Raw genomic sequence first — 70,572 nt, forward strand, 5'->3', positions numbered from 1 at the left:
ATGTGGGAGCTGTGTGCTGCTGATCCTGTCCCTGTACGTTAGTATATGTGGGAGCTGTGTGCTGCTGATCCTGTCCCTGTACGTTAGTATATGTGGGAGCTGTGTGCTGCTGATCTTGTCCCTGTACGTTAGTATATGTGGGAGCTGTGTGCCGCTGATCCTGTCCCTGTACGTTAGTATACTGTATGTGGGAGCTGTGTGCTGCTGATCCTGTCCCTGTACGTTAGTATATGTGGGAGCTGTGTGCTGCTGATCCTGTCCCTGTACGTTAGTATATGTGGGAGCTGTGTGCCGCTGATCCTGTCCCTGTACGTTAGTATATGTGGGAGCTGTGTACTGCTGATCCTGTACGTTAGTATATGTGGGAGCTGTGTGCTGCTGATCCTGTCCCTGTACGTTAGTATATGTGGGAGCTGTGTGCTGCTGATCCTGTCCCTGTACGTTAGTATATGTGGGAGCTGTGTGCTGCTGATCCTGTACGTTAGTATATGTGGGAGCTGTGTGCCGCTGATCCTGTCCCTGTACGTTAGTATATGTGGGAGCTGTGTGCTGCTGATCCTGTACGTTAGTATATGTGGGAGCTGTGTGCTGCTGATCCTGTCCCTGTACGTTAGTATATGTGGGAGCTGTGTGCTGCTGATCCTGTCCCTGTACGTTAGTATATGTGGGAGCTGTGTGCTGCTGATCCTGTCCCTGTACGTTTGTATATGTGGGAGCTGTGTGCTGCTGATCCTGTCCCTGTACGTTAGTATATGTGGGAGCTGTGTGCTGCTGATCCTGTCCCTGTACGTTAGTATATGTGGGAGCTGTGTGCTGCTGATCCTGTCCCTGTACGTTAGTATATGTGGGTGCTGTGTGCTGCTGATCCTGTCCCTGTACGTTAGTATATGTGGGAGCTGTGTGCTGCTGATCCTGTCCCTGTACGTTAGTATATGTGGGTGCTGTGTGCTGCTGATCCTGTCCCTGTACGTTAGTATATGTGGGTGCTGTGTTCTGCTGATCCTGTCCCTGTACGTTAGTATATGTGGGAGCTGTGTGCTGCTGATCCTGTCCCTGTACGTTAGTATATGTGGGAGCTGTGTGCTGCTGATCCTGTCCCTGTACGTTAGTATATGTGGGAGCTGTGTTCTGCTGATCCTGTCCCTGTACGTTAGTATATGTGGGAGCTGTGTGCTGTTGATCCTGTCCCTGTACGTTAGTATATGTGGGAGCTGTGTGCTGCTGATCCTGTCCCTGTACGTTAGTATATGTGGGAGCCGTGTGCTGCTGATCCTGTCCCTGTACGTTAGTATATGTGGGAGCTGTGTGCTGCTGATCCTGTCCCTGTACGTTAGTATATGTGGGAGCCGTGTGCTGCTGATCCTGTCCCTGTACGTTAGTATATGTGGGAGCCGTGTGCTGCTGATCCTGTCCCTGTACGTTAGTATATGTGGGAGCCGTGTGCTGCTGATCCTGTCCCTGTACGTTAGTATATGTGGGAGCCGTGTGCTGCTGATCCTGTCCCTGTACGTTAGTATATGTGGGAGCCGTGTGCTGCTGATCCTGTCCCTGTACGTTAGTATATGTGGGAGCCGTGTGCTGCTGATCCTGTCCCTGTACGTTAGTATATGTGGGAGCCGTGTGCTGCTGATCCTGTCCCTGTACGTTAGTATATGTGGGAGCCGTGTGCTGCTGATCCTGTCCCTGTACGTTAGTATATGTGGGAGCCGTGTGCTGCTGATCCTGTCCCTGTACGTTAGTATATGTGGGAGCCGTGTGCTGCTGATCCTGTCCCTGTACGTTAGTATATGTGGGAGCCGTGTGCTGCTGATCCTGTCCCTGTACGTTAGTATATGTGGGAGCCGTGTGCTGCTGATCCTGTCCCTGTACGTTAGTATATGTGGGAGCCGTGTGCTGCTGATCCTGTCCCTGTACGTTAGTATATGTGGGAGCCGTGTGCTGCTGATCCTGTCCGTGTACGTTAGTATATGTGGGAGCCGTGTGCTGCTGATCCTGTCCCTGTACGTTAGTATATGTGGGAGCCGTGTGCTGCTGATCCTGTCCCTGTACGTTAGTATATGTGGGAGCCGTGTGCTGCTGATCCTGTCCCTGTACGTCAGTATATGTGGGAGCCGTGTGCTGCTGATCCTGTCGCTGTACGTTAGTATATGCGGGAGCTGTGTGCTGCTGATCCTGTCCCTGTACGTTAGTATATGCGGGAGCTGTGTGCTGCTGATCCTGTCCCTGTACGTTAGTATATGTGGGAGCTGTGTGCTGCTGATCCTGTCCCTGTACGTTAGTATATGTGGGAGCTGTGTGCTGCTGATCCTGTCCCTGTACGTCAGTATATGTGGGAGCTGTGTGCTGCTGATCCTGTCCCTGTACGTTAGTATATGTGGGAGCTGTGTGCTGCTGATCCTGTCCCTGTACGTTAGTATATGTGGGAGCTGTGTGCTGCTGATCCTGTCCCTGTACGTTAGTATATGTGGGAGCCGTGTGCTGCTGATCCTGTCCCTGTACGTTAGTATATGTGGGAGCTGTGTGCTGCTGATCCTGTCCCTGTACGTTAGTATATGTGGGAGCTGTGTGCTGCTGATCCTGTCCCTGTACGTTAGTATATGTGGGAGCTGTGTGCTGCTGATCCTGTCCCTGTACGTTAGTATATGTGGGAGCTGTGTGCTGCTGATCCTGTCCCTGTACGTTAGTATATGTGGGAGCCGTGTGCTGCTGATCCTGTCCCTGTACGTTAGTATATGTGGGAGCCGTGTGCTGCTGATCCTGTCCCTGTACGTTAGTATATGTGGGAGCTGTGTGCTGCTGATCCTGTCCCTGTACGTTAGTATATGTGGGAGCTGTGTGCTGCTGATCCTGTCCCTGTACGTTAGTATATGTGGGAGCTGTGTGCTGCTGATCCTGTCCCTGTACGTTAGTATATGTGGGAGCTGTGTGCTGCTGATCCTGTCCCTGTACGTTAGTATATGTGGGAGCTGTGTGCTGCTGATCCTGTCCCTGTACGTTAGTATATGTGGGAGCTGTGTGCTGCTGATCCTGTCCCTGTACGTTAGTATACAGTATGTGGGAGCTGTGTGCTGCTGATCCTGTCCCTGTACGTTAGTATATGTGGGAGCTGTGTGCTGCTGATCCTGTCCCTGTACGTTAGTATATGTGGGAGCTGTGTGCTGCTGATCCTGTCCCTGTACGTTAGTATATGCGGGAGCTGTGTGCTGCTGATCCTGTCCCTGTACGTTAGTATATGTGGGAGCTGTGTGCTGCTGATCCTGTCCCTGTACGTTAGTATATGTGGGAGCTGTGTGCTGCTGATCCTGACCCTGTACGTTAGTATATGTGGGAGCTGTGTGCTGCTGATCCTGTCCCTGTACGTTAGTATATGTGGGAGCTGTGTGCTGCTGATCCTGTCCCTGTACGTTAGTATATGCGGGAGCTGTGTGCTGCTGATCCTGTCCCTGTACGTTAGTATATGCGGGAGCTGTGTGCTGCTGATCCTGTCCCTGTACGTTAGTATATGTGGGAGCTGTGTGCTGCTGATCCTGTCCCTGTACGTTAGTATATGTGGGAGCTGTGTCCTGCTGATCCTGTCCCTGTACGTTAGTATATGTGGGAGCTGTGTGCTGCTGATCCTGTCCCTGTACGTTAGTATATGTGGGAGATGTGTGCTGCTGATCCTTACCCTGTACGTTAGTATATGTGGGAGCTGGGTGCTGCTGATCCTGTCCCTGTACGTTAGTATATGTGGGAGCTGTGTACTGCTGATCCTGTCCCTGTACGTTACTTTATGTGGGAGCTGTGCGCTGCTGATCCTGTCCCTGTACGTTAGTATATGTGGGAGCTGTGCACTGCTGATCCTGTCCCTGTACGTTAGTATATGTGGGAGCTGTGTGCTGCTGATCCTTTCCCTGTACGTTAGTATATGTGGGAGCTGTGTGCTGCTGATCCTGTCCCTGTACGTTAGTATATGTGGGAGCTGTGTGCTGCTGATCCTGTCCCTGTACGTTAGTATATGTGGGAGCTGTGTGCTGCTGATCCTGTCCCTGTACGTTAGTATATGTGGGAGCTGTGTGCTGCTGATCTTGTCCCTGTACGTTAGTATATGTGGGAGCTGTGTGCTGCTGATCCTGTCCCTGTACGTTAGTATATGTGGGAGCTGTGTGCTGCTGATCCTGTCCCTGTACGTTAGTATATGTGGGAGCTGTGTGCTGCTGATCCTGTCCCTGTACGTTAGTATATGTGGGAGCTGTGTGCTGCTGATCCTGTCCCTGTACGTTAGTATATGTGGGAGCTGTGTGCTGCTGATCCTGTCCCTGTACGTTAGTATATGTGGGAGCTGTGTACTGCTGATCCTGTACGTTAGTATATGTGGGAATGATGACCAGGGAACTGAGATTCCGTGTGCTAGGGGAGGTGTGCGCACACTTTTCAGTCTGCGCCCTCCTGTCTGCTCCCCCCCCCCCTCTCGGCTCCGACATCAAATGACGACGCAGGGTAAAGCGCCGTCATGTGACCCCGTGGCATCCTTTGACGCCGGGTTGCTTTGGAGACGCGTCGCTGTAAGCCAAGGTAGGGGAATATTACAGCGGCCTCGCGCGGTAACCCCGACATTTAATGTAAATGCCTTCGGGGAAGCGCGTGGCCTCTGTAAATGGCGGGAAGAATTGCTTTTGTCCCTGCTGAGTCTTTATTTACTCTCAGATTAAGATACTCTTTTCTATTGTACATTACTATGGGGTGTGACTGCTGTAGCTGTTACGTTCATTGGATAGATTACTCGGTCTCCTATTTTGTGACAATTACAGAGCGTTACTTTGTATTCAGTGTTTCTTATTGTTAGTCTGTATTAATAAACTGTTTGTATTATTTGGGATGGGAAGCTGTATTTCTATCAGTATGATACAGGCGCTGTGAGGTGGGTGCAGGTACCGGGCACTATACAGCAGGGCGCTGTGGGGTGGGTGCAGGTACCGGGCACTATACAGCAGGGTGCTGTGGCTTAGCTGGTTAAAGCGCCTGTCTAGTAAACAGGAGATCCTGAGTTCAACTCTCAGCAGCGCATCATAGATGTTCTTTTATCAACAAGCAAAGTATTAATATACTATAGAGTCCTCTGAAATCGAAATAAATGTCTGCGTAAAAATTAGATTGTTAGCATTTTAAAGACTATATCACTGGATTCTTTTTCTATGCATGTGGTAAAGACAGAACTATAAAAAATTGTATATTTAACCATTTTTATATTTTTCACCTTTTTTATAGTCCTCGTTGTAGATGAGATGCACGTGATTCAGAAACTATTTCTTCCGCTGTGATTCTTTGTACTTTTTCTATCCTCCAGTACCTGGGAATCTCTTCTCCTGCATCTCACTATGCCCTCCCTACTGCTTTTTCTGGTTACTGTTTCCTCACTCCTTTGTGAACGTCTCTGTTCTCTCCAACTTCCCCACTCCCCACTGCACCATTAGTTATACACCTCTCTCCCAACAACTTCTTCACCCCCTCAATAAAAAACTCCCACACAAATCCTCTATTCACACCCTCTGTTCTTACCCTTCCGTTACTTTTTTATTCAGTGTTTCTTATTTTTTATTCTGTATTAATAAACTGTTTGTATTTTTGGGAATGGGAAACTGTATTACTATCAGTTTGATACAGGCGCTGTAAGGTGGGTGCAGGTACCGGGCATTATACAGCAGGGCGCTGTAAGGTTGGTGCAGGTACCGGGCATTATACAGCAGGGTGCTGTGGCTTAGCTGGTTAAAGCGCCTGTCTAGTAAACAGGAGATCCTGAGTTCAACTCTCAGCAGCGCCTGATAGATGTTCTTTTATCAACAAGCAAAGTATTAATATACTGTAGTGTCCTCTGAAATGGAAATAAATGTGTGTGACCCAGAGACCGCGCAGTGTGACAATAAATACTTCCCTGTACCTAATGTATATAAAATTAGCTTGTAAGCTTTTTTAAGACTATATCACTGGATTGTTTTTCTATGCATGTGATACAGACAGAACTATAAAATATTGTATATTTAACCATTTTTATATTTTTCACCTTTTTATAGTCCTCGTTGTAGATGGGATTCACGTGATTCAGAAACTATTTCTTCCGCTGGGATCCATTTTAACTGGCCAGATGTGTCAGAAACTGATCTCTGTCCGGTGCTTCATTTCTACTGAAAGGATCAACAAGGATCTATATACAAATAAAAGGAACTTTCTTCTTCTTCTATTATTTTCACAGGTGACTCAGCCCATCACCTGAGATCCATATGACTTACAGCAGGAAGGATCGGGGGTGGGCGCAGGGGTGAGTCTCACCCTACCTCAACCTCCTGCAGAGGGTTCTAGAGTTACAGAACGGAAGGCACCAGGCTGGGGATACATCAGTCACCGGATTTCCCTCCCGACAGAGTCTGATATTAATCCTCAGATTATGTGAGGAAATGGAAACTATTCCAGTTCTGTGATTATGTGAATTTAATCTTCTATAAAAAGGAGAAAAAAACGTATAAACCTTTTACTATTGTAACAGGCCTGGTTCATATGAGACGAGGACGCAGAATGAGAAAAAAGGTTGTTTCTAACACATAAGGAAGAAGTGGATACAAATTGCACACTCCATATCTGTGTGTAAAGAATGACATTAATGAGGATGGGGATAAAATAAGATTTTGTGCTGAATTAAAGATATTAGTGTTGCTCGGGAATTCTAAGAAACCAGAAAATACTGAGATACAGGCATACCCCACATTAACGTACGCAATGGGACCGGAGCATGTATGTAAAGCGAAAATGTACTTAAAGTGAAGCACTACCTTTTTCCCACTTATTGATGCATGTACTGTACTGCAATCGTCATATACGTGCATAACTGATGTAAATAACACATTTGTAACAGGCTCTATAGTCTCCCCGCTTGCGCACAGCTTCGGTACAGGTAGGGAGCCGGTATTGCTGTTCAGGACGTGCTGACAGGCGCATGCGTGAGCTACCGTTTGCCTATTGGGCGATATGTACTTACTCGCGAGTGTACTTAAAGCGGGGTATGCCTGTATATAAATTGATAATTACATTTTTAGTTTCTCAATTAAAAAAAATGTTTATATATTTTTATTCTACTGCTGTTTGGAAAACTATATTTTTGGTTTTTCCATCAGGCACAAAAACATACACATTTTTTCCAGTTTCCCCTCTGGTGCATCCAACAAAAATGATTGTAAAAGAGGATCATTCAGAAGAAGTTACCAAATGGGAAAATCTTCCAATGTGAACATACTACAACTGCTCAGCCCTTACTCTCCCCAGACTACTCAGCCGTTACTCTCCCCACACTGCTCAGCTGTTACTCTCCCCATACTGCTCAGCCGTTACTCTCCCCACACTGCTCAGCTGTTACTCTCCCCACACTGCTCAGCTGTTACTCTCCCCACACTGCTCAGCCGTTACTCTCCCCACACTGCTCAGCTGTTACTCTCTACATACTGCTCAGTCGTTACTCTCCCCAGACTGCTCAGTCGTTACTTTCTCCAGACAGATCAGTCGTTACTCTCTCCAGACTGCTCATCCGTTACTCTCCCCAGACAGATCACTCGTTACTCTCCCCAGACTGCTCAGTTGTTACTCTCCCCAGACTGCTCATCCGTTGCTCTCCCCAGACAGATCACTCGTTACTCTCCCCAGACTGCTCAGTCGTTACTCTCCCCAGACTGCTCAGTCATTACTCTCTCCAGACAGATCAGTCGTTACTCTCCCCAGACTGCTCATCTGTTACTCTCCCCAGACAGATCAGTCGTTACTCTCCCCAGACTGCTCAGTCGTTACTCTCCCCAGACTGCTCAGCACTTACTCTCCCCAGACTGCTCAGTCGTTACTCTCCCCAGACTGCTCAGCCATTACTCTCCCCAGACTGCTCAGCCGTTACTCTCCCCAGACTGCTCAGCCGTTACTCTCCCCAGACTGCTCAGCCGTTACTCTCCCCAGACTGCTCAGCCGTTACTCACCCCAGACTGCTCAGCCGTTACTCACCCCAGACTGCTCAGCCGTTACTCTCCCCAGACTGCTCAGTCGTTACTTTCTCCAGACAGATCAGTCGTTACTCTCTCCAGACTGCTCATCCGTTACTCTCCCCAGACAGATCACTCGTTACTCTCCCCAGACTGCTCAGTTGTTACTCTCCCCAGACTGCTCATCCGTTACTCTCCCCAGACAGATCACTCGTTACTCTCCCCAGACTGCTCAGCCCTTACTCTCCCCAGACTGCTCAGCCATTACTCTCCCCAGACTGCTCAGCCATTACTCTCCCCAGACTGCTCAGTTGTTACTCTCCCCAGACTGCTCATCCGTTACTCTCCCCAGACAGATCACTCGTTACTCTCCCCAGACTGCTCAGTCGTTACTCTCCCCAGACTGCTCAGTCATTACTCTCTCCAGACAGATCAGTCGTTACTCTCCCCAGACTGCTCATCTGTTACTCTCCCCAGACAGATCAGTCATTACTCTCCCCAGACTGCTCAGTCGTTACTCTCCCCAGACTGCTCAGCACTTACTCTCCCCAGACTGCTCAGTCGTTACTCTCCCCAGACTGCTCAGCCATTACTCTCCCCAGACTGCTCAGCCGTTACTCTCCCCAGACTGCTCAGCCGTTACTCTCCCCAGACTGCTCAGCCGTTACTCTCCCCAGACTGCTCAGCCGTTACTCTCCCCAGACTGCTCAGCCGTTACTCTCCCCAGGCTGCTCAGCCGTTACTCTCCCCAGACTGCTCAGCCGTTACTCTCCCCAGACTGCTCAGCCCTTACTCTCCCCAGACTGCTCAGCCCTTACTCTCCCCAGACTGCTCAGCCGTTACTCTCCCCAGACTGATCAGCCGTTACTCTCCCCAGACTGCTCAGCCATTACTCTCCCCAGACTGCTCAGCCCTTACTCTCCCCAGACTGCTCAGCCGTTACTCTCCCCAGACTGCTCAGCCATTACTCTCCCCAGACTGCTCAGCCATTACTCTCCCCAGACTGCTCAGCCGTTACTCTCCCCAGACTGCTCAGCCATTACTCTCCCCAGACTGCTCAGCCATTACTCTCCCCAGACTGCTCAGATGTTAACGACAAGGGAACTGAGATTCCGTGTGCTAGGGGGGGGGGGGTGCGCAAACTTTTCAGTCTGCGCCCTCCGGCCTGCTCTCCTCGACTGCTCCCCACCCCCCCCTCTCGGCTCCGATATCAAATGACAACGCAGGGTAAAGCGCCTGTCTAGTAAACAGGAGATCCTGAGTTCAACTCTCAGCAGCGCCTGATAGATGTTCTTTTATCAACAAGCAAAGTATTAATATACCGTAGTGTCCCCTGAGATGGAAATAAATGTGTGTGACCCAGAGCCCGCGCAGTGTGACATTAAATACTTCCCTTTACCTAATGTGTAAAAATTAGATTGTAAGCCTTTTAAAGACTATATCACTGGATTCTTTTTCTATGCATGTGATAGAGACAGAACTATAAAATATTGTATATTTAACCATTTTTATATTTTTCACCTTTTTTATAGTCCTCGTTGTAGATGAGATTCACGTGATTCAGAAACTGTTTCTTCCGCTGGGATCCATTTTAACTGGCCAGATGTGTCAGAAACAGATCTCTGACACCTCTATTAGAGGGGAGTGTGAGCAGCGGGGACCGGGGGGAGTGTGAGCAGCGGGGACCGGGGGTGTGAGCAGCGGGGACCGGGGAGTGTGAGCAGCGGGATCGGGGGTGTGAGCAGCGGTGACACCTCTATTAGAGATCTTTATTGTATTATTGCAGCTCTGAGCATTATGCCTCCTCCCTCGTGTACACGTCTCATGTCCATGGTATCAGGTCACCGTTGCCCTTGCTCACACCGGTGAGAAAAACTCAACATACAAAGTCTCAGAAAGTTAAACTTTGACCCTTTTTGGGAGACATTGCAGTCAGTGATTTCTCCCGGGATATACCCGGTGTTCCTGCAGCCGCTGTGCGCAGGTCTGTGCTGCGCTATCATTCTCCCCTCACAGAAGCAGCAGCCTGTGCTGGGAATGTAATATGATGCTGCCTCTGTCCTGCTGCTGATGTGGCTTCCAACTACACATCTGGAAGAAGGTTCAGTCAGCTGGCTCGTTGGTCTAGGGGTATGATTCTCGCTTAGGGTGCGAGAGGTCCCGGGTTCAAATCCCGGACGAGCCCCTTTAATTTTATAGCCCTATGAAGACTGTTAAATACTTTTACATTTAGATTTTGTCACGTTTTATCATTCCCAATTAAGCGATTACTATACAAAGACAAATTTCCTTAGCCAATTCCAATCTGGCTTTCACCCCTTAGGCTGCGGCCCCAGTGTTGGCTGCTGCACGGGTACAGCTTAAAACCGCGATCTGCGGTCTGTAGGGCGCGATGGGAGGGGATCACAGCTGCACGCACCGGCAGGCGCACGTGCAGCACCTACACCAGGGGCTGCGTCTATGCTGATCACGCATGCGCATATAAGCGTGGGTAGGCGCAATGCGTGCAAAGACAAAAAAAATTGTCTTTATCGCGCGATGGGCCGGTCATATGCGCAGTTCAGCCAATGAGGGCAAACCACATGTAACGTCACGGTCACGCCCTCACCACGCCCCTAATCGCGGAACATGGCATTGGTCTACACTATCTTCCCTTCCATTGGCTGCCCGCCGACCATATGATCGCGTCGCGGCAAGGAAAGACAAAATTCTTGTCTTCCCTGCCAGTGAACGTGTCATGGGGGGCTGTGGTGCATGCCACGCGCAGTGGCGGTCACTGGGAACCTGGCCTGAGACCTGTAATGTAGGATCATGAAGATGCCACATCATCACCGCGCAGCAGCCCTGAAAACCTGGAAATGATTAGCTACAGAAAAAGAAGGGCTCGTCCGGGATTTGAACCCGGGACCTCTCGCACCCAAAGCGAGAATCATACCCCTAGACCAACGAGCCAACTGCAATTCTTGGGGTGAGTATGGAAATAGAAATGTGTGTGACCTATGTTTAGATAATATAAGAGAAATGCTGTACACCTCAAAAAGAAAAATAATGCTACAGTTACCGGTGCTCCAGTGTTTGCACGAAAGCCTGCGATCAGTCCTGAACAGGTGAACAAAGGAACACAGGGCACAACGGGTTTAGCAAATCAAACTCATTTATTGAGCCAACACGTTGTGCCCTATGTTCTCTTGTTCATGTGATCTATGTACAGTATGACAGTGAGTGCTCACCTTTACCTAACATGTAAGTATTAGAGTGTAAGCTTTCTGTAACAATGTCACTGAATTGCTTTTGTACCTGCTGAGTCTTTATTTACTCTCAGATTAAGATACCCTTTTCTATTGTACATTACTATGGGGTGTGACTGCTGTAGCAGATACGTTCATTGGGTAGATTGCTCGGTCTCCTATTTTGTGACACTTACAGAGCGTTACTTTTTATTCAGTGTTTCTTATTGTTATTCTGTATTAATAAACTGTTTGTATTATTTGGGATGGGAAGCTGCATTTCTATCAGTATGATACAGGGGCTGTGAGGTGGGTGCAGTACCGGGCACTATACAGCAGGGGGCGCTGTGGCTTTGCTGGTTAAAGCGCCTGTCTAGTAAACAGGAGATCCTGAGTTCAACTCTCAGCAGCGCCTGATATATCTTCTTTTATCAAGAAGCAAAGTATTAATATACTGTCGAGTCCTCTGAGATGGAAATAAATGTCTGCGTAAAACTTAGATTGTTAGCATTTTAAAGACTATATCACTGGAGTCTTTTTCTATGCATGTGGTAAAGACAGAATTATAAAAAATTGTATATTTAACCATTTTTATATTTTTCACCTTTTTTATAGTCCTCGTTGTAGATTAGATGCACGTGATTCAGAAACTATTTCTTCCGCTGTGATTCTTTGTACTTTTTCTATCCTCCAGTACCTGGGAATCTCTTCTCCTGCATCTCACTATGCCCTCCCTACTGCTTTTTCTGGTTACTGTTTCCTCACTCCTTAGTGAACGTCTCTGTTCTCTCCAACTTCACCACTCCCCACTGCACCATTAGTTATACACCTCTCTCCCAACAACTTCTTTACCCCTCAATAAAAAACACCCACACAAATCCTCTATTCACACCCTCTATCCATACCCTTTCTTTACTTTTTTATTCAGTGTTTCTTATTTGTTATTCTGTATTAATAAATTGTTTGTATTATTTGGGAATGGGAAACTGTATTTCAAATCAAATCAAATCAGCTTTATTGGCATGACGAAAGAACATTTCAGTATTGCCAAAGCGTGAATAGTAAGGGATGGGGGACAATAATTACACGAATACTAGGGGGTAGGGTATAATGATTGCAGGGTATATGGGTAACAGTTTCGCACATGGGTGTGGGGGTTAGTGGACATCTCTCAGCTTGTGGCAGGTGCTGATATAGTGTGCAGCCAGTTCTGCTGTGGTTTCATCTTCTCCCAGGAGGATCGCTATTTTTCGGTTCTCTTCTATATTATTAAAGTTCTGGATAACGGCAGTGAGTTTCTCTAGGTGGGCACTCCTCACTTCAGAGTATTGTGTGCAACGCAACAGGAAGTGCGTTTCATCTTCTACCTCTCCTAGCTCACATCGCTGGCACAGTCTCATCTCCCGGGTCTTCTAGTCCTGTCTGTGTCTCACACACTTCTCTCACACACCTCTCCTAGCTCACATCGCTGGCACAGTCTCATCTCCCGGGGCTTCCAGTTCTGTCTGTGTCTGCCTGTGTCTCTCACACACCTCTCCTAGCTCACATCGCTGGCACAGTCTCATCTCCCGGGGCTTCCAGTTCTGTCTGTGTCTGCCTGTTTCTATTTCTAGGCTGTGGGCACTTATTCTGTACTGGCCCAGGGTCTGTCTCTGTTTTGGGTCTTTTACCTTCAGTAGTAGTATCATACTGATATTTCTATCAGTATGATACAGGGGCTGTGAGGTGGGTGTAGGTACCGGGCACTATACAGCAGGGGCGCTGTGAGGTGGGTGCAGGTACCGGGCACTATACAGCAGGGGCGCTGTGAGGTGGGTGCAGGTACCGGGCACTATACAGCAGGGGGCGCTGTGGCTTAGCTGGTTAAAGCGCCTGTCTAGTAAACAGGAGATCCTGAGTTCAACTCTCAGCAGCGCCTGATAGATGTTCTTTTATCAACAAGCAAAGTATTATTATACTGTAGTGTCCCCTGAGATGGAAATAAATGTGTGTGACCCAGTGCCCGCGCAGTGTGACATTAAATACTTCCCTTTACCTAATGTGTAAAAATTAGATCATAAGCTTTACTAAGACTGTATAACTGGATTGTTTTTCTGTGCATGTGATACAGACAGAACTATAAAATTTTGTATATTTAACAATTTTTATATTTTTCACTTTTTTTTTTTTTATAACTTTGGTTTTATTGTTTTTTGGAAAGCATACATAAACAGTCATAGCATCTATTTTTCACCTTTTTTATAGTCATTGTAATGGTGAAAGGGTTAACCAGGCTCACTAATAAAGGTTAAGCCCACTTGGTTACCCCTGATCCGTGTGTTGGAGTCCTAGAGTGTCAGCTCTTGGATCCAGATGTCCTAAATGCATTACTGGGACTGTGTACAAATTATGCGACATTAAAGATTTATGTGACTTTTGCCTTTCCTGGGGTGCTGGGACCGGGAGATTTCTAGGCTGTAAGTTTCAGGGTGGGTTTGCCGGAGAAAGACTTTACAGAATGTGTCTATGTATCGGGGTTCCGGAGTTATATGATACCCCAAAAGTTGGATTCGGGAATCGAGTGAGATTCTCAGATACAGCCAAGCACATTGCTCCCATCAGACTCTGACTCTGAAAACGTTCTTCCGACTCACCGCCAGGATTCCTGCTGCAGCATCATCCAGACCAGGTAAGGGGGCATGAAGGGGTTAATGTATACCTGCAACCATACACTGGGTCCCTAGAATAGAGAGGGGTTCCTTGTATAAGGAGAGGTGCCCAGATAGATGCCCAGGTACCCTGAACCAGGTATAGGGGTTCAGGGGGAGCCCCAGCCAAATGATAAAGCTGAGAGTAATTTCTTGTGTGTAAATGTTTTAAAAGTTATTTCTAAAGTGCGCCAAGAATGAGGCTAGTGAGTGTAGGTAATATATACTCTCACTCCATCCCTGAAAGCAGAATAGGGACTTATATATGTTACCCCACCCCAGACTGGACACAGTATACTTTATTAAAGAGTTATATTTAATAGGTATATGTACTGATAACCTGTAAATGAACTGTGGGATTTCCAAGTCATGGATTCCGAGGGACCAGATAACTACCAAGCTTGGTGCCTCTGGGTCTGTGCGGAGTCAGGACATGAAAGCCTCAGGGATGCCAAGGTGTTAGAACAGGAGGGGTACTGCGGTTCTGCCTGAGTACCCGCATCCTGGGCTAACACAGGGCTATCCGGCCACCATGTGCCAGAGCCCAGACTCTGTGGAGCCTGGGCAGCGAGTGGGCTCAGTATGCAAAGAGGAAGAGGTGTCACGTTGGTGGATGCCTCTTTACAGACTGAAAAAAGGTGCCCTCCCGGCTTTACAATACCGGCAAATCGGTGATTGGCTGGCAGGAGAATTCCACGCTCTGATAGGCTGTAGAAGTTGGTGAATGAGACCCTGAAACTCATAAGGAGACTTGCAGCCAATCAGGAGCGCAGATTCCAAGCGCCAAACCAACAGCAGGAAATTCAGAGATGCTCTGTGCTGAATAGACACGAGCCGGCTTCAAGGATTCTGACTCAAGAATTTTGACTCATGTCCCATTTCTGAAGAACATAGCGGTCGCGTCTGGCATTGCATGCCGAAATCAGTTGCAGGACTTTCGTGAGTACCTACCGGTCATTGGAAAGGGCTCCTACAGAGGTCATTTTTGTGAATTTTATTTAAAGGATTGTGTGAATGTCTTATGTCTACCTAACATGTAAGTATTAGAGTGTAAGCTTTCTGTAACAATGTCACTGTATTGCTTTTGTCCCGGCTGAGTCTTTATTTACTCTCAGATTAAAATACTCTTTTCTAATGTATATTACTATGGGGTGTGACTGCTGTAGCAGATAAATTACTCGGTCTCCTATTTTGTGACAATTACAGAGCGTTACTTTTTATTCAGTGTTTCTTATTGTTATTCTGTATTAATAAACTGTTTGTATTTTTGGGAATGGGAAGCTGCATTTCTATCAGTATGATACAGGGGCTGTGAGGTGGGTGCAGGTACCGGGCACTATACAGCAGGGGCGCTGTGAGGTGGGTGCAGGTACCGGGCAATATACAGCAGGGGCTGTGAGGTGGGTGCAGGTACCGGGCACTATACAGCAGGGGCTGTGAGGTGGGTGCAGTACCGGGCACTATACAGCAGGGTGCTGTGAGGTGGGTGCAGGTACCGGGCACTATACAGCAGGGGCTGTGAGGTGGGTGCAGGTACCGGGCACTATACAGCAGGGTGCTGTGAGGTGGGTGCAGGTACCGGGCACTATACAGCAGGGTGCTGTGAGGTGGGTGCAGGTACCGGGCACTATACAGCAGGGGCTGTGAGGTGGGTGCAGGTACCGGGCACTATACAGCAGGGGCTGTGAGGTGGCTGCAGGTACCGGGCACTATACAGCAGGGTGCTGTGAGGTGGGTGCAGGTACCGGGCACTATACAGCAGGGAGCTGTGGCTTAGCTGGTTAAAGCGCCTGTCTAGTAAACAGGAGATCCTGAGTTCTCAGCAGCGCCTGATAGATGTTCTTTTATCAACAAGCAAAGTATTAATATACTGTAGAGCAGGCCTGCACAACATACGTGACCGCTCCTCCGCTTCCCCGAGCGGCAAATTTCAAACCTGGCTGTCTCGGCAACGTTTCTCAGCCTCCGCACGCATCAGCGCGCATGCAGAGGGGGAAACTATAGCCGCGCTGATGACAGATGCAGGGGCTTTATGCATCTGCTCAGCCCGGCTCAGCGACGCTTAAACTCACTATGTCCCAGGCCTAAGGCTGCGTCTTTGCTGATCGCACATAAGCGTGGGTAGGCGCAATGCGTGAAAAGACAAAAAAAATTGTCTTTGTCGCGCGATGGGCCGGTCATATGCGCAGTTCAGCCAATGTGGGCAAACCACTCATGTGATGTCACGGGCACGCCCTCACCACGCCCCATATCGCGGAACAAGGCACTATCTGCCCTTCCATTGGCTGCCCGCCGACCATATGATCGCGGCAAGGAAAGACAAAATTCTTGTCTTCCCAGCCAGCGAACGTGTCATGGGGCTGTGGTATGTGGCGATACCCTTTTCTATTGTACATTACTATGGGGTGTGACTGCTGTAGCAGATACGTTCTTTGTGTAGATTACTCTGTCTCCTATTTTGTGACAATTACAGAGCGTTACTTTTTATTCAGTGTTTCTTATTGTTAGTCTGTATTAATACACTGTTTGTATTATTTGGGATGGGAAGCTGCATTTCTATCAGTTTGATACAGGGGCTGTGATGAGGGTGCAGGTACTGGGCACTATACAGCAGGGTGCTGTGAGGTGGGTGCAGGTACCAGGTGATATACAGAACGGGTGCTGTGGCTTAGCAGGTTAAAGCGCCTGTCTAGTCAACAGAAGATCCTGAGTTCAACTCTCAGCAGCGCCTGATAGATGTTCTTTTATCAACAAGCAAAGTATTAATATACTGTAGTGTCCTCTGAGATGGAAATAAATGTGTGTGACCCAGAGCCCGCGCAGTGTGACATTGAGTACTTCCCTTTACCTAATGTGTAAAAATTAGATCATAAGCTTTTCTACGACTGTATCACTGGATTGTTTTTCTATGCATGTGGTAAAGACAGAACTATAAAATATTGTATATTTAACCATTTTTATATTTTTCCCTTTTTTTTTATAACTGGTTTTATTGTTTTTTGGAAACCATACATAAACAGTCATAGCACCTATTTTTCACCTTTTTTATAGTCATTGTAATGGTGAAAGGGTTAACCAGGCTCACTAATAAAGGTTAAGCCCACTTGGTTACCCCCGATCCGTGTGTTGGAGTCCTAGAGTGTCAGCTCTTGGACCCAGATGTCTTAAATGCATTACAGAGACTGTGTGCGAATTATGCGACATTAAAGATTTCTGCGTGTTTTGCCTTTCCTGGGGTGCTGGGACCGGGAGATTTCTAGGCTGTAAGTTTCAGGGTGGGTTTGCCGGAGAAAGTCTTTACAGAATGTGTCTATGTATCGGGGTTCCGGAGTTATGGGGTACCCCAAAAGTTGGATTTGGGAATCGAGTGAGATTCTCGGATACAGCCAAGCACATTACTCCGGGCAAACTCTGACTCTGAAAACGTTCTTACGACTCACCGCCAGGATTCCTGCTGCAGCATCATCCAGACCAGGTAAGGGGACATGAAGGGGTTAATGTATACCTGCAACCATACACTGGGTCCCTAGTATAGAGAGGGGTCCCTTGTATAATGAGAGGTGCCCAGATAGATGCCCAGGTATCCTGAACCTGGTATAGGGGTTCAGGGGGAGCCCCAGCCAAATGATAAAGCTGAGAGTAATTTCTTGTGTGTAAAAGTTTTAAAAGTTATTTCTAAAGTGCGCCAAGAATGATGCTAGTGAGTGTAGGTAATATATACTCTCACTCCATCCCTGACAGCAGAATAGGGACTTATATATGTTACCCCACCACAGACTGGACACAGTATATTTTATTAAAGAGTAATATTTAATAGGTATGAAGCCGTGACCCCCGATTCACCCAGAGTAATGAGAGGTTGCGCTTGCAAGGAGTAGTTGCAAAAGCCCGCGAAGGAGGAGAATACATATTGGCGGGAAAGGAGCAGCCCCCACGGGGAGGGTCAGGTGAGCACGTTTAGCCTATGGGCGGAGGAGTTGCCAGAGATATAGGCAGTGGTGGCGCGCACGTGAGGGAGAAGATTGTGGAGAGACGAGGAGACGGAGACACTGCGCTGGGAGGTTGTACCCCCAGGCGCAGGCCAGGTGCCCCCGGCCCAGTTAGCCCTGATTCACCGTAGAGACAAGCTGAGCTAGGGACATCCTTAGTAAGGGCTTTACCCCCTAAACTACTGCTGTGTTCAGGACTACCCTATCGAGGAGAAGCGCCCCCTATCGTAGCGTGGGACCCTCAGAGACTCTTTTCGAAGAACTGTAGCAGTTCCGAGCACCGGAGTGCTCGCCAGGTATTTCACCAAGTGCACCAACTCTACCCTTTCAATCACCTAAGACCTAGTGGCTGCGCAGTCACCCCTACACATACACACGGCCGTTGGGAGCGAGAGAACTGGTTACGTATTTGGACACGGGGTGGGAACACCCGGTGGAGGGATTGGGGAGAAAGTACTGTTGGCGTCCACCGAGGCGCAAGTTATTGTTGGCGTCCGCTGAGGCGCATAGATGTGGACGTCCTCCGTGGCGTGTTAAATGTTGTGTACCAGCGTGCTGGAATGTCATGGCATGTAATGTATAGTAAGGTTGATATATCAGTAAACGAGATTGGTTTTATAACATGGTTGTGTGAGAGAAATTCTTGTATAGAGGTCCTGCGAAGACTAACTCCCCCTCTGGCGGGACCTGTCGCAGGTGGAGGCGCTGCACCGAACCTATATATATATATTGTATGCACCCCAGGCTCTCCGTGGCAGAGGCTCAGGCCCTGTGAGTCAACAGGTAACACAGCACAGAGTAACAGCTTGCCAAGTGATAGGAAGCAGGGTTACAGGTATATGTACTGATAACCTGTAATGATCTGTGGGATTTCCAAGTCATGGATTCCGAGGGACCAGATAACTACCAAGCTTGGTGCCTCTGGGTCTGTGCGGAGTCAGGACCTGAAAGCCTCAGGGATGCCTAGGTGTTAGAACAGGAGGGGTACTGCAGTTCTGCTTGAGTACCCGCATCCTGGGCTAACACAGGGCTATCCGGCCACCATGTGCCAGAGCCCAGACTGTGGAGCCTGGGCAGCAAGTGGGCTCAGTATGCAAAGAGGAAGAGGTGCCAGGTTGGTGCATGCCTCTTTACAGACTGAAAAAAGGTGCCCTCCCGGCTTTACAATACCGGCAAATCGGTGATTGGCTGGCAGGAGAATTCCCACGCTCTGATAGGATGTAGAAGTTGGTGAATGAGACCCTGAAACTCATAAGGAGACTTGCAGCCAATCAGGAGCGCAGATTCGAAGCGGCAAATTCAATGATGCTCTGTGCTGAATAGACGCGAGCCGGCTTCAAGGATTTTGACTCAAGAATTTTGACTCAAATCCCACTTCTGAAGAACATAGCGGTCGTGTCTGGCATTGCACGCCGAAATCAGTTCCAGGACTTTCGTGAGTACCTACCGGTCATTGGAAAGGGCTCCTACAGAGGTAATTTTTGTGAATTTTATTTAAAGGATTGTGTGTATGTCTTTTCCTGAAAGAAATGACAATTTATTTTACCTCCTTGCTTTGCTCAATCAATGATCCCGGTATAAAGAGGTGTTAAATAACCCGGTCTCCCGTGACAGTCCTCGTTGTAAATGGGATTCACATGATTCAGAAACTATTTCTTCCGCTGGGATCCATTTTAACGGGTCAGATGTGTCAGAAATAGATCTCTGTCCGGTGCTTCATTTCTACTGAAAGGATCAACAAGGATCTATATACAAATAAAAGGATTTCATCTTCTACAAAAAGGGAAAAAAACATATAAACCTTTTACTACTGTAACAGGCCTGGTTCATATGAGACGAGGACGCAGAATGAGAAAAAAGGTTGTTTCTAACACATAAGGAAGAAGTGGCTACAAATTGCACACTCCATATCTGTGTGTAAAGAATGACATTAATGGGGATGGGGATAAAATAAGATGTAATGCTGAATTAAAGATATTAGTGTTGCTCGGGAATTCTAAGAAACCAGAAAATACTGAGATATTTTTAATGGATAATTACATTTTTAGTTTCTCGATTAAATTTTTTTTATATATATTTTTATTCTACTGCTGTTTGGAAAACTATATTTTTGGTTTTTCCATCAGGCACAAAACATACACATTTTTTCCAGTTTCCCCTCTGGTGAATCCAACAAAAATGATTGTAAAAGAGGATCATTCAGAAGAAGTTACCAAATGGGAAAATCTTCCAATATGAACATACGACGCGGGATCTTTTTAATACCCCATCCCTTTTCTCTTAAAGAGAAGGGAGAAATATTCGAGATATCGTGGTAAAATCAGACATCTCCCGGACAAACAACAATCCTTTTCTAATCTGATATTGTAAGGGCTGGAGCACACTTGTGGCTTCGCGACGCTGCGTGGCTGCGTGCGCATGCGCGCGCCTCCGTCTGCTGGGCGATGTGTGATCATCCCCAGCAGACGGAATGATCCGACACACCACGTCCCCACGTGACGCGCTCAGCCTCCTACCCTGAGGGAGCAGGAAACAGGGGAGTGAGCAGAGGGGACCGGGGGGTGTGAGCAGCGGGGACCAGGGTGTGTGAGCAGCGGGGACCGGGGGGTGTGAGCAGCGGGGACCGGGGGATGTGAGCAGAGGGGACCAGGGGGTGTGAGCAGCGGAGACCGGGGGATGTGAGCAGAGGGGACCAGGGGGTGTGAGCAGCGGAGACCGGGGGGTGTGAGCAGAGGGGACCAGGGGGTGTGAGCAGCGGAGACCGGGGGGTGTGAGCAGTGGGGACCTGCGGGTTTTGAGCAGCGGGGACCGGGGGGTGTGAGCAGCGGGGACCGGGGGTGTGAGCAGTGGGGACCGGGGGATGTGAGCAGAGGGGACCAGGGGGTGTGAGCAGCGGAGACCGGGGGATGTGAGCAGAGGGGACCAGGGGGTGTGAGCAGCGGAGACCGGGGGGTGTGAGCAGAGGGGACCAGGGGGTGTGAGCAGCGGAGACCGGGGGGTGTGAGCAGTGGGGACCTGCGGGTTTTGAGCAGCGGGGACCGGGGGGTGTGAGCAGCGGGGACCGGGGGTGTGAGCAGTGGGGACTGGGGGGTGTGAGCAGCAGGGACCGGGGGGTGTGAGCAGCGGGGACCGGGGGGTGTGAGCAGTGGGGACCGGGGGGTGTGAGCAGCGAGGACCGGGGGGTGTGAGCAGCGGAGATCGGGGGGTGTGAGCAGCGGAGACCGGGGGTGTGAGCAGCGGGGACCGGGGGGTTTGAGCAGCAGGGACCGGGGGGTGTGAGGAGCGGGGACCGGGGTGTGTGTGCAGCGGGGACCGGGGGGTGTGAGCAGCGGGGACCGGGGGGTGTGAGCAGCGGGGACCGGGGAGTGTGAGCAGCGGGGACCGGGGGGTGTGAGCAGCGGGGACCTGCGGGTTTTGAGCAGCGGGGACCGGGGGGTGTGAGCAGCGGGGACCGGGGGTGTGAGCAGCGGGGACAGGGGGTGTGAGCAGCAGGGACCGGGGGGTGTGAGCAGCGGGGACTGAGGGGTGTGAGCAGTGGGGACCGAGGGGTGTGGGCAGCGAGGACCGGGGTGTGTGAGCAGCGGGGACTGGGGGGTTTGAGCAGCGGGGACCGGGGTGTGTGAGCAGCGGGGACCGGGGGGTGTGAGGAGCGGGGACCGGGGGGCCGGGGGGTGTGAGCAGTGGGGACCGGGGGGTGTGAGCAGAGGGGACCAGGGGGTGTGAGCAGCGGAGACCGGGGGGTGTGAGCAGAGGGGACCAGGGGGTGTGAGCAGCGGAGACCGGGGGGTGTGAGCAGTGGGGACCTGCGGGTTTTGAGCAGCGGGGACCGGGGGGTGTGAGCAGCGGGGACCGGGGGTGTGAGCAGCGGGGACTGGGGGGTGTGAGCAGCAGGGACCGGGGGGTGTGAGCAGCGGGGACCGGGGGGTGTGAGCAGTGGGGACCAGGGGGTTGGGCAGCGAGGACCGGGGGGTGTGAGCAGCGGAGATTGGGGGGTGTGAGCAGCGGAGACCGGGGGGTTTGAGCAGCGGGGACCGGGTTGTGTGAGCCGCGGGGACCGGGGGGTTTGAGCAGCGGGGACCGGGGTGTGTGAGCAGCGGGGACCGGGGGGTGTGAGGAGCGGGGACCGGGGGGGTGTGAGCAGTGGGGACCTGCGGGTGTGAGGAGCGGGGACCGGGGTATGTGTGCAGCGGGGACCGGGGGGTTTGAGCAGCGGGGACCGGGGTGTGTGAGCAAAGGGGACCGGGGGGTTTGAGCAGCGGGGACCGGGGTGTGTGAGCAGCGGGGTCCGGGGGGTGTGAGGAGCGGGGACCGGGGTGTGTGTGCAGCGGGGACCGGGGGGTGTGAGCAGCGGGGACCGGGGGGTGTGAGCAGCGGGGACTGGGGGGTGTGAGCAGCGGGGACCGGGGGGTGTGATCTGCGGGGACCGGGGGGTGTGAGCAGCGGGGACCGGGGGGGGTGAGCAGCGGGGACCGGGGGGTGTGAGCAGCGGGGACCGGGGGGTGTGAGCAGTGGGAACTGGGGGGTGTGAGCAGCGGGGACCAGGGGGGGTGAGCAGCGGGGACCGGGGGGTGTGAGCAGCGGGGACCGGGGGGTGTGAGCAGTGGGAACCGGGGGGTGTGAGCAGCGGGAACCGGGGGGTGTGAGCAGCGGGATCGGGGGTGTGAGCAGCGGTGACACCTCTATTAGAGATCTTTATTGTATTATTGCAGCTCTGAGCATTATGCCTCCTCCCTCGTGTACACGTCTCATGTCCATGGTATCAGGTCACCGTTGCCCTTGCTCACAACGGTGAGAAAAACTAAACATACAAAGTCTCAGAAAGTTAAACTTTGACCCTTTTTGGGAGACATTGCAGTCAGTGATTTCTCCCGGGATATACCTGGAGTTCCTGCAGCCGCTGTGCGCAGGTCTGTGCTGCGCTATCATTCTCCCCTCACAGAAGCAGCAGCCTGTGCTGGGAATGTAATATGATGCTGCCTCTGTCCTGCTGCTAATGTGGCTTCCAACTACACATCTGGAAGAAGGATCTGTCAGCTGGCTCGTTGGTCTAGGGGTATGATTCTCGCTTAGGGTGCGAGAGGTCCCGGGTTCAAATCCCGGACGTGCCCCTCTACTTTTATAGCCCTATGAAGACTTAAATACTTTTACATTTAGATTTTATCAAGTTTTATCATTCCCAATTAAGCGATTACTATACAGAGACAAATTTCCTTAGCCAATTCCAATCTGGCTTTCACCCCTAAGGCTGCGGCTCCAGTGTTGGCTGCTGCACGGCACAGCTTAAAACCGCGATCTGCGGTCTGTAGGGCGCGATGGGAGGGGATCACAGCTGCACGCACCGGCACGCACCTACACCAGGGCCGTCACCTAAGGCATGGGACATAGTGACTTGAAGCTCGCTGAGGCGCGCTCCTGCTCTGCCTCGCCTGCTGAAAATTTAGCTTTTTCCTGTCCTTGCAGGCGAGGCAGTGAGCGCGATCAGGGGGCGGGGCGGAGGCGGAGCAAAGGTGGAGCGGAGTCGTGACAGGAGGCGGAGCGGGAGGCGGGGCTAGTCCCCCGCTCCCGTTAGATGGGAGCGGTCACGTGACCGCTCCTCCGCTTCCCAGAGCGGCAATTTCAAACCTGCCTGTCTCGGCAAAGTTTCTCAGCCTCCGCACACATCAGCACGCATGCAGAGGGGGAAACTATAGCCGCGCTGATGACAGATGCAGGGGCTTTATGCATCTGCTCAGCGCAGCTCTGCCCGGCTCAGCGACGCTTAAACTCACTATGTCCCAGGCCTAAGACTGCGTCTTTGCTGATCACGCATGCGCACATAAGCGTGGGTAGGCGCAATGCCTGCAAAGACAAAAAAAATTGTCTTTGTCGTGCAATGGGCCGGTCATATGCGCAGTTCAGCCAATATGGGCAAACCACTCATGTGACGTCACGGGCACGCCCTCACCACTCCCCAAATCGCGGAACAAGGCACTATCTGCCCTTCCATTGGCTGCCCGCCGACCATATGATCGCGTCACGGCAAGGAAAGACAACATTCTTGTCTTCCCTGCCAGCGAGCGTGTGATGGGGCTGTGGTGTGAGGCGAGCATGCCGCCCGCAGTGGCGGTCACTGGGAACCTGGCCTGAGACCTGTAATGTAGTATCATGAAGATGCCACATGAGCAACTGAAAGAGACACCGCAGCAGCAGCCCTGAAAACCTGGAAATTATTAGCTACAGAAAAAGAAGGGATCGTCCGGGATTTGAACCCGGGACCTCTCGCACCCAAAGCGAGAATCATACCCCTAGACCAACGAGCCAGCTGCAATTTTTGGGGTGAGTATGGAAATAGAAATGTGTGTGACCTATGTATGACAGTAAGTGCTCACCTTTACCTAACATGTAAGTATTAGAGTGTAAGCTTTCTGTAACAATGTCACTGAATTGCTTTTGTCCCTGCTGAGTCTTTATTTACTCTCAGATTAAGATACTCTTTTCTATTGTATATTACTATGGGGTGTGACTGCTGTAGCAGTTACGTTCATTGTATAGATTACTCGGTCTCCTATTTTGTGACAATTACAGAGCGTTACTTTTTATTCAGTGTTTCTTATTGTTAGTCAGTATTAATAAACTGTTTGTATTATTTGGGGAACGGGAAGCTGTATTTCTATCAGTATGATACAGGGGCTGTGAGGTGGGTGCGGGTACCGGGCACTATACAGCAGGGCACTGTGAGGTGGGTGCAGGTACCAGGCACTATACAGCAGGGCGCTGTGAGGTGGGTGCAGGTACCGGGCACTATACAGCAGGGTGCTGTGAGGTGGGTGCAGGTTCCGGGCACTATACAGCAGGGCGCTGTGAGGTGGGTGCAGGTACCCGGCACTATACAGCAGGGTGCTGTGAGGTGGGTGCAGGTACCGGCACTATACAGCAGGGTGCTGTGAGGTGGGTGCAGGTACCGGGCACTATACAGCAGGGTGCTGTGAGGTGGGTGCAGGTACCGGGCACTATACAGCAGGGTGCTGTGAGGTGGGTGCAGGTACCGGGCATTATACAGCAGGGCGCTGTGAGGTGGGTGCAGGTACCGGGCATTATACAGCAGGGCGCTGTGAGGTGGGTGCAGGTACCGGGCACTATACAGCAGGGTGCTGTGAGGTGGGTGCAGGTACCGGGCACTATACAGCAGGGCGCTGTGAGGTGGGTGCAGGTACCGGGCACTATACAGCAGGGTGCTGTGAGGTGGGTGCAGGTACCGGGCACTATACAGCAGTGGCGCTGTGAGGTGGGTGCAGGTACCGGGCACTATACAGCAGGGTGCTGTGAGGTGGGTGCAGGTACCGGGCACTATACAGCAGGGTGCTGTGAGGTGGGTGCAGGTACCGGGCACTATACAGCAGGGTGCTGTGAGGTGGCTGCAGGTACCAGACACTATACAGCAGGGTGCTGTGAGGTGGGTGCAGGTACCAGGTGGTATACAGAACGGGTGCTGTGGCTTAGCTGGTTAAAGCGCCTGTCTAGTAAACAGGAGATCCTGAGTTCAACTCTCAGCAGCGCCTGATAGATGTTCTTTTATCAACAAGCAAAGTATTAATATACCGTAGTGTCCCCTGAAATGGAAATAAATGTGTGTGACCCAGAGCCCGCGCAGTGTGACATTGAGTACTTCCCTTTATCTAATGTGTAAAAATTATATCATAAGCTTTTCTAAGACTATATCACTGGATTGTTTTTCTATGCATGTGATAGAGACAGAACTATAAAATATTGTATATTTAACCATTTTTATATTTTTCCCTTTTTTTTTTTTATAACTTTGGTTTTATTGTTTTTCTGAAAGCATACATAAACAGTCATAGCATCTATTTTTCACCTTTTTTCTAGTCATTGTAATGGTGAAAGGGTTAACCAGGCTCACTAATAAAGGTTAAGCCCACTTGGTTACCCCTGATCCGTGTGTTGGAGTCCTAGATTGTCAGCTCTTGGACCCAGATGTCCTAAATGCATTACTGGGACTGTGTGCAAATTATGCGACATTAAAGATGTCTGCGTGTTTTGCCTTTCCTGGGGTGCTGGGACCGGGAGATTTCTAGGCTGTAAGTGTCAGGGTGGGTTTGCCGGAGAAAGTCTTTACAGAATGTGTCTATGTATCGGGGTTCCGGAGTTATGGGATACCCCAAAAGTTGAATTCGGGAATCGAGTGAGATTCTCGGATACAGCCAAGCACTTTGCTCCCATCAGACTCTGACTCTGAATACGTTCTTACGACTCACCGCCAGGATTCCTGCTGCAGCCTCATCCAGACCAGGTAAGGGGGCATGAAGGGGTTAATGTATACCTGCAACCATACACTGGGTCCCTAGAATAGAGAGGGGTTCCTTGTATAAGGAGAGGTGCCCAGATAGATGCCCAGGTACCCTGAACCTGGTATAGGGGTTCAGGGGGAGCCCCAGCCAAGTGATAAAGCTGAGAGTAATTTCTTGTGTGTAAATGTTTTAAAAAGTTATTTCTAAAGTGCACCAAGAATGAGGCTAGTGAGTGTAGGTAATATATACCCTCACTCCCTCCCTGACAGCAGAATAGGGGCTTATATATGTTACCCCACCACAGACAGGACACAGTATATATTATTAAAGAGTTATATTTAATAGGTATTGTGACAGAAACCAGGGGTTGGTAATAAACTCCATATACAGGGCTCCCAGGATACTGAACAGTTTCTGTCCTGTCTAAGCTGAACAGGGCAGCCTCGTGGTACAGGCACTCCATTCCACAGTTTGTCTGCTGCCTGTTTTCTGTCACCTGTCATGCTGATTAGAGTTCAGGTATATAAGACCTGTTTCCTGTTTCCTCTGAGCCCCGCCCAAGAGCCTGGAAGGCTGCTGAACTGCAGAGGGGTGAGAAAGCCTCTTTCCCAAATCGCTTCATTCATTCTGTTAGTTTGTCTAAAGACTGCAAAGGTACTTATTTTGTTGGTGGAAGTGGACAAGCCACTTCCAACTCTGAGTCAGGGACATCTAAGTTTAAGTTATCGCTCAGACGAGCAGCTTTTTGTTTGGCTTTGTTTTCTGTTTAAACTGTGGCAGTCTCAGTGCCTGGGACTGAATAAACCAGGCATAGCCTGTTTAAAGGAACAGTACGTGACGTCTCATCATTTAACCTACCCTAAAAGACCGTGTTCTAACAGTCCCGGACAGACGGCGGAGCCCCGGAGTAAGCCGTTTGTCACATATGGTGGAGAATGCGGGCAGAACACTGAAAGGTCTGGGGGTTAAAGAACTTTAAAAAAAAAAAAAAAAAAAAGAAGGTTTTTTTTTCTCTCTCTCCAAACAAGATGGAAGACGTGGTGAGTGCGCTGGTACGCAATGTCGCTGTCCAGAAAGACGCGAATGAAGCCCAGCAACAGGCGAGTGAAACCCAGCGACAGCTGTTAATAGCCCAGCAAGAGACTAATGCAAACCAGCAAGAGACAAACCGCCTGCTGAGAGAGGAGCAAAAGCGGTTCGCTCAGGGCTTACAGCAGGAACTCGAGATCCTGAGGGGGACTATCAGTAACCTTCCACTGGCAGAGGCAGCCCCAGTTCCGAAAATGACCAGGGCAAGCCACTACCTTCAGAAGATGGGACCCTCGGATGATGTGGAAGCCTCGGATGATGTGGAAGCCTATCTTCTCACGTTTGAACGCACGGCACAGAGAGAGGGATGGCCAGAAGCTGAGTGGGCTGGTCTAATCGCACCCTTCCTAAGCGGCGAACCCCAAAAGGCTTACTTTGATCTAGAGCCAGCCGAAGCTAACGTCTATGCAAAATTGAAGTTCGAGATCCTCGCCCGCCTCGGCGTAACCACGGCTGTTCGTGCCCAAAGGTTTCACGCATGGTCCTTCACGATGGATAAAGCCACCCGAAGCCAGATGTATGACCTCATCCACCTCGCCCGGAAGTGGCTACAACCCGAGATCAACTCAGCAAGCCACATCGTGGAACGGTTGGTCATGGACCAGTTCTTGAGGAAACTTCCCTCTGCCTTACGCCGTTGGGTCAGTCGGAGTGACCCCCACAATGCGGATGAGCTTGTGGCCCTTGTAGAAAGGTACAGTGCAGCAGAAGAGCACCCGCAACCCACAGTCGTGGAGCAACCCCACTATCCGAGGTTCCAGGACTCTTCCAGAGACGGTAAAAGGGTACCAGGGTTAAGGGGCGCTGAAGAGCGGCGACCACCTTCACGCTGCTCCAGCAACAGTGGTTCGCACACTAAGGGCAATAGCCAACATGGGGAGCCGGGAAAAGGCTCTAAGTGGGACACAGACTATGTACCTAAATGTGTAAATTGTCATGAGAGGGGCCACACAGCAAAAAATCTGCCCACTAAATGATGAGCCCATGCAATGCAACAGCGTGGAACCTTATTCGCTGTTGTCCCAATGTATGGGCCCTAGCCCAGAGGACCCCTTGAATAACCATCTGTGGGCATTTGTAAAGGTTAATGGTAAGAGGGTTCGGGCACTTCTTGACTCTGGGAGTATGGTCACACTAGTGTCCGAATACCTATTGCCCATTAAGAAGAAACAGGTAAACAGTTCACAAAGAGTGGCAATTTGTTGTATACATGGGGATAATCATGAATATTCCACTGTTGATGTTTTTTTTGAAACAGAATTTGGTTCTTTAGATTTCAAGGTGGGTGTTGTACCCAAACTGGCACATGATGTGTTAATAGGGACCGACTTTCCCCATTTTCTAAAAATGTGGTCCCCAGCTCAGAATAGCGCCCAGAGTTCAATAGCAGACCATAACGAAGTGTTAGAAGAAACAAATCCTTTCCCTTTTTCAGAAATGGAGGTTGACGAGGGCCCAAATAAGAAGGGGGAAAAGGAGGAGTGCTGTGAAATTCCCTTCCCCATCACTACTTTGGTAGGGAATACCCCAAATCAAGATGTTGATCAGGCACTTACCACCCCAGTACAGGATAAGACCCTCGCTGACCTAGAGGTCAGTCCTGGGAGTTTTAAGAAGGCCCAGTGGGAGGACCCCACATTAGCGGTAGCAAGGGGAAATATACGGGACCAGAATAGTACTCATGGCCAACCAGATAGGTCACTTGCTTACCCCTACTTCGAGGTAGAGAACGACCTAGTATATCGGGTTGATAAAAGAAAATCAGTTACAACTAAACAATTGTTGGTACCACGGACATTCCGTAACGTAGTATTACACCTCGCACATAGTCATCCATTGGGGGGACACCTAGGGGTGGAAAAGACAAAAGAAAAGGTTCTCCGAAGCTTTTATTGGCCTGGGGTTCTGGCAGAAATTACAAACTATTGTTCCTCATGCCCAGAATGTCAGATCACCGCCCCGTTCAAAGCATACCGCAGCCCATTGGTACCCCTTCCCATAATAGAGGTACCATTTGACCGGATTGCTATGGATCTAGTAGGACCCCTAATAAAGTCTGCTAGGGGACATCAGCATATATTGGTAATATTAGATTATGCTACCCGATATCCGGAGGCAGTTCCCCTACGTAGCACCTCTGCTAAAAACATAGCAAAAGAGTTAGTACTTCTGTTTTCCCGGGTCGGAATTCCTAAAGAGATCTTATCTGACCAGGGAACACCATTTATGTCCCAAGTAACAAAAGAGCTATGTAAACTCCTAAAAATCAAGCATCTCAGAACCTCAGTCTATCATCCACAAACAGATGGTTTAGTGGAAAGGTTCAATAAAACCTTAAAGAGCATGTTACGCCGGGCGGTCGATAAGGATGGGAAAAACTGGGACTGTTTGTTACCATACCTGTTATTTGCCATTAGGGAAGTTCCCCAGTCATCCACAGGCTTCTCCCCGTTTGAACTATTGTATGGCCGACATCCAAGGGGCTTACTGGATATAGCCAAAGAAACTTGGGAACACGAGGTTACCCCTTACAGAAGTGTAATAGAGCATGTTGCCCAAATGCAGGACCGCATTGCTGCAGTCCTACCCATAGTGAGGGAACACATGGAGAAAGCTCAAGAAGCACAAAGGAATACGTATAATAAGGGTGCTAGGGTCAGAATTTTTTTTCCAGGTGATAGGGTACTAGTTCTGGTTCCCACCGTGGAGAGTAAATTCCTTGCTAAATGGCATGGGCCATATGAGGTCTTGGAAAGAGTGGGAGAAGTAAATTATAGGGTAAGGCAGCCAGGTAGGAGGAAACCTGAGCAAATTTACCATATAAACCTACTCAAGCCCTGGAAAGATAGAGAGGTCTTGTTAACCCTAGTACCCCCAGGTCCGTCAGAGAATCAAGAAACTGACCCAGAGGTTAGCATAGCTGAAACACTGTCCGTGCATCAGAAACGAGAGGTCCAGAGTTTAGTGAGAAGGAACAAAGAAATCTTCTCTACACAGCCAGGTAAAACTAACGTAATTAAACATGACATAGTCTCTGAACCGGGGGTCCGAGTTAACCTTAAACCGTACCGAATCCCAGAGGCCAAGAGAGAGGCTATAAGTTTAGAGGTTAAAAAAATGCTAAAACTAGGCGTAATTGAGGAATCCCAAAGTGGGTGGAACAGCCCTATAGTTTTAGTCCCAAAGCCAGACGGTACAACAAGGTTTTGTAATGACTACCGGAAACTAAACGCGGTGTCAAAATTTGATACTTATCCTATGCCCAGGGTGGATGAACTTGTAGAGAGACTGGGCAAAGCCCGATATCTCACAACCCTAGACCTAACAAAAGGGTACTGGCAGGTTCCCCTCACAGAAAGGGCAAAAGAAAAAACAGCCTTCTCAACCCCAGACGGCCTCTTTCAATATAAGGTGCTGCCTTTTGGCTTACATGGAGCTCCCGCCACATTCCAAAGAATGATGGATAAAATTTTAAAACCACATGTTCGGTACGCTGCCGCCTACCTGGATGATGTGGTAATCCATAGTGAAGATTGGCAGTCCCACCTTCCAAAGGTCCAAGCTGTGCTCGACGCAGTTCGGTCTGCTGGACTAACTGCTAACCCCGCTAAATGCACTATTGGTCTGGAGGAGGCCAAGTATCTGGGGTATTCTATTGGTAGAGGGTTACTCAAACCACAAACACTCAAAGTAGAGGCGATACAAAATTGGCCAAGGCCAGTCACAAAAAAACAAGTAAGGACCTTTTTGGGGTTAATTGGCTACTATAGGAGGTTTATTCCCAATTTTGCAACTAAGGCAACCCCACTAACCGACCTCACAAAAGCAAGAGGACCGCTAATGGTAAAGTGGTCCCCCGAAGCCGAACAGGCCTTTAGAAGCCTGAAAGAAGCTCTCTGTGCCCAACCAGTGTTGGTCACACCTGACTTCTCCAAAGAGTTCGTAGTCCAAACCGACGCATCTGAGGTAGGGCTGGGGGCGGTACTCTCCCAGGAGTCTCAAGGGGAGGAGCACCCCATCCTTTATTTAAGTAGGAAACTAAATCCCCAGGAGAAAAATTACTCCATAGTCGAGAAAGAGTGTCTCGCAATAAAGTGGGCTGTAGAGACACTCAAGTATTATCTGTTGGGGAGAAAGTTCCGATTGGTCACAGATCATGCACCCCTTACCTGGATGTGTCAAAATAGGGAGAAGAACGCTAGGGTGACCAGGTGGTTCCTAAGCCTACAGCCCTTTAAATTTTCTGTGGAACACAGGTCGGGGCACAAACATGGCAATGCCGACGGGTTGTCAAGGATGCACTCCCTAATATCCATGGTCGCTCACCCCTCGAGGTCTGAGCTGGGGGGGAGGATATGTGACAGAAACCAGGGGTTGGTAATAAACTCCATATACAGGGCTCCCAGGATACTGAACAGTTTCTGTCCTGTCTAAGCTGAACAGGGCAGCCTCGTGGTACAGGCACTCCATTCCACAGTTTGTCTGCTGCCTGTTTTCTGTCACCTGTCATGCTGATTAGAGTTCAGGTATATAAGACCTGTTTCCTGTTTCCTCTGAGCCCCGCCCAAGAGCCTGGAAGGCTGCTGAACTGCAGAGGGGTGAGAAAGCCTCTTTCCCAAATCGCTTCATTCATTCTGTTAGTTTGTCTAAAGACTGCAAAGGTACTTATTTTGTTGGTGGAAGTGGACAAGCCACTTCCAACTCTGAGTCAGGGACATCTAAGTTTAAGTTATCGCTCAGACGAGCAGCTTTTTGTTTGGCTTTGTTTTCTGTTTAAACTGTGGCAGTCTCAGTGCCTGGGACTGAATAAACCAGGCATAGCCTGTTTAAAGGAACAGTACGTGACGTCTCATCATTTAACCTACCCTAAAAGACCGTGTTCTAACAGTCCCGGACAGACGGCGGAGCCCCGGAGTAAGCCGTTTGTCACAGTATGTAGCGGTCATGTAAAATGCCTACAGTCATCTCTCCTGCTGGCAGCAAGGCCTGGTAAGTGTGGGCATGCCAGCAGTAATCATGGAGGTTTTCCCTCACACCCTGGTGGGGTGCCCTGTGTATGGATGGGACTGGTCACATGCTCTGACTCCATGGTTAGTGATGTCAGAGGTGTGTCAGCCTCAGAAGTTACATAAGGCACAGCACTGTGTCAAGAGTTAGTTCTGTCAGAGTTCAAGGCGAGTACAGTTGCTGGAAAGTTCTTGCAAGGTTCAGGAAGGAGTTCAAGTTCTGCAGAGTGTCAGTTATGTTCTAGTAACTCCATGGGAGGCTGTGTCCAGGGACCTGGCACAGGACAGTGATTCCTGCGGGAATAGTGAATCCCTCATCTAGGTGACATACCTATCAAAGGGGAGCACGGGCGAGATGATCGGCTAAATACACCCCATTGTGGAGGGCAGCTATGCCCACCGTGACAATAAAGATGGAGCTGATCAGAGAAACCCCTGTGTGTGAGAGTCCAATGATTGCACAGGAGGTTGCACCACCGAGGAGTTCCTCGTCAGGATCATCCCCATGCGGACGCAGGGGCCCTGGTGAGGTGGAGGCGCTGCACTGGAAATAGGTGAGACTCAGCACACTACCTCAGCTGCCTGTCTGACGGGTCCTCCCCACACACCATCATGCGGGAGACTCAGGAGTCCTGTAGCCAACAGGTGCACCATCAGGCATATCTACACTGTAATGGGGTCCGGTTAGACCACAGGGGCCAATGTGAGATTGGGTGGGTCAGGCCGGGCCAGAAATACCGTTACATTTGGAGGCGAGCTGCTGAGATGCAGATCTGTCATCAGGACAGGCTCTAGCTAGGCACACTGGGAAACAGGGAGAGAGTCTGCTGCCACTCTGTGCTGCGTAGGGATGGACCTAGGGGTGGTCAGGGGGCTGACGGGATATTGTCAGTTCGCAGGGACAACCTAGGGGCCTGAAAGGAGTGAGGGGTTTGGAGCCGGGCTATAGCTGACCGAGTCACCTTGAGGCAGTGCTAGTTGGTAGGATGCCAGAAGGGATAGCCTGTTAACATGGTCAGGAATCCTGGAGAGGGTCTGCGCTAGGCTGACCAAGACAGGTAGACGCCCCAAGTACTGCATGGCAGAGCCAGAGTACCTAGCCCATTCCAGACACTCACCGTAGGGAGCACAGACTGGGAGGAAGGAGTCACAGCAGACACTGAGAGAGTGAGCCTAGCCTGAGGTAGTGCAACACTGGGTCACACCTAGATAAGGTACACATGTGGTGGTGCATCTGAAGCTAATCTTTATTGTACCGGTGTGGTGGCTGCCCCGCAGAGTGGAGCCCCATGTACGATAACTGTTACGAGAGAGTGGAGGATCCGCGTGGGGCGGAGAACATGAAATGGCGGACAGAGGCTGATGGGGAGGGCACCCGTGGCGTGCAACCCACTGAAGAGCAGACTGTCGCCGAGTTATCATTGACCAATCTGCTCTGGAGCGGAGCGAAGGCCGTGGCTGCCCCGTTTTTATCCTGTTTGGGACAGCGAGGGGCCACCCTTGAAGAGTGTGAGGAAATTGTAATAATTGGGGGAGAACCCCGCGAGAAGAGCAAACAAATGGACTTTTTGGGCGTAAAAGTCAATCAAAATGGCGGTTCCCGCTTGCTAGGGAAACCGCATGGGCCAGTCGCAGAAAAAATGGCTGATGCAGGACTTGCAAAGAGCTGGCCGGGAATGGCGCGAACAGCAGAGCCCCGCCCTGATGGGGGGCATGGCGCGAAAGCTATGGCTGCGCCGGGATGGACAGTGACTAACTCAGCCCCTGTGCTGAGTCAACCGCTTAGTCTATGGGACCCTCCCCTGATTTCTACCAGGGGGAGTGACTTTCAACTATGGCCTGTGGGAATGCACCCACTGGGCCCAGGGACTGATATCCAGACGGCGCCACTACAGAAAGTAGTTCCGGCCGTGGAAGAGCCGTGCAAAAAGGATGGTTATCTTGCACGGAGGGCGGCTGCCAGGAAAAGGCGGGAACTAGCCGCGGGAAAAGACCCCCACCCTTGTGGGGAAATTGGCGCGAAAACGCTAACCGCGCCCACCAGGACTGAGAGAGGTGCGGCCTTAATTAAGGGGCATGATATTCCCCTGTGGGACCCGCCCATAATTGCAACCCCTGGGGGCGGGTTCCAGCTCTGTCAGAGAAGGGAGGAGCCGAAGCAGGGAGTGGCGGATCCAGCAACTTCCATCAGTCAGTTGCGAGGAACCACTGAGAAGGAGAGACCTGTACAGGAAGTGACTCCTGTAAAGAGAATGGCCTGCTCCTCCACTGTGGGCACAATGGTCTCTACACAGCCCTACTCAGTGCCTGGCGGGGTGCTAGTGGTGAGGGTGGCCAATACCCAGACGGTGGTTGGGCTATGCCTACAATGCGGGCTGCCCGGAGGCACGGTCAACACGGCGGCACGTTGCCCTCATTGCGGGACTTTGTACCTGTGGCCTATGCCCACATTTATTCCTATACAGCCTGCTGATCCCCCGGTGGACGTGACAAGGCGCTCCGCGCGAGTCCCGGAGACAAGGGACTGGAGCCGGTCAAGTCGGCTGGGTCAGTAGCGATCGAGGCGGCTGAATCAACCCCCGCGTTCGGGGAAAAGAGACTGTCACCCTGCCCGGAGACCCCTAAGTCAGGAAAAGGGGATTACTCAGACGAGGACCTCCGTGAGCTGGCGGTGGTAAAAGCGGAGCTGAAAAGGCAGACCGGAAGGACGACACCCCGTGGGGTGAGTGGCAGGACGTCCCCCGCAGATCGGCGACCCGACCGACGGAGTCCCGCCATACCAGGACCTGGCGGAGACGGGAGAGAGACGCCTACACCCCTGCGGACGGGTAAGCCAAGCAGCCCTATTACTTACCTGGTTACAGTGGACGGCGAAGCGCTGGAGGGGCCGCGCCAGGCCCAAAGCGCACGTGGAGGGACGGCATCACTTCCGGCAACGACGGCGGAGCAATCGGATGTCGTCATAGAGGAAGAGATCCCGCATGGGGGTCCCACGCAAGATGGTGACGTTTCCGGTTCCGGGGAGGACGTCACTTCCGGTGGCGACGGCGGAACCCATGAAGAAAAAGCAGCGACGCTTCGGCGATCGGGGGAAGGTCCCCGATCACTTACAAGGCCCAGAAATTGGAGAGACGATCTCAGGACTGAGGAGGGTGAGACATCATCCTTGGACCAGTCTACGGAAAGCCAGGAGCGGGTCGTAACCCCGTGGGGTCCCGTTCCGTGCCCCTATGCCCAAACCCCCGCCATAGTTAACACCCCTACCCCCATCCCACGGTCACCGGGTTCACCGCCTAGCCTGGAGTACGTGGACAATTCACAAGGGGGAGAGGGAAGACAGACTGGGGAAAGGCAGCGCAGTGGCGCTACGGAGGGCGATTCAAGGGGAGGGGGAGAATTGAGAGTGGCAACTACAGCACCCCAACCCGTAGTAAAGGCCTCGGGGTCGTTTAGGTGGTCCGTACCGCGATCTGAGAGGTCATCAGGGGTATTTTCCATGGACGATGATAGGGACTCAGGAGGGTCAAACAGATTCCGGGAGAACCGGTGGTGGGCCCCATTATTTGAAGGGTACTCGGCCTGGATGGACCGCACTCGGTTCCTCATCCGGCGAGAGGATGTAGTGGACTATTGGTGGGCGGTGGGAGAGTTTACCCCAGAACAGAGGGACAGAGAGCTGCAGGAGCGATGGCTGCAGATTGAGAATAGGGAAATAGAGCCTATGGGTCCCAGTATTTTGTCAGACCCCGTGGACCCTGACGAACCCCTATCATGGGTGCTGCCTGGGAGGGGAGGTAAGGCTGACCTGACTAGAATTAGTAGGGCCGAGAGAACCATAATGGCTCGGTATAAATCTTCCCACGGGTTGGAGTACCCGTATGTCCCTGAGCCTCTCATGGATGAGATAGAGGACAACCGGGATAGGTGGTTTAGGGAGGCCATAGAAATGCACCTAGTGGGGAGAGGGAGTTCCGTGATAGGAAAGAAGGCCGAGGAACGGATAGAACATTTAATCCGCATATGGGCCATTGGGAGAAATATCTATAAACACAGAGTAACATATAGACCAGAGAGGGGATTACCCAGGCATTTCTCAGTAACAGTTCTGGATATGGGGGGTAGAGAAGTAAAGAAACCGGATCCCTATCACTATTTTTAGGTGGTACTGTGCATCACGCGGGTCTGTGGCTGCTGGTCGGGGCGGGCTTGGCGGATGACTGTATTCATGTGTACTGCATTATGAGGAAATTTGTGTGATGTTAATTATGTTTTCCGTTACAGTGCTTCCTGGAAAAATGTATACAAATTTAGGTCCCAGCGAGGACGATGGGATTCACCAGGGGGAGAATGTAGCGGTCATGTAAAATGCCTACAGTCATCTCTCCTGCTGGCAGCAAGGCCTGGTAAGTGTGGGCATGCCAGCAGTAATCATGGAGGTTTTCCCTCACACCCTGGTGGGGTGCCCTGTGTATGGATGGGACTGGTCACATGCTCTGACTCCATGGTTAGTGATGTCAGAGGTGTGTCAGCCTCAGAAGTTACATAAGGCACAGCACTGTGTCAGGAGTTAGTTCTGTCAGAGTTCAAGGCGAGTACAGTTGCTGGAAAGTTCTTGCAAGGTTCAGGAAGGAGTTCAAGTTCTGCAGAGTGTTAGTTATGTTCTAGTAACTCCATGGGAGACTGTGTCCAGGGACCTGGCACAGGGCAGTGATTCCTGCGGGAATAGTGAATCCCTCATCTAGGTGACATACCTATCAAAGGGGAGCACGGGCGAGATGATCGGCTAAATACACCCATTGTGGAGGGCAGCTATGCCCACCGTGACAATAAAGATGGAGCTGATCAGAGAAACCCCTGTGTGTGAGAGTCCAATGATTGCACAGGAGGTTGCACCACCGAGGAGTTCCTCGTCAGGATCATCCCCATGCGGACGCAGGGGCCCTGGTGAGGTGGAGGCGCTGCACTGGAAATAGGTGAGACTCAGCACACTACCTCAGCTGCCTGTCTGACGGGTCCTCCCCACACACCATCATGCGGGAGACTCAGGAGTCCTGTAGCCAACAGGTGCACCATCAGGCATATCTACACTGTAATGGGGTCCGATTAGACCACAGGGGCCAATGTGAGATTGGGTGGGTCAGGCCGGGCCAGAAATACCGTTACAGGTATATGTACTGATAACCTGTAAATGAACTGTGGGATTTTCAAGTCCTGGATTCCGTGGGACCAGATAACTACCAAGCTTGGTGTCTCTGTGTCTGTGCGGAGTCCGGACATGAAAGTCTCAGGGATGCCAAGGAGTTAGAACAGGAGGGTACTGCAGTTCTGCTTGAGTACCCGCATCCTGGGCTTTACAGCAGGGGTGCTGTGAGGTGGGTGCTGTGAGGTGGGTGCTGTGAGGTGGGTGCAGGTACCGGGCGCCTGATAGATGTTCTTTTATCAACAAACAAAGTATTAATATACTGTAGTGTCCTCTGAAATGGAAATAAATGTCTGCGTAAAAATTAGATTGTAAGCCTTTTAAAGACTATATCACCCCTAAGGCTGCGGCTCCAGTGTTGGCTGCTGCACGGGCACAGCTTAAAACTGCGATCTGCGGTCTGTAGGGCGCGATGGGAGGGGATCACAGCTGCACGCACCGGCAGGCGCACGTGCAGAACCTACACCAGGGCCGTCGCCTAAGACATGGGACATAGTGGACTTGAAGCTCGCTGAAGCGCGCTCCTGCTCTGCCTCGCCTGCTGAAAATGTAGCTTTTTCCTGTCCTTGCAGGCGAGGCAGTGAGCGCGATCAGGGGGCGGAGCGGAGGCGTGCAAGGAGGCGGAGCGGGAGGCGGGGCTAGTCCCCCGCTCCAGCGGTCACGTGACCGCTCCTCCGCTTCCCCGAGCGGCAAATTTCAAACCTGCCTGTCTCGGCAAAGTTTCTCAGCCTCCGCACGCATCAGCGCGCATGCAGAGGGGGAAACTATAGCCGCGCTGATGACAGATGCAGGGGCTTTATGGATCTGCTCAGCGCAGCTCTGCCCGGCTCAGCGACGCTTAAACTCACTATGTCCCAGGCGTAAGGCTGCGTCTTTGCTGATCACGCATGCGCACATAAGCGTGGGTAGTCGCAATGCGTGCAAAGACAAAAAAAATTGTCTTTGTCGCGCGATGGGCCGGTCATATGCGCAGTTCAGCCAATGTGGGCAAACCACTCATGTGACGTCACGGGCACGCCCCATATCGCAGAACAAGGCACTATCTGCCCTTCCATTGGCTGCCCGCCGACCATATGATCGCGTTGCGGCAAGGAAAGACAATATTGTTGTCTTCCCTGCCAGCGAACGTGTGATGAGGGCTGTGGCGTGTGGCGAGCATGCCGCCCGCAGTGGCGGTCACTGGGAACCTGGCCTGAGACCTGTAATGTAGGATCATGAAGATGCCACATGAGCAGCTGAAAGAGACACCGTGCAGCAGCAGCCCTGAAAACCTGTAAATTATTAGCTACAGAAAAAGAAGGGCTCGTCCGGGATTTGAACCCGGGACCTCTCGCACCCAAAGCGAGAATCATACCCCTAGACCAACGAGCCAGCTGCAATTCTTGGGGTGAGTATGGAAATAGAAATGTGTGTGATCTATGTATGACAGTGAGTGCTCACCTTTACTTAACATGTAAGTATTAGAGTGTAAGCTTTCTGTAACAATGTCACTGAATTGCTTTTGTCCCTGCTGAGTCTTTATTTACTCTCAGATTAAGATACTCTTTTCTATTGTATATTACTATGGGGTGTGACTGCTGTAGCAGTTACGTTCATTGTGTAGATTACTCGGTCTCCTATTTTGTGACAATTACAGAGCGTTACTTTTTATTCGGTGTTTCTTATTGTTATTCTGTATTAATAAACTGTTTGTATTATTTGGGATGGGAAGCTGCATTTCTATCAGTTTGATACAGGGGCGGTGAGGTGGGTGCAGGTACCGGGCACTATACAGCAGGGTGCTGTGAGGTGGGTGCAGGTACCGGGCATTATACATCAGGGTGCTGTGAGGTGGGTGCAGGTACCGTGCAATATACAGCAGGGCGCTGTGAGGTGGGTGCAAGTACCGGGCACTATACAGCAGGGTGCTGTGAGGTGGGTGCAGGTACCGTGCAATATACAGCAGGGCGCTGTGAGGTGGGTGCAAGTACCGAGCACTATACAGCAGGGTGCAGTGAGGTGGGTGCAGGTACCAGGCACTATACAGCAGGGTGCTGTGAGGTGGGTGCAGGTACCGGGCCCTATACAGCAGGGTGCTGTGAGGTGGGTGCAGGTACCGGGCCCTATACAGCAGGGTGCTTTGAGGTGGGTGCAGGTACCGGGCACTATACAGCAGGGTGCTGTGAGGTGGGTGCAGGTACCGGGCACTATACAGCAGGGTGCTGTGAGGTGGGTGCAGGTACCGGGCACTATAGAGCAGGGGCTGTGAGGTGAGTGCAGGTACCAGGCACTATACAGCAGGGTGCTGTGAGGTGGGTGCAGGTACTAGGCACTATACAGCAGGGGCTGTGAGGTGGGTGCAGGTATCGGGCACTATACAGCAGGGGCTGTGAGGTGGGTGCAGGTACTGGGCACTATACAGCAGGGGCTGTGAGGTGGGTGCAGGTACCGGGCACTATACAGCAGGGGCTGTGAGGTGAGTGCAGGTACTGGGCATTATACAGCAGGGCGCTGTGAGGTGAGTGCAGGTACCAGGCACTATACAGCAGGGGCTGTGAGGTGAGTGCAGGTACCGGGCATTATACAGCAGGGTGATGTGAGGTGGGTGCAGGTACCGGGCACTATACAGCAGGGTGCTGTGAGGTGGGTGCAGGTACCAGGCCCTATAAAGCAGGGTGCTGTGAGGTCCGGAGGGTGTGAGGAGCGGGGACCGGGGGGGGTGAGCAGCGGGGACCGGGGGGTGTGAGCAGCGGGGACCGGGGGGTGTGAGCAGTGGGAACTGGGGGGTGTGAGCAGCGGGGACCGGGGGGGGTGAGCAGCGGGGACCGGGGGGTGTGAGCAGCGGGGACCGGGGGGAGTGTGAGCAGCAGGGACCAGGGGGTGTGAGCAGCGGGGACCCGGGGAGTGTGAGCAGCGGGATCGGGGGTGTGAGCAGCGGTGACACCTCTATTAGAGATCTTTATTGCATTATTGCAGCTCTGAGCATTATGTCTCCTCCCTCGTGTACACGTCTCATGTCCATGGTATCAGGTCACCGTTGCCCTTGCTCACAACGGTGAGAAAAACTCAACATACTAAGTCTCAGAAAGTTAAACTTTGACCCTTTTTGGGAGACATTGCAGTCAGTGATTTCTCCCGGGATATACCTGGTGTTCCTGCAGCCGCTGTGCGCAGGTCTGTGCTGCGCTATCATTCTCCCCTCACAGAAGCAGACGCCTGTGCTGGGAATGTAATATGATGCTGCCTCTGTCCTGCTGCTGATGTGGCTTCCAACTACACATCTGGAAGAAGGTTCTGTCAGCTGGCTCGTTGGTCTAGGGGTATGATTCTCGCTTAGGGTGCGAGAGGTCCCGGGTTCAAATCCCGGACGAGCCCCACTAATTTTATAGCCCTATGAAGACTGTTAAATACTTTTACATTTAGATTTTGTCACGTTTTATCATTCCAATTAAGCGATTACTATACAAAGACAAATTTCCTTAGCCAATTCCAATCTGGCTTTCACCCCTAAGGCTGCGGCTCCAGTGTTGGCTGCTGCACGGGCACAGCTTAAAACCGCGATCTGCGGTCTGTAGGGCGCGATGGGAGGGGATCACAGCTGCACGCACCGGCAGGTGCACGTGCAGCACCTACACCAGGGCCGTCGCCTAAGGCATGGGACATAGTGACTTGAAGCTCGCTGAGGCGTGCTCCTGCTCTGTCTCGCCTGCTGAAAATTGAGCTTTTTCCTGTCCTTGCAGGCGAGGCAGTGAGCGCGATCAGGGGGCGGGGCGGAGGCGGAGCGGAGGTGGAGGCGTGCCAGGAGACGGAGCGGGAGGCGAGGCTAGTCCCCCGCTCCCATTAGATGGGAGCGGTCACGTGACCGCTCCTCTGCTTCCCGAGCGGCAAATTTCAAACCTGCCTGTCTCGGCAAAAGGGTGCAGGTACCGGGCACTATACAGCAGGGTGCTGTGAGGTGGGTGCAGGTACTAGGCACTATACAGCAGGGTGCTGTGGCTTAGTTGGTTAAAGCGCCTGTCTAGTAAACAGGAGATCCTGAGTTCAACTCTCAGCAGCGCCTGATATATGTTCTTTTATCAACAAGCAAAGTATTAATATACTGTAGTGTCCCCTGAGATGGAAATAAATGTGTGTGACCCAGAGCCCGCGCAGTGTGACATTAAATACTTCCCTTTACCTAATGTGTAAAAATTAGCTTGTAAGCTTTTTTAAGACTGTATCAATGGATTGTTTTTCTGTGCATGTGATAGAGACAGAACTATAAAACATTGTATATTTAACCATTTTTATATTTTTCACCTTTATTATAGTCCTCGTTGTAGATGGGATTCACGTGATTCAGAAACTGTTTCTTCCGCTGGGATCCATTTTAACTGGCCAGACGTGTCAGAAATAGATCTCTGTCCGGTGCTTCATTTCTACTGAAAGGATCAACAAGGATCCATATACAAATAAAAGGAACTTTCTTCTTCTTCTATTATTTTCACAGGTGACTCAGCCCATCACCTGAGATCCATATGACTTACAGCGGGAAGGATTGAGGGTGGGCGCAGGGGCGCGTCTCACCCTACCTCATCCTCCTGCAAAGGGTTCTAGAGTTACAGAACGGAAGGTACTAGGCTGGGGATACATCAGTCTCCGGATTTCCCTCCCGACAGAGTCTGATATTAATCCTCAGATTATGTGAGGAAATGGAAACTATTCCAGTTCTGTGATTATGTGGATTTCATCTTCTACAAAAAGGGAAAAAACGTATAAACCTTTTACTATTTACTATTTACTATTTATTCAATACCAGACTAGCACCCTCTCTATCCATTTTTAAGACACGTTTGCTTAAAGAAGCATACGAATAGCACTGTGGATATTCTGAACACATGATACATAAAGATTGGCCCCCTGCAGACGCACTTACCAGAACTCCCTTCTACTGTCTCTGTACGTTCTCCCTACATACCAATTAGATTGTAAGCTCCTCGGGGCAGGGACTCCTCTTCCTTAATGTTACTTTTATGTCGGAAGCCCTTATTCCCATGATCTGTTATTTATATTATTTGTTATTTATATGATACTAGCTGATATACCCGGCGCTGCCCGGGATTTAATGTTCTGGCTCCCCCTCTCTCTCTCTCCCACTGTCTCCCCCCTCTCTCTCTCTCCCACTGTCTCCCCCCTCTCTTTCTCCCCCGTTCACAGCAATACGCCCCCCCCCTTCAAAGCTTCTTTACCCACCCCTGTTCACAGCTCTGGTCCCCCCCCCCAGTTCACATCTCGGATTCCCCCTCCCACCCCCTGTTGCCAGCTGTGATTCCCCCTGTGTATTTGTCAGCTGACCTGACTAAGGGGGGAAGTGTGTGAGTCAGGACTTTGACTGAGTGGGTGGGTGAGTGAGTGGGTAGGTGAGTGAGTGGGTGGGTGACTGACTGGGTGACTGACTGGGTGGGTGGGAGACTTACCTTGATCGGGTGGGTGGTGGTTCCTGGCGGCAGACGGTTCCCCTCCTGGCCCTGATATCTCCGTGGCATCTGCCTGGGGCAGGAGGTGGGGTTGGGAAGTTGGCAGGGGGGGGCAAGAGTGGCAGGCTGGGGCAGAAGGGCCATGCCGCGCTTCCCCTCCGTTCCTCGTTGGGAGCAAGGGGGGAGGAGCCTGAAGTTGGCGGCTGGGGCAGGAGGGCCGCACCGCGATTCCCCTCCGTCCGGGAGCCGGTGCAGGGCGGCGCACGTGGGGGTGAGTGTGATGGGGGGGGATAGAGGGGGGAGCCGGCGGGGAGATGAGCAGAGAGACAGAGTGTGAGTGTGTGTCAGTCATTCAGTCGGGTGAGGCCGAGGGGGAAGAGAGTGTCAGCTGGGTGACGTCATACAGCCACCAATCTGATTGGCCAGAGGCTGAGGACCAATCAAATTCACCGCATCTAGCACCAACCATACAAATTTCAAATTTATATATTAAGATGTATTACTACTGTGAAGCGCTATGTACATTAATGGCGCTATATAAGTAAAGACATACAATACAATACTATTGTAACAATCCTGGTTCATATGAGACAAGGACGCAGAATGAGAAAAAAGGTTGTTTCTAACAAATAAGGAAGAAGTGGATACAAATTGCACACTCCATATCTGTGTGTAAAGAATGACATTAATGAGGATGGGGATAAAATAAGAATTAATGCTGAATTAAAGATATTAGTGTTGCTCGGGAATTCTAAGAAACCAGAAAATACTGAGATATATAAATGGATAATTACATTTTTACGTTTCTCAATTAAAAAAAAATTATATATATGTAGCGGGCATGAAAAATGGCTACAGTCATCTCTCCTGCTGACAGTAAGGCCTGGTAAGTTGTGGGCATGCCAGCAGGAATTATGGAGGTTTGCCCTCACACCCTGGTGAGGTGCCCTGTGTATGGATGGGAGTGGTCACAGGCTCTGACTCCATGGTTAGTGATGTCAGAGGTGTGTCAGCTTCCAGAGTGTACATAAGGCACAGCACTGTGTCTAAGAGTTAGTTCTGAGTTCTACGTGGTTCTGAGTAGTCTGCCAGAGTTCTGAGAGGAGTAAGAGTTATGTTATAGTAGCTGAGTAAGAAGACTGTGTCCAGGGACCTGACACAGAGTAAAGACATCCCGGCTGGGATAGGGAATCCCTATTAAAGGAGAATTACACCTTTCAAAGGGAAGCACTGAATGACTATGAGTGGCTAGAGAGACTACTGCGAGGGGCAGCTAGCCCACCTCAAGCAATAAAGATGCTCTTAATCACAAACCCTCTCGTGTACATGTGTGGAGTGATTGTACAGAGAGGAGCACCACAGAGGAGTTCCTCGCCAGGACCATCCCCAAGTGACCGAAGGGACCCTGATGAGGTGGAGGCGCTGCACTGAAACTAGGTAGGACTCTGCACACTACCTCAGCTGCCTGTCTGGACGGGTCATCCCCACACACACTCATGCGGGAGACTCAGGAGTCCTGTAGCCAACAGGTGCACCACCAGACACAACCACACTGTAATGGGGACTGGTTAGACCACAGGGGCCAATGTGAAATTGGGTGGGTCAGGCCGGTTCACAAACACCGTTACATATATTTTTGTTCGAATGCTGTTTGGAAAACTATATTTTTGGTTTTTCCATCAGGCACAAAAACATACACATTTTTTTCCAGTTTCCCCTCTGGTGCATCCAACAAAAATGATTGTAAAAGAGGATCATTCAGAAGAAGTTACCAAATGGGAAAATCTTCCAATATGAACATACGACGCGGGATCTTTTTAATACCCCATCCCTTTTCTCTTAAAGAGAAGGGAGAAATATTCGAGATATCGTGGTAAAATCAGACATCTCCCGGACAAACAACAATACTTTTGTAATCTGATATTGTTAGGGCTGGAGCACACTTGTGGCTTCGCGACACTGCGTGGCTGTGTGCGCATGCGCGCGCCTCCGTCTGCTGAGCGATGTGTGATCATCCCCAGCAGACGGAATGATCCGACACACCACGTCCCCACGTGACGCGCTCAGCCTCCTACCCTGAGGGAGCAGGAAACAGGGGAGTGAGCAGAGGGGACCAGGGGGTGTGAGCAGCGGGGACCAGGGTGTGTGAGCAGCAGGGACCGGGGGGTGAGCAGCGGGGACCGGGGGGTGTGAGCAGCGGGGCCTGGGGGGTGTGAGCAGAGGGGACCGGGGGGGTGTGAGCAGCGGGGACTGGGGGGTGTGAGCAGCGGGGACCGGGGGGTGTGAGCAGCGGAGACCGGGGAGTGTGAGCAGCGGGGACCGGGGGGAGTGAGCAGCGGGGACCGGGGGTGTGAGCAGCGGGGACCGGGGGGTGTGAGCAGCGGGGACCGGGGGGTGTGAGCAGCAGGGACCGGGGGGGTGGGCAGCGGGGACCGGGGGGGTGTGAGCATCGAGGACCGGGGGTGTGAGCAGCGGGGACCGGGGAGTGTGAGCAGCGGGAACCGGGGGGGTGTGAGCAGCGGGGACCGGGGGTGTGAGTAAGTTGTGACACCTCTATTAGAGGTCTTTATTGTATTATTGCAGCTCTGAGCATTATGCCTCCTCCCTCGTGTACACATCTCATATCCATGGTATCAGGTCACCTTTGCCCTTGCTCACACCGGTGAGAAAAACTGGGGTAGACTAAAATGTTTAATGTGAAAAACGGTTAATGTAGATAAATCTGGCAAGACATACACCAATTGGCTTCAAACTTGGCACAGAACATGCTTTGCACTCCCCCAAACTATCCATAAAATGTCATGTTTTTTGATAACATGCACCGCAAATTATGTACATTAACCACTTTCCGAAAGTGGAAAATGCTCACATAAACGCGTTTATTGTGAATCCAGGAGTCAAAACATAAAGTGATTCATTTAAAACTTGCCACATGAGGTGCTGTATACTGCCCACAACTATCCTGAAAATTACAAAGTGTTTGCTAGCACACACTGCAAATTGTTTACATTATGCACTCTAAGAAGGGCCCAGTATCTCATATGGAAATGCGTAACTTTAATTAATGTGCCAAAACATAATCCAATTACATTAAAATTTGGCAGAACACATACTTTACTCGGCCCGCAACTATCCTGAAATTTACATGGCTTTTGCTGACATACACTGCAAATTATTAACGTTAACCAGTTGCTGAAGGACAACAGTCTAAAACGATTAATGTCAAAAACCATTGTAACGGGTGGACCCCCTTGCCTGACCCCCCCAATCTCACATTGGCCCATGTGGTCTAACCGGTCCCCGTTACGTGATCGTGTATGGTGGTGCACCTGCAAGTAACAGGACTCCTGAGTCTCCCGCTTGATGGTATTAGGGGATGACATCAGGACAGGTAGTTGAGGTAGTGGGTGCGAGTCCTACTTACATCATGTGCAGCGCCTCCACCTCATCAGGATCTGTGCTTCCGCAGGGAGATGGTCCTGGTGAGGAACTCCTTCTCGGTGGTGACTGCCACTGTTGAGTAATCTCACACTCACACAGTGGGGGTTTCTTTGAACAGGGCATCTTTATTTGCAGGGTATGAGCAAGCTGCCCCTCACAGATAGCAACTCAGCCGCTCATCTCTGTGCAGCACTCCATTACGAAGGTCCCTTCTCTCTAATAGATCTGCTTTCCACCTCTACTCTCTTGAGCTGCTCTGTCTCTCTCTTGAGCTGCTCTGTCTGTCAGCTCCTCTAACTCTGCTGCGCCTGCTTACTGACTCACAGCTAGCAGGAGACACTGCAACACTGTTGCAAACCTTCCCGTGCCTCTAACTGAACAGAGGCAGCACAACAACAGGAAACTGACTTCTAACTTTAGGCAGTGCTGTGTCTTATATCACCCCCCAGAGAACAACCTGCTCTGTACCACTAAGTGTGGGCACAATGCATGTTGTCACTTCCTTTGGGGACATATGACACCTCACCAGGGTTTGAGGGCAAACCTCCATTGATTGTTGCTGGCAATCCTGCATATTTACCAGGTTTACTGCCAGCATGAGAAAGAGATATGTACACCAATCTTACACATGGCTACACCATTAATGTGGATTAATGTGCCAACACATACACCAATTGTCTTCAAACTTGGCACAGTACATGCTTTGCACTCCCCCAAACTGTCCTGCAAATTTCATGGCTTTTGAGAACATGCACTGAAAATTATTCACATTAGCAAGTTTCTGGAAGTGGAAAATGGATACCAAACGTGCTTAATTTTAAATAAAGTGTCAAAACTTAAACCGATTAGCTTCCAACTTGGCACATGATGTACTGTATACTGCCTACAACTATCCTGAAAATTTCAACGTGTTTGCTCACACACACTGCAAATTATTTACATTAATTTTGATGCAGGAATCATAAACTATCTTTTGAACTTGATACTGTGTCTGCAGTTCTCGGAATTTGAATGAGAGTTCATGTATACAGCGCATGAACCCGCCCTCATGCGCTGTATACATGAAGATGCGCACGCAACCGCCCATGAACTCTCATTCAAATTCCGAGAACTTTAACCAAAACTGACACTAAAATGCGCATACCAACTTATGTGAGATGCGCGCGCAGCCAACAAGATGGCGGCGCTCCGTCGCGCAAGCAGAGGATCATTAAGTACATTGAGGATAAGATTGGCTACTACAAGTATAAAAACACAGCCAGACAGCCGGTCAACATCCATTGAGCCTGAGGAAGTCCTGTTACAGGACGAAACGCGTTGCACACTACACTGGGACAATTTCTTTAACCTATCCAGCGGGACCAGAGGCTTAGTCTTAGCCCTCCATCCGGACGCGGAGTGAGGGATCTCCTATCACTATTGCCCTAGCATTCCCCTAGTCCACATTGCCTTGGAGACCACTGGTTTCCATTTTTTACTTTATTTTATTTCGTTTTGTATCTGTTAACCCCTTCTGTTGCAAATAAAACTTAACCCTTTTAGACCAAAACAGTCTGCATATATCCTTTTGATTCAGCGTTGCAGGAAGAACCCAAGAAAAACATCAGAAGAGAACAAGAAACCACTACCAGTGTGTACTCACACTGGCCCGTGTGAGTATTGAGCTATTTTTCTCTTTCATCACTATCCACCCTGATCACAAGGTTGCATTAACCTCAAATATTTGCCAGATATTTACCATCTGACACCCTGATCCAATCCTTGAGGTGGGAAGATCAAGATACCTTGATAAAAGATCTCTCACATTGGCCCATGTGAGTGTTGGTTTATAACATTGCATTGCAACGGTATTTTGTTGCACCAGTCCATCACCCCCCTTTACACTACCACTGTCACACATATGTGTATTGACCATCTTACCTTTCCATTCCCACGAGGATAAAACCCCCATCGAACGAAGAAGAGAAAGAGGAGGAAACACCTAGCAAAGAGACGACAGAAGACGGGAAGAAAATTCTACCGAGAAGAAAATCGACCTAAAGAAACCTTGATGGGACAGAACTTACACATGGCCGTGTAAGTTTTCTATTTATATTTATTTTCACTTTCATCCCACCCACCTACACATATCACTGTCTCCACACCATTACTATATGGAGTCTACTACGTAGACTGGCACCCGCAATCGAGGTGTCCTCCACAGAATTGATTATCAATATATCAAAAATACCACTAACTGTGCTCCCCCTTCTTCTTTCTGCATCACATTGTCAATAAGGATCCTGGATTGATCCTGCGGGGGTTCTGAGTCACAGGAGGACAACTTGAGAAACATTCATTCCAGGCTGTATTATATTTTATACATTTTTACAATATATATACACCTTATTGAGATAGCGCCCGGGTATCTGTCCTAACCAACATTCTTGTCTTCCCTGCCAGCGAGCGTGTGATGGGGCTGTGGTGTGTGGCGAGCTTGTCGCGCGCAGTGGCGGTCACTGGGAACCTGGCCTGAGACCTGTAATGTAGTATCATGAAGATGCCACATGAGCAACTGAAAGAGACACCGTGCAGCAGCAGCCCTGAAACCCTGGAAATTATTAGCTACAGAAACAGATGGGCTCGTCCGGAATTTGAACCCGGGACCTCTCGCACCCAAAGCGAGAATCATACCCCTAGACCAACGAGCCAGCAGTGATTCCCCCCGGTGTATTTGTCAGCTGACCTGACTGAGGTGTGTGAGTCAGGACTTTGACTGAGTGGGTGACTTTGACTGAGTGTGTGACTTTGACTGAGTGTAATGTAGTATCATGAAGATGCCAAATGAGCAACTGAATGCAGCAGCAGCAGCAGCAGCCCTGAAAACCTGGAAATTATTAGCTACAGAAAAAGATGGGACCTCTTGCACCCAAAGCGAGAATCATACCCCTAGACCAACGAGCCAGCTGCAATTCCTCATGTGTGTGGAAATAGAAATGTGTGTGATCTATGTATGACATTGAGTGCTCACCTTTACCTAACATGTAAGTATTAGAGTGTAAGCTTTCTGTAACAATGTCACTGAATTGCTTTTGTCCCTGCTGAGTATTTACTCTCAGATTAAGATACTCTTTTCTATTGCATATTACTATGGGGTGTGACTGCTGTAGCAGATAAATTCATTGTGTAGATTACTCGGTCTCCTATTTTGTGACAATTACAGAGCGTTACTTTTTATTCAGTGTTTCTTATTGTTAGTCTGTATTAATAAACTGTTTGTATTATTTGGGATGGGAAACTGTATTTCTATCAGTATGATACAGGGGCTGTGAGGTGGGTGCAGGTACCGGGCATTATACAGCAGGGGTGCTGTGAGGTGGGTGCAGGTACCGGGCAATATACAGCAGGGTGCTGTGAGGTGAGTGCAGGTACCGGGCATTATACAGCAGGGTGCTGTGAGGTGGGTGCAGGTACCGGGCACTATACAGCAGGGTGCTGTGAGGTGGGTGCAGGTACCGGGCACTATACAGCAGGGTGCTGTGAGGTGGGTGCAGGTACCGAGCACTATACAGCAGGGGCGCTGTGAGGTGGGTGCAGGTACCGGGCACTATACAGCAGGGTGCTGTGAGGTGGGTGCAGGTACCGGGCACTATACAGCAGGGTGCTGTGAGGTGGGTGCAGGTACTGGGCACTATACAGCAGGATATACCTGGAGTTCCTGCAGCCGCTGTGCGCAGGTCTGTGCTGAGCTATCATTCTCCCCTCACAGAAGCAGCAGCCTGTGCTGGGAATGTAATATGATGCTGCCTCTGTCCTGCTGCTGATGTGGCTTCCAACTACACATCTGGAATATGGTTCTGTCAGCTGGCTCGTTGGTCTAGGGGTATGATTCTCGCTTAGGGTGCGAGAGGTCCCGGGTTCAAATCCCGGACGAGCCCCTCTACTTTTATAGCCCTATGAAGACTGTTAAATACTTTTACATTTAGATTTTAGTAGTGAACAAATAGAGAGAGAACCCTGTATAGCACTCATGTTCACGCTCTGATGATAAGTGAGTGATTTAAAACATATTCTTTATTGATAGCATCATATATTAAAATGGTAGACGTTGGAGCAACATACTGGTGGTAGGTTGATCCTAGATAGTAATAGCCGTATTGGCTCCGGATCAGACGATATCTTATATCTATGAGCAGAGGGTAAGGTAAAAGGAACCTTTGTCAGGGAGACACTGTAGCTAGAAGATATACAACACTGGTCTTATATCAGAGGGTAAGCTGAAGGTTTGCACAGAGAGTAACCTTTGTGCTGCTGTCTGAAATACCATGTACAGCAGCGCAGCTTGAGTGTTACTGCAGGTAACTTAAAATCAATACACCTATGGATAGTGAGCACTTACTTTATAAACACTGCACATTAGAGGCTTAAAGTGGCCATCGGGGCACTTTTACCCTGTATATCCTGCACGAGCAGGCTGCCGCATAAACTCGCGGTTAGAGACACATAATGCGGAGGCAGTCACTGGTCTGCGTGTGCACATGGGAGATAGGAGCCGACGCGCGCGTTTCGCGAGAGGCTTTCTCAAGGCGAATGGTAATGTGATGGATTGGATAAAATGCCTATTTCTTCATCTGTAATACTTTGCTATGATTCCTTACTCAAAATGGCTACCGCAGCTACCCCTCCCTTCAAGTAAGGAAGATGGCATCGAGGAATTCCCCTCAAATGCTGATGTGTCCAAAAAACCTGCAATAACAGGACCATAAACTGCAACAACAAGACCATACAAGGAAAAGACCCAACAAGAACCAATGAGATACTGACATGTGTATTTACACACAACCTTTAGACCTGAGAGAGCTCCTTTTGCATACAATCCCCCAATGCAGCCTCTATATATGAACGTGGTCTGTAGGAATACAGACATTCCAGACATTATCATTCTGAACGTGTGTCAGCGTGATTTTTTCTCAGTGCACGCATTACCTACGTAGGAAAATAATCTGGACGGGGACAGATACTCTGTAGATGTTTTCGTGTGATCAAAATTATTCAAATCAGCTGGCGCCCAACGTGGGGCCCTGGGTTGTGAACCAACAGACAGCCGTGCGCAGAGGGACCGGGGTGGACCAAGTGCGGACGCGGCAGGAGACTGATCACCTCTGGAGTACGGTAAGATAACATTTATTATCTACCGATACGCACTGTCTCCGCTTTTGGTCTATTTCTGTGTCTCATACGGCTCTCCGAAGGTCACCTAAAGACAGGTAGATATCTTGCCCAGAGCCCGTTTTAAACTCAAACCTGTTACCTAGACTATCTGTCACCCGGTATATGTTTACATGTTGTATATATGTTAGTCAGTGCCGCAAGTGGGAGCCCGGAGTGGAGTGGGATTTTTGCCGGCTGACTAGGGGTCTTGTCATTGTACGTTGTAAACTTGGTGGAAGGAGGGGTAAAGGGGGAGTAAGGTATAGTCGGTTCAGAGAGGAAACACGGTAATCCCGGTAGTGACTGTGCGGTTGGCGCGTTGCAAGGGAAGGGTGTTAATAAGGCGCGTTACGGTTGGTAGCAGCGCGGAATCCTGCCGATTGATCCCTGAACAACCTTTCCCTCTCTCTCGTAATCAAGTTCTATGTTATGTCCAAAATGTGTTTGTGTATTAGTGTTGAGAATTCATGAGGACGGGTGGGGATTGTTGAGAGTAAAAGAGATAGCCCCTAGACGTTAAACTGTCCGAACTCCTGTTTTTTCCGCGTTAAGGTACGCTTTGCAGTAGAAAAAAGAAAGTGAATAGGAAAGAAATAGCAAGTGAATTTGCCAATAGTTGAGGAAGTTGGTATTGAGGGTTATTTTTATGAAAGGTTTATATGCAGAAATTGGGATACAATTAGATACTGTGTATATTATTTGGAAGGGAAAGAAAGTGTTATAAGTGAAGGGAAAGAAAGTGTTATAAGTGAAGGGAAAGAAGAAAAAAAAGCAGGGCATTTTTTGCTAGTAATTGCAGTGTAGAGAAAAAAAAAAGTGCAGTTTTAACATTTGAGCACAGGCAAGTAAGACAGAGAAAGGAGTCTTAGCCTGCCACCTAGTGGCGGAAAGAGAGAGAACAGAACGGAAAAGAATGGGAGTAGCCCTGGTAAAGATTTATTTTTAAAGGGTTTGTTCGTACTGGCCACACGAATGGGTCTTTTAAAACCAGAAAATATTCTTTTTCCTTCTGTTCTAATGGCAACTAGAAAGAGGGGTCTTTTTCTGTGGGAGTGAGAAGCTCAGTGAGCACCGTCTTGTGTGTTTTTGAATCCCACAGGGAAACATACCTTACGTTAATATGAGTCAAAAGAATTCTGTTGAGGGACAGAAGGGTCCCGCTGCATTTATTTTATTATTGCCAGGACAGAAGTTAATATAATAACAAGTGAAAAACAAAGCAAGTAGACTGTTTAAAGTATGTGGCATTACTGCAGCAAAAAGCAGGTTACAGCCAGAAGAGTGGCGAAAAATATTGAAAGAAAAGAGAGGAATTTTGAATGATAACAACCTGCTGAAGATAGCAGAAGCCTAGTTTAATGTTACCACGGCTGTCCAGAGAAAAATGGACCGAGCAGGAGATAGAAAAGGGAGGGAAGATTGTTTTAATTGTGGTGTGCAGCGTCACGGTGTGACTGATTTATCTATACTCACTCCTTTGTTACCTTCGCTCCCAGCTCCAGCAGCACCCCCACCTATACAACCCACTACCCAGCCCACGAATGACAAACCAATTTTGACTGTTTATGTAGCACAACTATATCCTCTGCTGCAGGAGGATGGTTCCTATTACGCCCCGACTGTGCCCCTAATGCCCCTGATGCCAGCCCTTTCACCCCAAACAATCACTACCCCAGCGGTAGGGATTCAAGTCTACCCTGACTCAACAATAGCACACAGACCCAGCAGCAGTGTCCACTACAGTACGCCTGGTAGTTTTGACTCAGATAATGAGTCACAGGCCGTTGCACAGGAGGCAAACATGACCTGGAATTTTAACCCCAGACACCCCCCAGGACCCGACCGCTGCCCAAGGTTATATGGGCAGATGCCCAAGCAGGTAGAAGGTGCCCCAATAATGTATGTCACCTCACCCCCTTCCTGGTAGACACAGGTGCAGCCAGGAGCGTAATTAGAGCTGCAGACATACCTGACCCTTCCTATTTGTCTGATATTGATGTTTTATGTGTGGGGGTAGATGGCACACCGCGCTCTAGCCCATTAACACGACCCCTGCAGATAGGTCCCTACCCTGAACTATTTGCATGATTTGTAGTTTCCTCTACCTGCCCGCTTAATCTGCTTGGCGCTGATGTTTTATCCAGGTTACAGGCCTCCATAATATTCTCCGAGGACGGCACCATTGATGTAACCTCCCTGCTCTGGGAGTCAGATGTCTCTGCCCTTTGTTCCCTTCCAATACTTTTGGCATTAGCGGACAAACCCTCAGCTGCCAGTATACTGCCCGCTGTCATGGATAGGATCACATCCAAATTATGGTCCACAGGCCCTGAGGATAACGGGCACCTAAGGGTACCGCCCATTGTTGTACAGCTCAAACAAGGGGCCCTGCTTCCCCGTAAACTGCAATACCCCTCTTTTCCTTGTAAAGAAACGCACCGCGAAGGGTGAAGCTGATAAGTATAGAATGGTTCAAGATCCTAAAACAGTAAATGATACAACCATTGTATGATGTTTTAACAACAAATCCCTTCCAGATGACCCCAGAGGCTTCCAAGAATTTCACTGTTCTCAAACAGGTAATATCCTCTGCCCCTGCCTTGGGCCTCCCAGACTATGATTTACCCTTCAAGCTTTTCGTATCAGAACGAAATGGACATGCAACTGGAGTGTTAACGCAGCCACACGCTGGCCGATGTCGACCTATTGGTTATTACTCCAGCCGTCTCGACGCTGTGGCTCGTGGTGGACCATCCTGTCTTCATGCTGTCTTTGCTGCTCAAGCACTGCGGGATAAAACTTCGGATATCGTTCTAGGGCATGACCTCATTCTCCTGGCACCACATGACATTGCTGCTATTCTCAATCAGACACAGCCAAAATATCTGTCCGCTGCCAGACACCTCAGGTTACAATGCTCGCTTCTCATTCCAGACAATTTCACCCTTCTCTGGTGCCAAGTGCTTAACCCCTCCACTCTTCTTCCACTTCCCAAGGGGGGAGATGTGCGGGGACACGAAAAAGAACAAAACACAGTTGGAGTCTACCTACCCCATGATTGCTTCGAACTCATGAAGCTAGAAACAGCTCATCTGCCCACGGTGAGTGAAAAGCCGATACAGAACCCAGATCTAATCCTGTTTGTGGATGGTTCTCGATATACTGATCCACAAGGCACCTACCATACGGGTTATGTGGTCACCACAGACTCTGTGGTCCTACTGGCAAGCACACTACCGTCAACAGCATCTGCACAAGAAGCCGAACTACAAGCCCTCACTGCAGCGTGTAAACTGGCAGAAAGACAAACGGCGAATATCTACACTGACTCTAGATATGCCTTTGGTGTAGCACACGATTTTGGCGTCATTTGGCAAACCAGGGGATTTCTGACAGCAGCAGGAACACCAGTGAAACACAGCTCAGCCATACAAGCTCTGATGGACGCCCTACTCCTTCCAAGCCATGTGGTCATCCTGAAGGTAAAGCCCATGGGAAACTGAACACAGAAGAAGCCAGAGGAAACCATCTGGCGTATGATGCGGGAAAACAAGCTGCCAGCGGGATACGAGAAGTGGAAGATCGAGTGGACACGACAAGGATGGTTCCGTTAATGCAGAACCTCCCAGTGAATCGAGAATATCTGAAGAAGTAGGCAAGAATCTGCAACAAAGGAAGAAAAGGAAAGCTGGAAGAAAAGAGGTGCATCACCCCAAGAAGGAATTTACGAGTACAAAAAGAAACTGTGTCTGCCATGGGCACTGTATCCTGCTGTGGTACAATGGGCACATGGAGCAGCACATCTCTCGAAGACTCTTATGAATGCACTGATCGACAAATACTATGTGGCGCCTGGAATTACCCCAATGACTAGTAATTTCTGCAAATCATGTACAATTTGTGCAAAGTGTAACCCAGGACGTGTGGAAAAACCACCGCAGAAACACCTTGCAAGGCCCCGCTTTCACTGCTACGCTAGCTAAAGAAATTTGGTCTGCGCTAGGGACCACCCTTGCTTTCCACACCCCATACCATCCCCAGAGTAGCGGAAAGGTAGAAAGAATGAATGGCACACTAAAAACTAGAATGTTGAAAATGGCCCAGGAAACAAATATGCCCTGGCCAGATAGTCTACCCATTGCTTTGTTCAGTATTCGATATACCCCACGAGGGGAACATGCTCTATCCCTATTTGAGATACTGTTTGGTACTGCCCCCAAACTTGGTTGTTACTACCCACAGCAGTTACAGATGCAGTCTGATGTTTTGACCAAATATGTAACTGCCCTAGCGCAAGAACTAACCAATATGCATGGTCGAGTATTTTCTTCTATTCCAGATCCAGATCTAGATACCGGGACTCAAACTCGTGCCCGGAGACTGGGTGCTCGTGAAGAGATTTGTAAGGAAACACTCCCTAGAGCCCAGATATGATGGTCCTTTCCAAGTTCTGTTGACCACAGCGACATCAGTCAAACTAGCTGGCAAGAAGGTTCCAGCTCCCAACGAGGACACCTCAGAAGGAAAATGATGCTATATATCTTTTGCTTGTTGGGTCTAGGGGGGGGGCACAAAAGGTTGCTATCACCAAACATGAAGGGGTAGTCACGTTTTGGTATAATTCATCCAATACTCATGTAGCTACCTTCTCCTTTGATTATTGTAATATTGTCAGCTGCCCCTCAACACATTGGCAATGTGTTCTATACAGCAATTCCGGTTTCAGGTCCACTTATATATGTGTAACGGATTCCTACTGGGGAAAGGAATGTGATTACTGGGGAGCAGTAGGATGGAACACGGGAATAGATTGGGGATACCGACCACAAAATGGTCTAACAAGGAAAGACAGGATGGCAAAAGATTCTTGCCCAAGTAGGTATCGCAATAGTTATTATTTTTGTTTTGTTTGTGATTATTGTCTGCTGTGTTCTCCCATGTTTTAAAAAGTTCATGACCAAAGCTGTTGACAATAGCACACCTACCTTTTTTCTGCAGTCAGATAATAATATTCCACTCTCGGAAGATGGTCCATTTACTCCGTTACAGTCCCTCCCAGTTAAGTACAATAGTATAAACACATAGGGACAGCATCTGACTTCCTTATGTGCAAAGTCTGTGGCAAGGGGGGTCATGGACAAGCCATGACTCGTCTAACATACAGCACAAAAGAGTTCCCAGGCACATCTGGACAGATGAGTTAGTATACATCTAGGGACAGACTCAGAAATAGACATTTCAAGGGGGGACTGTGATGGATTGGATAAAATGCCTATTTCTTCATCTGTAATACTTTGCTATGATTCCTTACTCAAAATGGCTACAGCAGCTACCCCTCCCTTCAAGTAAGGAAGATGGCACCGAGGAATTCCCCTCAAATGCTGATGTGTCCAAAAAACCTGCAATAATTTTTAAGGAAAAGGTGGAATCCATACGGCAGAACATCCCCTCTGTTTCTTCCTCCCATCCTACACCTCTTCCTAACTCTCCTCCTGCCTTCCTTGACTCTTTTTCCACTGTCTCAGAGGAGGATGTGTCGCTTTTGATCGCCTCCTCTCCCTCTACCACTTGCCCTCTTGACCCCATTCCCTCCCATCTCCTAAAACCTCTAGCTCCTACTATAATCCCTACGCTCACACACATTTTTAACTCCTCCCTCTGCTCTGGAACCTTTCCATCCTCCTTCAAACATGCAACAGTCATACCATTACTCAAGAACAACAAGCTTGACCCTACCTGTCTTTCTAACTATCGACCTGTCTCCCTCCTGCCTTTTGCCTCTAAACTCCTTGAACGTCTTGTATTCTCTCGCTTGCTCCATTTTCTCAACACCTATTCTCTCCTAGACCCTCTACAATCTGGCTTCCGCTCTGCTCACTCCACCGAAACAGCCCTCACTAAAATAACTGACGACCTCCATGCTGCCAAAGACAGAGGTCATTACACTCTGCTCATATTACTCGACCTCTCTGCAGCATTTGACACAGTGGACCACCCTATTCTCCTCCACATTCTCCATACTCTAGGTATTCGGAACAAAGCTCTATCCTGGATCTCATCCTACCTCTCCCATCGTACTTTCAGTGTCTCTTCTGCTAACACCTCCTCCTCCTCTATTGATCTCTCTGTGGGGGTACCCCAGGGCTCTGTCCTGGGACCTCTTCTCTTTTCTCTGTACACTCTCTCTAGGTGACCTAATAACATCTTTTGGGTTTAAATATCACCTCTATGCCGACGACACACAAATATACTTTTCAACACCTGTCCTTACACCTGCTGTACAAACCAAAGTTTCTGAATGTCTCTCTGCTATATCATCCTGGATGGCCCTCCGCCGCCTTAAACTCAACATGGCTAAAACAGAGCTCCTCATACTTCCTCCCAAACCTGGCCCTACTACCTCCTTCCACATTACTGTTGGAACTACAATCATTCACCCAGTAGCCCAAGCACGCTGCCTAGGGGTCACACTCAACTCCTCTCTCACATTCGCCCCTCACATTCAAAACATTTCTAAAACTTGTCGCTTTTTCCTCCGCAATATAACAAAGATACGCCCTTTCCTCTGTTGCTCGACTGCTAAAACTCTGACTCAGGCCCTCATTCTCTCCCGTCTTGATTACTGTAACCTCCTGCTGTCCGGCCTTCCTGCCTCTCACCTGTCTCCCCTACAATCTATCCTAAACGCTGCTGCCAGAATCACTCTACTCTTTCCTAGATCTGTCTCAGCGTCTCCCCTCCTGAAATCCCTCTCCTGGCTTCCGATCAAATCCCGCATCTCACATTCCATTCTTTTCCTCACTTTTAAAGCTTTACACTCTTCTGCCCCTCCTTACATCTCAGCCCTAATTTCTCGCTATGCACCACCCCGACTCTTGCGTTCTGCTCAAGGATGTCTTCTTTCTATCCCCTTTGTATCTAAAGCCCTCTCCCGCCTTAAACCTTTCTCACTTTCTGCCCCACACCTCTGGAATGCCCTTCCCCTCAGTACCCGACTAGCACCCTCTCTATCCACCTTTAAGACCCACCTTAAGACACACTTGCTTAAAGAAGCATATGAATAGCACTGTGGATATTCTGAACACGATACATAAAGCTTGGCCCCCTGCAGACGCACTTACCAGAACTCCCTCCTACTGTCTCTGTACGTTCTACCTACCAATTAGACTGTAAGCTCCTCGGGGCAGGGACTCCTCTTCCGAAATGTTACTTTTATGTCTAAAGCACTTATTCCCATGATCTGTTATTTATATTATCTGTTATTTATTTGATTACCCCATGTATTACTACTGTGAAGCGCTATGTACATTAATGGCGCTATATAAATAAAGACATACAATACAATAACAGGACCATAAACTGCAACAACAAGACCATACAAGGAAAAGACCCAACAAGAACCAATGAGATACTGACATGTGTATTTACATGTAACGGGTATTCCCCCACCCACTCGCAGATAATACTGTGGAAGTGTAGGAACATGCAAAGTTACTCAGGTGTGGTGCATATACCTGTAGGCTCACAGGAGGTCTGAGCCTCCGCTAATGAGAGCCTGGGGTGAATCTTCTGGAACGGATCTTCTTCAGCGCCTCCACCTATGTAGGATTCTAGGGAAATGTAGAATGACCCTACATAGGAACCCAATAAGGGACTACACACACAATGATTATATAACTAACTAATGACTTTACTTATGAACATATAATAATACCTTGTGTCCCTCTCACGAGGAGACACTAACAGTGACGTCTCGCAGGACGATTCCCCGACACCCGGTGATCCCACCCAGTGTCCCAAGAACCCCACCCAATGTCCCGTACTCCTACAGAGATAGTCACTGGGTGACTGCGCAGTCACTATATGAATAGGCCTGTTGGTGCACTTATACGTTAGAGATACCTTCCGAGCACTCCGATGCTCGGGTCTGCAACTCTCTTCTAAAAGGGTCAGACGTCCGTCTGATCCTATCCAGGTACTTCTGCAGTGGACCCCAACGAGGGTCCCACCGCTTCACGGGAACACAACAGTCTCTTGGTACAGCAACCGAACCACAGGAACAGCCACGCCGCTATCCCTGTCTATCCTTAACTAATCCTAGCGTGACAGGAACCCTAACCTAGGGCCTGTCCCTGATGAACCGCAACCTGGGTGGCTTAGGGGAAATCTCCTAGGGCCTGCGGAGTAATACCCTACCCCACTCTCCGAGCTACCCAGTCCCTAATCCTCCCTAACAATAGCTACTCCTAACACCTAGCTACTAACCCCCAGATACTACCAGCCTGCAGCGTACACACAGCTAACACCGTCAGCCTGCAGACATTCACACCCGCTGCACTCACTGCGCCCAACACATGCAGCGACAACACACAGCAGCCAATCCTTCCTACACCATACACTGGAGAGGGAGAGACATCTGGGACCTACGGGGTTAATAGTCTTCCTACTCCCCTAACGAGGCCCAGTCCTGACTCCCACTAACAACCGATTAACCTGAGTGACAGGGTCCCTTACTCTAGGGCATTCCCTGGCAACACTCACTATGTGTGATACCTAGAGCTATCTTGGGCCAAGGGGGTGCTGGCTAGTACAGGGGATCCCTCTCTCCCGTACCCTACCTCCTTCCCTTGTCTGCCTCCTTGCTCTGCTCCTTCCTGACTGACACGCAGCTCCAGCCCGCCAAATGTATCAATCTCCCTCCAGGGCAGTCCTACAGCCCTATTGGCTCCTATCAGGCACCTGGTGCCTGTCTCGCTATGCCCCATGGGAGTTGTAGTCCCATGGAGCCTAAAAGCACATAGGGACCGCGTGCACGCCTTTCCTGCGCATGCGCGAACAGCTAATGGCCACCTCACTGTCTCCCTACCTCTCGCGCGATTCTTCCTTGCCCCTGAAGTTCCCTCCGCGCATGCGCGAGCTGCTCGGGGGCCTCTGGCTCTTAATGTCCCCTGCGCATGCGCAACGCGTAGAGCAATGGCGCCGCCAGGATTACCGAGCCGCCGGGACCTTAGCGACGCGACCGCGGCCATAGCAACGGCCCGATCGCGTCCCCGGCAACCGGCGACCACCAGGGGAAGACGCGCTGCTCCCTCCTCGGCCCCCACCCTCCGGAATAGCCGTCGGGTCTGCCGCTTGCCTCCGGCAGCACCCGACATCGCTCTGGGCCACGGAGGTTCCCTGGGGGGTCGCAGGGGGAAAAAGGTGACCTGGCTACACTCTCCCCCTGGTGAAACACCCAACGCCCTCGCTTGGGGAATGACATCACATGGCACAATTTTACACAGTGAAAAATGGCCTGGCATAACCCGTACACTTAACAGATCGGCTACAAAATCCATGAAGCCTGACACATCACACCCATTATTACCCGAGGCTGGCTGAGACCATTTGTGGGGTGCCCCTACCAGATCAGATGGGGGTACCTCACTTTTGCGTCCGTGAGCCTCCCCCAGAAAAATTTCTTGGAGAGCACACTCTAAGGCGACAGTTTCTGGCTCTTCGCTACCTCCTCCCCCGGGTGGAAGGAGTAGCCCAGTGTCTCGGAAGCAGACCTTTACCCGGTCATCCGCGGCAGGGATGCGGTAGACCAGGAGGCCAGGACCTTTCCCGCGGTCCACCACCTGGCGAATGGCACGCTCCTTTTTGGGCGTAAAGGAGGCCAGTCTCCCTGGATCGTCCTTTACACAGTCCTTGTCCACATAAGTTTGCGAGGCTTCCACTGAGAAGTGAGCACTGAACAATGTCTCGGTTTCACCTGGCAGGGGGAAAAAAGTAGACACCTTACCCCTGCGGTGATTCACGGTGGCCAACAGGTCCTCGGGGACGCTGTCAGTTCCCACCTTGGTGGTATCGGGACCTGCCCCTGGCACTTCTGGGGCAGTCCACTTACGCGCTGAAAACTCGGGAGCGTTGGATCCCAGTCCTGGGACCACTTGTGTCGGAGCACACGGGCTCACACTCCGCTCAGGAACCATAGCTTTGGCCTTCTTCACGGCCACCTCCATCGGAGTCGGTGGGGAACAAGGGGGTTCCTTACCACTCGGCTGGCTGACGATGGGCTTCCCTTCTTCCGGAAGGATCGGCGGTAGACACTGGTCCACTCTCTTCTCTGGACAGCTACCTTCTACTGAGGACACCTCCACCAGGACGCGATGAAGAGGGGAGCCCTTCGCCCGGGCGACCAGACTTAAGGAGCCATCGTGCTCCGCGGTCACCTGGAGGCTCACCCCCGACACCCCTGGGGCAGTCGACTCACCCTGGTCGTCTGTAGGTACTGGTCCCACGCCTAGGACCGATGGTACCTCTGTAGTAGGTCGGACTGACCATTGTAGGGCACACGGGCCCACAGCAGGGTCCGCAACATCGGGATACACCTTTTCCAGGGTACACGGACCCACAGCAGACTCTGTATCCTCTGCATCACCGCTGGGGTGGTTCGCCGGTAGGCGCATCGCCACCGATGGGACTTCAACCTCTTCACTGGAAACTTCTGCATGCTGGGGCACAATAGACTTCAGTAACCGCACACCGCAACATTCACAGTAGGACCACCATGTCAATGTCTCTCTAGAACAGTCACAAGTGGGGCTAAAACACTGTATGCCCATTTCTCCTTCCACCTCGACGGTCCTGTAGTCGAGGGATAACCGAGACACTTTGGCTCCCTGAGCGTGGGCTTCTTGCAGGCAGGAGCATATGAAGAGAAGAGAATCTACTCCGGGCGCACGCCAGGCCACATACATACTAGGGTGTATCCCTTGACAGTCTATCTCGGTTTCCTCATGCATCATCTCATCCTCAGAGATCAGAGTGTCAATCACAGCGTCCACGTATGGTTGAAGATAACCGTGCTTGCTCCCCCTGGTGGAATCTAAAGGAAGGGCACGTTTTACAAGGGAGTGGTTTTCGCTCTGCACTGAGTCACTCACATTACGGGGGCGGGGCTCTGGTTTTCCCGCCAGTCCCGGATGGTTTTCTGTAACCTTTTTCTGAGCAGCCTGGCAGTCAGAAGCACGTGTGTCATCTTGAGTTGGCGGGAGCCGCCATTTTAGGTGGGACTCACTGTTAGCCTCCCCTGCTGCAGGAGCCTCCATTTTAACTACAGTCCTGTCAACTACACTGCAGCTTTGTGCATAGATCATGAGACAGTCCCCTGCGGAAGACTCGGGGAGTGTTAATACATGGGGAACAGTCTCTAGGCATATGTCATGCGTGGTGAACAGGAGATAGGTAATCCCCCGGCCGTCAGTATCCAGCCTTAAGTCTGTCACCCGGGCAGTGGCCAATTCCGGACAAGTTCTTACTTGGGCGCGCATAGTGGACAATTCCGTATCATGGGATACTCCGGCCACTACAAACACGCGCCTTGGGGATAATTGCCGCGCTAAGGCCCAGTCATCGACGTCTTGCGGTGACGGCACCGCCATGATGAAAAATATGAATGGGACAATTTGAAAAAATGAAAACAGGGCACCCCAGGTCTGATCTCAGCAGCGCCTCCAAATGTTACGGGTATTCCCCCACCCACTCGCAGATAATACTGTGGAAGTGTAGGAACATGCAAAGTTACTCAGGTGTGGTGCATATACCTGTAGGCTCACAGGAGGTCTGAGCCTCCGCTAATGAGAGCCTGGGGTGAATCTTCTGGAACGGATCTTCTTCAGCGCCTCCACCTATGTAGGATTCTAGGGAAATGTAGAATGACCCTACATAGGAACCCAATAAGGGACTACACACACAATGATTATATAACTAACTAATGACTTTACTTATGAACATATAATAATACCTTGTGTCCCTCTCACGAGGAGACACTAACAGTGACGTCTCGCAGGACGATTCCCCGACACCCGGTGATCCCACCCAGTGTCCCAAGAACCCCACCCAATGTCCCGTACTCCTACAGAGATAGTCACTGGGTGACTGCGCAGTCACTATATGAATAGGCCTGTTGGTGCACTTATACGTTAGAGATACCTTCCGAGCACTCCGATGCTCGGGTCTGCAACTCTCTTCTAAAAGGGTCAGACGTCCGTCTGATCCTATCCAGGTACTTCTGCAGTGGACCCCAACGAGGGTCCCACCGCTTCACGGGAACACAACAGTCTCTTGGTACAGCAACCGAACCACAGGAACAGCCACGCCGCTATCCCTGTCTATCCTTAACTAATCCTAGCGTGACAGGAACCCTAACCTAGGGCCTGTCCCTGATGAACCGCAACCTGGGTGGCTTAGGGGAAATCTCCTAGGGCCTGCGGAGTAATACCCTACCCCACTCTCCGAGCTACCCAGTCCCTAATCCTCCCTAACAATAGCTACTCCTAACACCTAGCTACTAACCCCCAGATACTACCAGCCTGCAGCGTACACACAGCTAACACCGTCAGCCTGCAGACATTCACACCCGCTGCACTCACTGCGCCCAACACATGCAGCGACAACACACAGCAGCCAATCCTTCCTACACCATACACTGGAGAGGGAGAGACATCTGGGACCTACGGGGTTAATAGTCTTCCTACTCCCCTAACGAGGCCCAGTCCTGACTCCCACTAACAACCGATTAACCTGAGTGACAGGGTCCCTTACTCTAGGGCATTCCCTGGCAACACTCACTATGTGTGATACCTAGAGCTATCTTGGGCCAAGGGGGTGCTGGCTAGTACAGGGGATCCCTCTCTCCCGTACCCTACCTCCTTCCCTTGTCTGCCTCCTTGCTCTGCTCCTTCCTGACTGACACGCAGCTCCAGCCCGCCAAATGTATCAATCTCCCTCCAGGGCAGTCCTACAGCCCTATTGGCTCCTATCAGGCACCTGGTGCCTGTCTCGCTATGCCCCATGGGAGTTGTAGTCCCATGGAGCCTAAAAGCACATAGGGACCGCGTGCACGCCTTTCCTGCGCATGCGCGAACAGCTAATGGCCACCTCACTGTCTCCCTACCTCTCGCGCGATTCTTCCTTGCCCCTGAAGTTCCCTCCGCGCATGCGCGAGCTGCTCGGGGGCCTCTGGCTCTTAATGTCCCCTGCGCATGCGCAACGCGTAGAGCAATGGCGCCGCCAGGATTACCGAGCCGCCGGGACCTTAGCGACGCGACCGCGGCCATAGCAACGGCCCGATCGCGTCCCCGGCAACCGGCGACCACCAGGGGAAGACGCGCTGCTCCCTCCTCGGCCCCCACCCTCCGGAATAGCCGTCGGGTCTGCCGCTTGCCTCCGGCAGCACCCGACATCGCTCTGGGCCACGGAGGTTCCCTGGGGGGTCGCAGGGGGAAAAAGGTGACCTGGCTACATACACACAACCTTTAGACCTGAGAGAGCTCCTTTTGCATACAATCCCCCAATGCAGCCTCTATATATGAACGTGGTCTGTAGGAATAAAGTCAGACATTATCATTCTGAACGTGTGTCAGCGTGATTTTTTCTCATTGCATGCACTATATATATATATAGGGAAAATAATCTGGACGGGGACAGATACTCTGTAGATGTTTTCGTCTGATCAAAATTATCCAAATCAGCAAGTATTGTTAAGGGAACCCTGCAGGTCGGCAGGTATATATAGGGCCTCCAGAGAGATGACGTCATGGATTAACCCCTGGTGCGCTGAGGTGTGCTTGGTGCTGTTGCAGGAACACAGTGAGTATGTCAATGTTAATAACTGCATACCTAGCACACTATGTATTAAGGATCTGACTGTTGTGTTGTCTTGTTATTTCTTCTTGTCAGATAGATGCACAGTAGAGCAGAAATAGGCTCATTCTGTGCTACAGGGGTAGTGTCAAGGAGATGCCTAATAAATAGTCATGCTATGATTGTGTGAGGGTTCAGAGATGCCCTACTTAAAGTAATGTCACCACTGGTAGGTGGCAGTAATCAATGTACAGGACTATGGAGTTGCCTGATACCGTGATGGCAGAGCAAGTAGGATGAGTGGGGGTATTAGTGATCGGATGGGGGAGAGGTGTACAGAAAGACAGTGAAAGTGGAGATATGGTCTGTGTCATAGATACAGCTATGGAGAGTCATGGCAGCTGTCTCAGGGGTGGGGGCTGTCACCGAAAAGGAGTATACAGGAATCCCTCATTGAGACCTCTAGGTGATAGCGTCCCAAGTGTGTAAATCCATTTGGACTCCTTTTGGAGGAGGGCTTTGTCCCAGTCTCCCCTTCTTTGTCCCCGAGTGAGGAGGTCAATTCCACAGAAGGGGACAGCTTTCAGATCCCCGCCATGACACAAGTTGACGTCTCTCGACAGGGGTTTGTCAGCCTTATTCCTGACAGTGCCTATGTGCTCAAGCACCCTCTGTTTGAGACACCTGCTAGTCTTTCCCACGTACACTTTCCCGCATATACACTTGCCTTGGTATATGACACCCGTGCTGAGGCAGTTGATGAAACTGCGTATTTGGTACATTTTAGTGTTGTTCCAGTTCCCAAATTGTTTAGTAGTTTTCATATACTGGCAGGCCTTGCATCGTTGGCAAGTGTAGGATCCCGTAGGTTTGGGTGGCAGCCATGTTCTCGGTGTCTCATCCACAAAGTGGCTATGGACCAGTAGATCCTGCAGATTCTTGGCTCGTCTGCTGGTCATGGATGGATACTCGTTGGTTACTCCTTTCAGGAGGTCATCTGCTCTCAGAATGTGCCAGTGTTTTCTCAGAATATTTCTTGCCAGGGGCCATTCCCGGTTGAATGTGCCTATGAAGCGTATCACTCTGTCCCTCAGATATGGTGGTTTGTCCATGATGAGGGATTTACGTGAGGTGTATTTTGCTCTCTTGTAGGCCTTTTTGATACACTTACGGTTATACCCCCTATCCACAAAGCGTTGTGTCATATTCTTTGACTGTTGGTCAAACTCCTGATCAGTGCTACAGTTCCTTCTTAATCGGAGGAACTGGCCTGTCGGTATGGCGTTGATCTGAGCTCTGGGGTGGTGGCTACTTGCTTCAAGGAGGTTATTGGTGGCTGTAGCCTTGCGGTAGATTGTAGTATGGAGGATGCCATCAGGGCCCCTAGAAATCTGTAGGTCTAAGAAGCACATGGTGTCCTTATTATATTCCAGTGTTAGGTGGAGATTGTACAAATTAGTATTGAGTATACTGATGAACTCTTTGAGGGTTCCCTCGCCACAGGACAAACACATCGTCGATGTAGCGGACCCAGAGGTCAATGTGCTCAGTGTATGCCTCCAGGTCTTCAGTGAATACTACCTGGGATTCCCACCATCCCAGGTAGAGGTTGGCATACGTGGGGGCACACCTTGTGCCCATTGCCGTGCCCCTTATTTGGTGATATATTTTTTTATCAAAGAGAAAATAGTTACGCCCCCTACTGCCTCTACATTTAGATTTTATCAAGTTTTATCACTCCCAATTAAGCGATTACTATACAAAGACAAATTTCCTTAGCCAATTCCAATCTGACTTTCACCCCTAAGGCTGCGGCTCCAGTGTTGGCTGCTGCACGGGCACAGCTTAAAACAGCGATCTGCGGTCTGTAGGGCGCGATGGGAGGGGATCACAGCTGCACGCACCGGCAGGCGCACGTGCAGCACCTACACCAGGGCCGTCGCCTAAGACATGGGACATAGTGACTTGAAGCTCGCTGAGGCGCGCTCCTGCTCTGCCTCGCCTGCTGAAAATGTAGCTTTTTCCTGTCCTTGCAGGCGAGGCAGTGAGCGCGATCAGGGGGCGGGGGCGGAGGCGGAGCGGAGGCGTGCCAGGAGGCGGAGCGGGAGGCGGGGCTAGTCCCCCGCTCCCATTAGATGGGAGCGGTCACGTGACCGCTCCTCCGCTTCCCCGAGCGGCAAATTTCAAACCTGCCTGTCTCGGCAAAGTTTCTCAGCCTCCGCACGCATCAGCGCGCATGCAGAGGGGGAAACTATAGCCGCGCTGATGACAGATGCAGGAGCTTTATGCATCTGCTCAGCGCAGCTCTGCCCGGCTCAGCGACGCTTAAACTCACTATGTCCCAGGCCTAAGACTGCGTCTTTGCTGATCACGCATGCGCACATAAGCGTGGGTAGGCGCAATGATTGCAAAGACCAAAAAAATTGTCTTTGTTGCGCGATTGGCCGGTCATATGCGCAGTTCAGCCAATGTGGACAAACCACTCATGTGACATCACGGGCACGCCCTCACCACGCTCCATATCGCGGAACAAGGCACTATCTGCCCTTCCATTGGCTGCCCGCCGACCATATGATCGTGTCGCGGCAAGGAAAGACAAAATTCTTGTCTTCACTGCCAGCGAGCGTGTGATGGGGCTGTGGTGTGTGGCGAGCATGCCAAGCGCAGTGGCGGTCACTGGGAACCTGGCCTGAGACCTGTAATGTAGGATCATGAAGATGCCACATGAGCAGCTGAAAGAGACACCGTGCAGCAGCAGCCCTGAAACCCTGGAAATTATTAGCTACAGAAGAAGGAGGGCTCGTCCGGGATTTGAACCCGGGACCTCTCGCACCCAAAGCGAGAATCATACCCCTAGACCAACGAGCCAGCTGACAGAACCATATTCCAGATGTGTAGTTGGAAGCCAAATCAGCAGCAGGACAGAGGCAGCATCATATTACATTCCCAGCACAGGCTGCTGCTTCTGTGAGGGGAGAATGATAGCGCAGCACAGACCTGTGAGGTGTGTGCAGGTACCGGGCACTATACAGCAGGGTGCTGTGAGGTGGGTGCAGGTACCGGGCACTATACAGCAGGGTGCTGTGAGGTGGGTGCAGGTACCGGCACTATACAGCAGGGGCGCTGTGAGATGGGTGCAGGTACCGGCACTATACAGCAGGGGCTGTGAGATGGGTGCAGGTACCAGGCACAATACAGCAGGGTGCTGTGGCTTAGCTGGTTAAAGCACCTGTCTAGTAAACAGGAGATCCTGAGTTCAACTCTCAGCAGCGCCTGATAGATGTTCTTTTATCAACAAGCAAAGTATTAATATACTGTAGTGTCCCCTGAGATGGAAATAAATGTGTGTGACCCAGAGCCCGCGCAGTGTGACATTAAATACTTCCCTTTACCTAATGTGTAAAAATTAGATCATAAGCTTTTCTAAGACTGTATCACTGGATTGTTTTTCTATGCATGTGATAGAGACAGAACTATAAAATATTGTATATTTAACCATTTTTATATTTTTCACCTTTTTTTTATAACTTTGGTTTTATTGTTTTTTGGAAAGCATACATAATCAGTCATAGCATCTTTTTTATAGTCATTGTAATGGTGAAAGGGTTAACCAGGCTCACTAATAAAGGTTAAGCCCACTTGGTTACCCCTGATCCGTGTGTTGGAGTCCTAGAGTGTCAGCTCTTGGACCCAGATGTCCTAAATGCATTACTGAGACTGTGTGCAAATTATGCGACATTAAAGATGTCTGCGTGTTTTGCCTTTCCTGGGGTGCTGGGACCGGGAGATTTCTAGGCTGTAAGTGTCAGGGTGGGTTTGCCGGAGAAAGTCTTTACAGAATGTGTCTATGTATCGGGGTTCCGGAGTTATGGGATACCCCAAAAGTTGGATTCGGGAATCGAGTGAGATTCTCGGATACAGCCAAGCACTTTGCTCCCATCAGACTCTGACTCTGAAAACGTTCATACGACTCACCGCCAGGATTCCTGCTGCAGCCTCATCCAGACCAGGTAAGGGGGCATGAAGGGGTTAATGTATACCTGCAACCATACACTGGGTCCCTAGTATAGAGAGTGATTCCCTGTATAAGGAGAGGTGCCCAGATAGATGCCCAGGTACCCTGAACCAGGTATAGGGGTTCAGGGGGTGCTCCAGCCAAGTGATAAAGCTGAGAGTAATTTCTTGTGTGTAAATGTTTTAAAAGTTATTTCTAAAGTATTGTATTGTATTGTATGTCTTTATTTATATAGCGCCATTAGTGTACATAGCGCTTCACAGCAGTAATACATGTGGTAATCCAATAAATAACAGATAATATAAATAACAGATCATGGGAATAAGTGCTTTAGACATTAAGGAAGAGGAGTCCCTGCTCCGAGGAGCTTACAGTCTAATTGGTAGGTAGGGAGAACGTACAGAGACAGTAGGAGGGAGTTCTGGTAAGTGCATCTGCAGGGGGCCAAGCTTTATGTGCCATGTGTTCAGAATAGCCACAGTCCTATTCATATGCTTCTTTAAGCAAGTGTGTCTTAAGGTGGGTCTTAAAGGTGGATAGAGAGGGTGCTAGTCGGGTACTGAGGGGAAGGGCATTCCAGAGGTGAGGGGCAGTCAATGAAAAAGGTTTAAGGCGGGAGAGGGCTTTAGATACAAAGGGGGTAGAAAGAAGACATCCTTGAGAAGAACGCAAGAGTCTGTATGGTGCATAACGAGAAATTAGGGCTGAGATGTAAGGAGGGGCAGAAGAGTGTAAAGCTTTAAAAGTGAGGAGAAGAATGGAGTGTGAGATGCGGGATTTGATCGGAAGCCAGGAGAGGGATTTCATGAGGGGAGATGCTGAGACAGATATAGGAAAGAGTAGAGTGATTCTGGCAGCAGCGTTAAGGATAGATTGTAGGGGAGACAGGTGAGAGGCAGGAAGACCAGACAGCAGGAGGTTACAGTAATCAAGACGGGAGAGAATGAGGGCCTGAGTCAGAGTTTTAGCAGTCGAGCAACAGAGGAAAGGGCGTATCTTTGTTATATTGTGGAGGAAAAAGCGACAGGTTTTAGAAATGTTTTGAATGTGAGGGGCAAATGTGAGAGAGGAGTCGAGTGTGACCCCAAGGCAGCGTGCTTGGGCTACTGGGTGAATGAACGTAGTTCCAACAGTAATGTGGAAGGAGGTAGTAGGGCCAGGTTTGGGAGGAAGTATGAGGAGCTCTGTTTTAGCCATGTTGAGTTTAAGGCGGCGGAGGGCCATCCAGGATGATATAGCAGAGAGACATTCAGAAACTTTGGTTTGTACAGTAGGTGTAAGGTCGGGTGTTGAGAAATATATTTGTGTGTCGTCAGCATAGAGGTGATAATTAAACCCAAAAGATGTTATTAGGTTACCTAGAGAGAGTGTATACAGAGAAAAGAGAA

The 70,572-nt window shown here is 50.3% G+C and overlaps 16 non-coding genes across 16 annotated transcripts; 11 read left to right on the forward strand and 5 right to left on the reverse strand.

Moving 5' to 3' along the window:
* The first annotated feature begins 4,973 nt into the window (after positions 1-4,973).
* TRNAT-AGU (transfer RNA threonine (anticodon AGU)) lies at positions 4,974-5,049 on the forward strand. The gene has a single exon. It is a non-coding gene; the product is annotated as a tRNA-Thr (tRNA).
* A 677-nt stretch (positions 5,050-5,726) lies between these two features.
* TRNAT-AGU (transfer RNA threonine (anticodon AGU)) lies at positions 5,727-5,800 on the forward strand. The gene has a single exon. It is a non-coding gene; the product is annotated as a tRNA-Thr (tRNA).
* A 4,304-nt stretch (positions 5,801-10,104) lies between these two features.
* Positions 10,105-10,176, forward strand: TRNAP-AGG (transfer RNA proline (anticodon AGG)). Its single transcript has one exon. It is a non-coding gene; the product is annotated as a tRNA-Pro (tRNA).
* Positions 10,177-10,871: 695 nt separating this feature from the next.
* TRNAP-UGG (transfer RNA proline (anticodon UGG)) lies at positions 10,872-10,943 on the reverse strand. The gene has a single exon. It is a non-coding gene; the product is annotated as a tRNA-Pro (tRNA).
* A 616-nt stretch (positions 10,944-11,559) lies between these two features.
* TRNAT-AGU (transfer RNA threonine (anticodon AGU)) lies at positions 11,560-11,633 on the forward strand. Its single transcript has one exon. It is a non-coding gene; the product is annotated as a tRNA-Thr (tRNA).
* Positions 11,634-13,062: 1,429 nt separating this feature from the next.
* Positions 13,063-13,136, forward strand: TRNAT-AGU (transfer RNA threonine (anticodon AGU)). The gene has a single exon. It is a non-coding gene; the product is annotated as a tRNA-Thr (tRNA).
* A 9,794-nt stretch (positions 13,137-22,930) lies between these two features.
* On the forward strand, positions 22,931-23,002 carry TRNAP-AGG (transfer RNA proline (anticodon AGG)). Its single transcript has one exon. It is a non-coding gene; the product is annotated as a tRNA-Pro (tRNA).
* Positions 23,003-24,121: 1,119 nt separating this feature from the next.
* Positions 24,122-24,193, reverse strand: TRNAP-UGG (transfer RNA proline (anticodon UGG)). Its single transcript has one exon. It is a non-coding gene; the product is annotated as a tRNA-Pro (tRNA).
* Positions 24,194-25,358: 1,165 nt separating this feature from the next.
* TRNAT-AGU (transfer RNA threonine (anticodon AGU)) lies at positions 25,359-25,432 on the forward strand. The gene has a single exon. It is a non-coding gene; the product is annotated as a tRNA-Thr (tRNA).
* A 13,341-nt stretch (positions 25,433-38,773) lies between these two features.
* Positions 38,774-38,845, reverse strand: TRNAP-UGG (transfer RNA proline (anticodon UGG)). Its single transcript has one exon. It is a non-coding gene; the product is annotated as a tRNA-Pro (tRNA).
* A 1,911-nt stretch (positions 38,846-40,756) lies between these two features.
* On the forward strand, positions 40,757-40,828 carry TRNAP-AGG (transfer RNA proline (anticodon AGG)). The gene has a single exon. It is a non-coding gene; the product is annotated as a tRNA-Pro (tRNA).
* Positions 40,829-41,439: 611 nt separating this feature from the next.
* TRNAT-AGU (transfer RNA threonine (anticodon AGU)) lies at positions 41,440-41,513 on the forward strand. Its single transcript has one exon. It is a non-coding gene; the product is annotated as a tRNA-Thr (tRNA).
* A 7,455-nt stretch (positions 41,514-48,968) lies between these two features.
* On the reverse strand, positions 48,969-49,040 carry TRNAP-UGG (transfer RNA proline (anticodon UGG)). The gene has a single exon. It is a non-coding gene; the product is annotated as a tRNA-Pro (tRNA).
* A 1,155-nt stretch (positions 49,041-50,195) lies between these two features.
* TRNAP-AGG (transfer RNA proline (anticodon AGG)) lies at positions 50,196-50,267 on the forward strand. Its single transcript has one exon. It is a non-coding gene; the product is annotated as a tRNA-Pro (tRNA).
* A 17,698-nt stretch (positions 50,268-67,965) lies between these two features.
* TRNAP-UGG (transfer RNA proline (anticodon UGG)) lies at positions 67,966-68,037 on the reverse strand. Its single transcript has one exon. It is a non-coding gene; the product is annotated as a tRNA-Pro (tRNA).
* A 333-nt stretch (positions 68,038-68,370) lies between these two features.
* Positions 68,371-68,444, forward strand: TRNAT-AGU (transfer RNA threonine (anticodon AGU)). The gene has a single exon. It is a non-coding gene; the product is annotated as a tRNA-Thr (tRNA).
* Positions 68,445-70,572: the final 2,128 nt, after the last annotated feature.

The sequence above is a fragment of the Ascaphus truei genome, unplaced genomic scaffold, assembly GCF_040206685.1.
Source record: "Ascaphus truei isolate aAscTru1 unplaced genomic scaffold, aAscTru1.hap1 HAP1_SCAFFOLD_627, whole genome shotgun sequence".
NCBI lineage: Eukaryota > Metazoa > Chordata > Amphibia > Anura > Ascaphidae > Ascaphus > Ascaphus truei.